The 51,788-nt window shown below is 38.5% G+C and overlaps 3 protein-coding genes across 4 annotated transcripts in view; 2 read left to right on the top strand and 1 right to left on the bottom strand.

Annotated features, from left to right (window-relative positions):
- Positions 1–1,359, bottom strand: part of slc33a1 (solute carrier family 33 member 1) — a 9,002-nt gene extending 7,643 nt beyond the window's left edge. The window contains exons 1-2 of one of the 2 annotated variants that reach the window (XM_084124104.1): positions 1,131–1,359; positions 1–370 (exon numbers count right to left, since the gene is read on the bottom strand). The exon at positions 1–370 is cut by the window's left edge and continues 414 nt beyond it. In XM_084124104.1, the coding sequence (XP_083980230.1) occupies positions 1–328 (328 nt within the window). In that variant the 5' untranslated portion in view covers positions 329–370; positions 1,131–1,359. The remainder of the gene's footprint in view (positions 371–1,130) is intronic. The other variant, XM_084124105.1, reaches the window with a different exon arrangement.
- A 3,397-nt stretch (positions 1,360–4,756) lies between these two features.
- On the top strand, positions 4,757–31,222 carry gmps (guanine monophosphate synthase). Its single transcript, XM_084124494.1, has 16 exons — positions 4,757–4,975; positions 9,161–9,339; positions 10,643–10,757; positions 11,850–11,947; positions 12,077–12,180; positions 12,310–12,503; positions 17,190–17,355; positions 17,945–18,096; positions 18,389–18,562; positions 19,648–19,753; positions 20,376–20,491; positions 21,001–21,126; positions 23,387–23,502; positions 26,159–26,289; positions 27,528–27,700; positions 29,487–31,222. The coding sequence occupies exons 1-16, from the start codon at positions 4,949–4,951 to the stop codon at positions 29,586–29,588; spliced, it is 2,079 nt and encodes a 692-aa protein (XP_083980620.1). The 5' UTR covers positions 4,757–4,948; the 3' UTR covers positions 29,589–31,222.
- A 1,843-nt stretch (positions 31,223–33,065) lies between these two features.
- On the top strand, positions 33,066–45,443 carry vmn2r1 (vomeronasal 2, receptor 1). Its single transcript, XM_084123600.1, has 7 exons — positions 33,066–33,212; positions 34,690–35,042; positions 39,193–39,484; positions 40,366–41,175; positions 41,697–41,924; positions 42,591–42,714; positions 43,072–45,443. The coding sequence occupies exons 2-7, from the start codon at positions 34,801–34,803 to the stop codon at positions 44,148–44,150; spliced, it is 2,775 nt and encodes a 924-aa protein (XP_083979726.1). The 5' UTR covers positions 33,066–33,212; positions 34,690–34,800; the 3' UTR covers positions 44,151–45,443.
- The last annotated feature ends 6,345 nt before the right edge of the window (positions 45,444–51,788 follow it).

Raw genomic sequence — 51,788 nt, 5'->3', positions numbered from 1 at the left:
GACTGAAGGGCCAAAACACAAAGCTAAAATACGCCTGGTCCTTGTAGCTGACGTTCTTACTCTGCATGATGAGAGGGATGCTCCCGGCCAGTCCTAAAGGAATTCCCTGAAGCACATACAGGAATAACAACAATGCAACATTGCTCAGTTCTCCATTGATCCCATTAGACACTTTCGCTTGTCCATCATCCCTGTCTGAGTTTTGAAGAAGAGCCTCCTCGTCGTCCTCCACTTCTAGCTTGGACTCTCTTGCATGCATGTCCGAGTTGGACACCGCAGGCTTCCGTTGCCTCCCGTTCTTGTGTGTGATCGATTTAAACAGCTCCATCTTAATCTGCCAGGCATCAATCCAAATATGTCCTTAAAACACCTGCATGTACAAAAAGAGCAATGAAAACAGCGTTGTGTCTGTGAAAAACTAGAGATCGACCGATAATCGGCTTTACCGATATTTTTTTACAGAGCATTTTCCCATAATCGGGTCGCGGTTTTGTAATATCAGATACACAGATAAATGGCAATTGTGTGCAAAACCGGCATTAAAGCACATATTTTATTTAAAAAAGACTCTTTAGTGACAGTGCACTATATTTTTATTTAATTTTTTGCACTATTTATTGATGTAGAAGTGCGTTTGTTTTGTATGCAAGGCGGGAGTGGAGAAGTTACAATATTTAAAAAGTGTTAAACAGTTTGTTCAAATCAGTGCTGTCGTTATAATTGTCAAAAATAGAAATAAACCAATAGATAAATATCAATATCAATAAATATCAGTTCTGCATATCGGTTATTGGGCACATAAACATGCAAATAATTGCTATCGGTAATAAGATATCAATATCGGTCGATCTCTAGAAAAAAGCTAAACAGCATTACATCTGAAAGACAATTGGAAGACAAGGGGAACATGGACATTCCTCTTTGACATCAAAACACATAAAAGATGATAAATGATTCTTATGTCACGTAACGTTATAGCTGAATACACATAACAAATAACATCAGATTCGAGACATTATCGTGCGAGATATTCATTCAAAGTGAGTTTGATTATCAGACATACTCTGAACGAGAGGATGATATAAGCACGAGATGGTAAAGAAGAAGAAAATACACTGATTCATGGTTACCTTGCACTATGATGACAATCCACATGACAAGTCAAGACATTAATGAATCAATGAACAAAATGTTACACGAATGACGGAAAAAACACACTGTTCTGTGACTTCAAATGAGCAGCACTTGACTGAGACTAAAACATACGCGCAAATATTAAATATACCTATTATTTACAAGACGCAGAGAAGCGCAGTAAGCACACCTGACTGCTGAACTGAGGAGGAAGCCGGGAGCGGTGCGTCAGCTAAAAGTGTCCGACAGCTTCAGCTGACGTGTCTTACAGCTTCCGTTTTTAGTTCCGCACGGTTTCATATCATTTACACAAGGCAAGGCAAGTTTATTTATATAGCACATTTCATACACAATGGCAATTCAAAGTGCTTTACATAGAAGAAATTAAAATAATAAAAAGAAATAAGAATAATTAAAACAGTTTAGAAAAATAAAATAAAATACAGTACAGTACAAACAGTCGGACGAACGGCGGCACAGTGCTCATTCAGTAAATGCATAGCTAAACAGATGTGTTTTGAGTCTGGATTTGAAAGTGACTACTATAGGAGCACGTCTGATCTCCTCTGGAAGCTGGTATCAGCTGTGGCTGGCATAATAGCTAAAAGCGGACTCGCCATGCTTAGAGTGAACCCTTGGTATTTCTAGCTGATATGATCCTAATGATCTGAGTGATCTGTTGGGTTTATATTCAGTGAGCATATCTGCAATATATTGAGGTCCTAGGCCATTGAATGATTTATATACCAGTAATAATACTTTAAAATCAATCCTAAATCTGACTGGGAGCCAGTTAGTGTGATATGTTCATATTTTCTGCTCAGAATCCTGGCGGCAGCGTTCTGTATGAGCTGACACTGTCTTATGGTCTTTTTGGGAAGGCCAGTGAGGAGTCCATTACAATAATCCACCCTGCTGGTGATGAAAGCATGCACAAGTTTCTCTAAGTCTTGTCTGGAAACAAAACATTTAATTCTTGCAATATTTTTCAGATATATTTCACAGAGAAATATACTATCCATGCACACCTTTCACACTTTACTGACACATGAAGCTATATTAATATAGTAATCTCGTTGTCGAGTATTACAGTTGCTGTGGTTAATTGACAATGCGAGTTGATAGTTTACTTCTGTACAGTACAATCGTGATAAATTATTATGATGTCTCAACTCATTAAAGGGTAACTCCCGCCAAAATGCAACCTAGGGTCTTTTTGTTAATCTAACCAAGGCAAACTTTAGTTTAAAAGCATAATTAGAATGGAAACTTGAATGGAATGGAGTTTGACCGTATTTTCGTTTTCGGTCAAATTGCCTTTTGAATGGGAGTGCTTGGGGCACTTCTATGATAGCATCAAAAATCGCTATTTTTAAAACTCTAAGAAGGCTCGACACAACATGAAACTTTGCTCGTAATGTCACCAGGGGCTCTACACATGAACTTGAACATTGAGAACATTGTTTGTGTACACAGAGTTTACTAAAAAGAAAGATTTTGAACAACTCTCTGTAGCTGTGTCCGCCGGCATTTTGACAGTCAAAAATATGACTATTTATGAAATATTTATCATATAAAGAAACTCTTTACTCTCTGTATACTAAACTATTGAAGAGTTGTTTAAAGGAATCAGTGTATTCCTTCTGAAATGAATGTAATGAAATACATTAAAAATAAAGCTGAATATGGTCTACTTTTCAATATACATAGTAAAAAAAAAGTAAAATAGTCAAAGAGATCTTTATGTCATATTGCAGATTTATATTGGTTTCACTGTGTGTGAATGAGGAAAAATGAATAAATAATTCACTGTCTTCCACCCGGTGCTTCTCAAAACATATTACTGGCTCATATTAAAATGTAATGAATTTTCTAAACACCAGACCAAACTAAAGTCATAACTCATGTGACCGTGGCCTGAAATAGCGGTCCCATTCTCACAAGGCCACAGATGCAGTGTGTGATTTGAGTCGACAGCCATAATTTAAGGAAAAATACAACTGAAAGAAAAATATGCACTTGGTTTCTATGATACACATATATGCATAATGTCAGTAAACACTGCGTATAAATAGCCTATATATATGCTGTATGATACATGTCGATCATAAAAATCATAAAATCCTATACAAAGCAATGTGTTGTTTGAGTTTTTCGAGCCGTTTTATTCTTTCACTGTGAAAGAAGAGATCAGAGATAATGAATGACTGACTGTGTGGAGCCGCGTGGAATCAGTAAAAGGGTTTAAATGCATGTGACAGAGGATGTTGAATAAAGACATGTGACCAGACGTGTGTGTGTTAACTAACTCAATCTTTCTCCATTAGCAGCCACTGCCATTTTCATGTATGTAAGCAACCAGTTTAGTTGCTTCTGTTTTCTTGCCCAAATCAAAACCACATAAATGCACTCATATAAAGCTTACAAAGCAGCAAATGCCAAATAATATTTTATTATTTTGATAGGCTACTTGAAATCAAAATCTCATTGCAAACATTTAGCTGTCATATCAAGAGGTGCAAAGTCAACATCATGATGAATGTTAAAAAATAATGTTTTGCTTATGAACCCAAAACTTTGTGCAGTACATACACTCTTATTGTCTTGACTTTACCCTTTCAAACGTTTCTAATATGTACATTTAGGTACTATTATGTACAATTTAGGTCCAATATGTACCTTGGTATGCAAAGTACAAAGGTGAATCATTTGTACAGCTTTTGTACCTTTTTTCTCTGAGAGTGCATGTCTTACTATTTCCTTTAATTGTTAAATCATCGAAATCTATATATTAAAAGTTGGATATATATAGCGTATGTGTCCTACTTTACTGCGATCCCACAATGACTATAGCATTTCATTTCAGAATGTTGATTGTAAATCATTCAGTGAACCTCTCCTAATAAGAGATTGTAAAATGGCCTAATGTTTTCTTTAAATTGTGACAACACATATCACATTAAATCAGGAAATACAATGAATTTTATGAGCAACCCTTTTTCACGTTTCCGGGTTTCTCAGAAGCAGAAGTCGTCATGGTTGGGTAAACTTAGCGTGAATAGAGAGACTAGCTTACATTAAATTTATTTTTCGTGTTGCAAATTCCAATTTGCTTAAATACCAAAAAAAAAGAAGAAAAAAAAACCCTACACAATATTGTTTTCACAACTTAAAAAAAAATAATAATAAAAAAATAGAGAGAGATTGACAATAGCAGTCAGAACAGAAGAGAGAAAGATGCCCAATTTACCGCCACTCCCACAGCCACTGTTTTTTTAATTTATTTGATGTAAAGGTAATATAAAACAAAGTAGCCTATAGTGTTATCGTACATAGGCTACATACAATTATAACGCATAATAATAAAAAATATATAAAAAACTTTGCAGGGTCTGTGAAAAAGGTCCAACGTTGGGTTTAAAATTTAATTAATAAATTAAACCAACAGTTATTTGACCCAAGCACATTTGTTATATGTGTTCAAAATGAGATCTGAAATGATCTCAAGTTAATTTAAGTAGTATATGTTTTAAAATATGTTCCTTCAAAAGTACTAAACGATTCGAGCCAACAGAAACTTTTCTCTGACTCTTAACGTCAAAACTCCTCCCTATCAGCAATCACACACCACACGACCACGAGCAGGCTGAAGATACGGTAACGGAGCTGTAGTAGTAAGCAACCGGCCAGCAGGAGAGAGAGAGAGAGACACCGTCAACGAACCATCACACGGAAGAGAGAGAGAGACCCCCGCTGAACACGCTCACAACAGAAACACGGATAGACAGGAGTGTCCGCTCCACATCACGCACTCATGGCACTGTGTAACGGGGATACCAAGGTCAGTAACCCGGCCTAAGCATGGCTCAGAACCCAAACTCTTCTGCCCGTCCTTGTGCGTATCACCGGTTCTCGCTACCGGTTTTCCCCGTTCACACGCGGCCTGTCTGCGCTGAGAAACTTAGAGCGCGCGGCGACCCGGCTGATTTTTGTACTTTTATTAATGCGCATTTGCCCTTATGGATGATTTATATGCTCGGTCTTTGCCTACAGCACTCTATCGGCTGATGTCGTGGTGCTGGATGTGATATTACTGAGAACATCACATGCCCCGGGCGAAGCTCGCAGCGCGCGCAGCTCAGCTCGCGCATTCGGTTAGCCGGGGCTCGAGCGCACAAGCTAATGCTAGTTAGCCTCAATCAATGTGACATGCTGAGCTTCCACTGCTAATGAGGTTTTAAAGCTGTGGCTGAAATCAACAGCCACCTGTGAAACACCTATGAGTTTCATGCAGCTGCAAAGCATTTATCGCGTATATCACTGTGAAAAGTTGAGCTGTTCTGTGTTAACATGCTAGTATGAGTGTGTACAGGCCAGTGCATTTCCATACTGGAGAGACTGGGTCATGTTTGCTATATTTTATTTTATCTTTGCATATACATGACTGTTATTTAATGCCGTCGCTCTTTCACGTGTTTATGTAAATATTGTTTTGTTGCGTTTTTCCGGCATTTTATACTCTTTTGAGTCAGTTATAAAGTGTTGTTTTCTTGCGCTCGCAAACCACGTGGGAGGGTTTCGCACTTATAAACTATAGTAAGAGATACATGGGTTCATAGTGCGTACACTGTCTTTTCTGAAATTATGGCTGATCTATTTTTACCTTAGGGTTCTGAGTTAAAATTGATCATACTTGATACTATACAAGTATATACTCCATATTTGGAGGCCATAAAATAATAAAGTAAATCATGTAATAATTATAATGATGTGGAAATATTCAGAGGCGGACAGAGTACACAGCTTCATTACTTGAGTAAAAGTACAGATACCCCTTGCTAAATTTTACTCAAGTACAAGTAAAAGTACTAAAGTACTTGTTTTTAAAAGTACTTGAGTATCAAGAGTACAAGAGTACATTTTCTAAATATTGCATTACTACTGCCACAGTGCTTACATTGGTAAACACAGCAAACACTTGAAGCGAAAACTATCATTAACTTGTTCAGAAAATTGAAATAGTCTGGATGGTAGGAGAAAACTCATGAATATTCATTAGGGAAGTCATCCCTGATTGGTCTGATGACCTACCCCTAACCCCGCCCCTAAACCTACCCGTCACTGGGGGTCTTATGACCTCCCTAACCCCGCCCCTAAATCTACCCGTCACTGGGGTTAAGACCAATCAGGGATGACTTCCCTAATGAATATTCATGAGTCTTCCCCTACCATCCTGGGCTGCGTCTTCATCCATTGTTTCGTCCATGGTTTCGTCTCTTATCTAAATCTGACCATGGAGTTGACTTTGGCGGAAAGCTGAAGGTGATTGCTGATAGGCTGTCCCAATCAGTGGCGCCTGCACAATCCAATCACATTTGAGAGGGAAACAACAAATTGAGAGTTTCCGAGATGTTTCTTTTTTCCTTTTTTATTTTATTTTTTATTTTTAGAAGAAGTAACGGGTACTCACAGTTATGGATAGAAATGTAGTGGAGTAAAGAGTACAATATTTGCCTCTCAAATGTACTTGAGTAAAGTCATGAGTACTCCCCAAAAATGATACTCGAGTAAAGTACAGATCCCTCAAAAGTGTACTTAAGTACTGTACTCAAGTAAATGTACTCCGTTACTGTCCGGCTCTGGAAATATTACCAACCATAGGCAGTTTTGTACTTTTGAAAAAAAGTACTGTGGTTAATGCCAAAAATGGCCAGTATGATATCTAAATAAGTAGGCTGTCAATTTTATTACTGATTGAAAAAAAAAAAAAAAAAAAAAAAAAAAAAAAAAATATATATATATATATATATATATATATATATATATATATATATATATATATATATATATATATATATAATGTTTTGTGTTGATACTTTTTAATTATGTTTTAAAATATTTTACCACTCATTTTACCAAACCAGACTAAAAATAGCAGAATATTGGCTGATTAATATGCCAAATGCCTAATATCACAAATTTTTTAAGAAAGACTACATTCAAAACATGTGTCTGCATTAAAGGGTTTCTATTATGCTGTTTTTGAAGTCTTGATTTTGTTTTTTGGGGTGTACTAGAATATGTTTTCATGCTTGATTGTTCAAAAAGCGCATTATTTTTCACATATTTGATATTTTTACAGCTCACCTCTCCCCAGTCTGGTTGACTGGTCGTTTTCGATGAAGCCGAAAATATTCGATGAAGCCGAAAATCCGAAATATTAAATGTGCTGTGATTGGTTTGCTGGCCAATAGCTGGCCAGTGTGTTGTGATTGGCAGCGCTTAGTGAGTGTTCGGGGAAATGTCCCGCCCCTTCATAACCGCGAGCTCTACTCGGATGTAAATAGTGGCGTCAATTTCAAACCGTTTCTAGCCTGATTCAGACCCTGACAATGTTAATGAATAAGAGGATCGTGCTGAACGGATTTCAAGCACGGACTTTGACACAGACAAACTTTTTCCGGGGTGGAAAAAACAGAGACAGCACTCTTCATCTTCTCTAACGCAGCTCAACTCGGTCTCGCTAACTTTTATTGCGTGTCCGTCCCATGGGCGGAGATTATTTAAATGAGGAACATTATGACTTCATAAGATCTGGAAAAAACGCATTGTAGTGCAAACGAGCCGTTCATTGTAGTTCTCAAAGTAGATTCTGTTAAATAAAATATCTCCCTTTGGAGTGAACTTTGAGCTTTGTAACCTTGCAGGTGTTTTTTTATACACAAACAGCAACATAATACACAAACTAAAGTTGAAAAAGTGAAAAAGCATAATAGGACCCCTTTAATTCACACACAGGCTGTGTCCAAAAACTTAAAAATGCTGCTTTTGAGGCATCAAACGCACGTTCAAATCTAATGTCATCATCTTCATCTCAGCGATTTTTGAAGGCAGCATAGATGCATCCTTCGCTGACTTTTGATATCCCACAATCCTGTGCTTTCCATTCTGTGACAGTTGAGCTAAAAAATAAAGATGGTGTCTGAAAGTTGCGTTTGCTGGTCAGTTTGTGTACAGTAAATGTATGCTTTTGACGGACGTTTTCCACTTCAGGGGCCGGTTTCACAAAGCTATTTTAGACCGGTCTATAGTGTTAGACTAGTCTAATATTTGCTCATAGACTAGTCTAATGCAAGTTAGACTGTTTCACAAAAATAGAGACTGACTTAATTTAGACCAAAAAAAATTAGACGCCTTACCCCCAGGCTAACTTAGGTCTAAGACTCTGTTACCTTGGCAACCAGCAGTAACAATCAGTTACATTTACAAACAGCCAAAAGAAAAGGGAAAATGGCTCATAATTTAAACATTTCTTCTTGTTACTACATTCTCCGCTAAATTTCCCAAGTAAAATGTCCTTGTAACTGTTATACTCCTCCAACAAACACATATTTTCCGCTGGGGTAAACTGCACCGAGCGGTTGAATGCGCTTACTCGATCCGCCATGTTTTTTGTTTTGAAAAGTGTCTTATTTTACCCAGAATGCATTGCAGTGTAGTCCTACTTAAGATAGTCTTAAGTGCTTTGTGCAACGGTCTGATTTAGATGTCTATCTGAAGTCTGACTATCTACTATATCTAAGCCATAGTCAAAGTCTATCTTTGTGAAACCGGCCCCAGAGATCATTTCTAGCAAGAAATTACTATTATAGTAATTATATATTAGCTTACTAATAACCAAAGCTTGCTCTATTTTGCTGTAGATCATTAAAAAGTTACGCTGCCTCAGAAGTCATCAGTTTCGTGAGGTGCCTTCGTGCGCAAACGCTGCCTGTAAAGTCATTGCCAACAAGTCTTCGGACGCAGCCACAAAGTGCAGGGTCAGGCTGTAACGGTTATAGATGCATTACATGCAACATTACCTTCCTGGGAGTCATGTGACTACATTTATCAGAAGCAGCACATCAGTAGTCTCCAGTCACATGCAAACATGTGCCTTTAAATGCATCCCAAATTACATTAGTAGCGTTTTACTTGCCTAACATGGGGACTTATGTAACACGTGTTCTTCATTGTGTATCTGCAGCTGGATATCGTGGGAGAGCCTAAAGATGGTTTGTGTTCCTACGAGGGTGCCGTGGTGATCCTAGATGCCGGAGCGCAGTATGGGAAAGTGATTGACAGGCGGGTGCGCGAGCTGTTTGTCCAGTCTGAGATTCTGCCTCTGGAGACGCCAGCCTTCGCCATCAGAGAGCAGGGTTTCAGGTGAGCCCATCCGTGCCAAGTCTTGTCAGTAGATGCTGTTCGGTTCTCATGTTAAAAAGTGCCTGGGACGCCTAATTGAATTGCAAAGCAGACATGTTTGATATGGTAACCGACAGGCTTTAGTATCTGAACTAACACTGTGAAACAAAGGCTTTCTTCCCTTTAAATGCTGAAGACATCAGAGTTATTAACCATCATTGCTTGAAGCGCAATTTTTGAAGGCACTGTTGGAGACTGCAAACTATGGAAGCTTGTTTCCGCCACAGAATAAAACATTTTAAAAGATAATTGCGACTTTTTATCTCACAATTGCGAGTTTACATCTCGCAATTCTGACTTTATTTCTTAGAATTGTGAGATATAAAGTCAGAACTGCGTGAAATAAAGTTGCAATTGTGTGTTATAAAGTCAGAATTCGGACTTTTTTTCTCACAATTGCGAGTTTATATCTCACAATTGTTATAAAGTCAGAATTGCGAGATATAAACATGCAGTTCTGAGAAAAAAAAGTCAGAATTTCAAGTATATTTCTCGCAATTGCATGTTTATATCTCATAATTCTGACTTTATAACACGCAATTGCGACTTTATATCTTGCAATTCTGACTTTATAATACGCAATTGGGAGATATAAAGTCAGAATTGCATGATATAAAGTTGCAATTGCGTGTTATAAAGTCAGAATTGTGAGATATAAACTATATATAAACTATAAAAAAGTCTGTCTTTTTATTCCTTAGAATTGGACTTTATATCTCACAATTCTGAGAAAAGATGTCAGAATTGCGAGATATAAACTCGCAATTATGTGTTATAAAGTCAGAATTGCATGATATAAAGTCGCAATTGCGAGAAAAAAAGACTTTATAAGACTCAATTGCGACTTTTTCACGCAATTCTGACTTTTTATCATCCATCTGCTGTTCTTTTAAAACCAATTCTAGTGGGTAAAACACCAGTCGGTAAAGATAAATCGCCATAAGTTAGTTTGTCCTTGAGAGGAACACAGTGTGAGTTCATTGAGTGCCGTGCGTTCCCCCTGTTAGAACGTACAAGGAAACAAAGCTGATGTTTCCTGAGGCGGTGAACATTGAGACTGATAGAAAGACAGAGAAACCCACAAGTTGGAGAGATAAGTGGATCACATGATCTGGCCTTTGCATTAGAACTTTCCCAGTCTCAGTGATTCGACAGACACAGACTCTTTCCATCTTTCTCAGCCATTTGATGTTTTTGTAATTATATTTCGGTTAAGATAAATTGGTTTATAATCAGTATATCAAATTATTGTCTGCTATGTTAGGGCCATTATTATATCCGGAGGGCCGAACTCTGTCTATGCTGAAGATGCGCCCTGGTTTGATCCGGCCATATTCACCATCGGGAAACCAGTTCTTGGAATCTGCTATGGAATGCAGGTGAGAAGAAAATTATTATTATTATTAATAATAATACAAATTAATAATACAAATTATTATCATTATTTAGTTTCAATTTTTTTTTTGTATTTTATTATGAATAATTATAAAAATGCATTTTTTTCATCACAAATACAGTAAAAACAGTAATCTTGTGATGTTTTACACTTTAAAAGAACTGTTTGTTATATATAGTAAAGTGTAATTTATTCCTGTGATCAAATCTGAATGTTCAGCATCATTACTCCAGTCTTCAGTGTCACATGATCCTTCAGAAATCATTCTAATATGATGATTTGCTGATTAAGAAACATTTATGATTATTATCAATGTTGAAAACAGTTGCGCTGTTTCATATTTTTGAGGAAACTATAATGCATTTTTATGATGAACTATGATGAACAGAAAATTCAATAGAACAGCATTTATACGAAATAGAATATTACGGTTACATATGAATTTTCTCACTTTTGATCAATTTAATATGCCCTCGCTGGAAACAATATTAAAATATAAAACAAAAAAATAATAAAACAAAAACAAAAACCCTACTGACCCCACACTTTTGAATGTCAGTACTTAAGTTCTACAAAAAAATTATAAAATAAATACACTTAGTATGTCACAACATATTTTTATATATTTTTATTAATGGGCAAGGTTTCTCCTGGAATAATTGTAGAATTTCTATCATATATTAAATTAAAAGAGTATATGTAAATGTTGTTATTATTACTGTTGTTGTTGGTATATATGTATGTTTTTTCTATATTGATTGTTTTTTAAGACAAATTATTGTTAAATTATTGTAAATGTATTGAAGTCATATTGTAATCATAGTTATTTTTTTAAATTAAAATAATGATGATTGCCATTAATATATCCATAACTGCTGATGTGGCGATAAATCATAAATCAATAAATACACTTAGTGTTTTTTAAGACAAATTATTGTAAATGTATTGAAGTGATATTGTAATCATAGTTATTTATTTAAATTTAAATGATGTTGATTGCTAGTAATATATCCATTACTGCTGATGTAGCGATAAATCAATAAATACACTTTTTTTGTTTTTCTGTGTCCGCCAGATGATGAATAAGGTTTTCGGAGGTACGGTGCACAGGAAGAGCGTGAGGGAGGACGGTGTCTTTGACATTGCGTTGGATAATTCCTGCTCTCTCTTCAGGTACGCGTCCCTTTATGATGTCAGCTAGCAGGTTTTTGTGTTGTCGTAAACGACACCCCCACGGAGAAGTGAGGATAACAGTGGATCGCACTGCAAAATCTTGTGCTGAAACTCTTTGTGTGTTTCAAGGGGGTTGCAAAAGGAGGAACCCGTTCTGCTGACACATGGAGACAGTGTCGACAAAGTAGCAGAAGGATTCAAGATTGTTGCACAGTCTGGAAACATCGTTGCAGGTGGGTGGACCTGAGGACTTCATAGACGTGCTTCATATCCTAAAAAGGCATTTCTGAGCATGTCTGGATGCTTTATTGCTTGTGAGTGTTTGTGGTTTAAGACATTTCCCGCGTCCATCTCTGTCTCAGGCATTGCTAATGAGCAGAAGAAACTTTACGGCACTCAGTTTCACCCAGAGGTGGATCTGACTGAGAGGGGGACGGACATGCTACGCAACTTCTTGTTTGAGATTGCCGGCTGCAGCAGCAACTTCACCGTACAGAACCGTCAGCTGTCCTGCATCAGGGAGATTAAAGAGAAGGTGGACAAATCCAAAGTTCTGGTAAGTACCATCAATCCCTTCAACCTGACATTTAAAACAATCATTGGTCAGTTATAGACCCCTTTTCAGTTGCTAAACATGGTGATGTTTTTTTTTGTGGGCGGAGCTTAGGTGGAGGCAGAACGATCCCTCTGGCCGCTTCACTAACATTAGTTTGCAAGTTTTGTTAGCTTGTTTTTTAACAATGACTGGAGAAAATCTGATTTTATCTTAATGTGCAAGGTCACTCACTGTCCAGGACCACGATTGTTATTTGCATAAGTTAATTTTAACGGACTTCCCAGATTGGCTGACCCGGCATACACGCTCATTCAATGGATGGACGATCTATAACTGTATAAACTTGCGTGGTAGCTAGGGTGACCACCCGTCCCGCGTAGCGCGTGCGCGCACAGCGTTTGAAGCCAAATTCATGCGTCCCGCAAATTGAGACCGTGTCACGCATAATCCATGCTTGCTCAAAAAACAAGTTGGTCGCTCTATATCCTCGAGCCCCAGGCAGCCAAACGAACATTACTTGACAGTTCAGCACGCTATTGTTGCCACACCCACCCCTCAGTTAACCTGCTGACTGGTGTAAACTTTTTCGTTGTTGTCATGACAGCGCACGCACGCGCATACCAGACACACTGGGAAGGAACTTTTAGATGCTCGCTTTCCAATTCGAAAAATGGAGAAAGAGACTGTCTGAGAGGCACCGCCATCATCAATTAAAAAGAGAAGGTGTGGGTACAAGAAAGACTGGGAAAATGAATATTTGTGGCTGAAAGGTGTTGAGGGGGATACCGAGAGGGCTTTTTGTGACCTTTGCAAAACGTCCTTCTCAATCGGACATGGAGGGGAATACGATGTCAATCGTATTTTATTTTTTTTTGAAAATACTTTTTTTTTAACTGTTCCTGTGGTGTTGAACAACTACAGTTCCTGTTAATCCTATAATTTTATATTATAATTTATTTAAAGTGAATAAATTGTAATGAAAAATAAATTAAATTAAATAGTAGCCTAAATCGTAAGTGGAAGTGCATCTGTCAATTCATTGAATGTTCAAAATATTATGAATCTTTATTTAGAAAAAAATACACATTGGTTGGCCTATTCATGAGCATACATCAGCAATTACACATGTTTAGGGGAATAGGGCATTATTAATATACCATGATGATGTAAGGTGGTATGTGCTAGAAATGGGTAAACCACTATCCACAGTGAGTCTGCCCATGGGGTGGGGGCACCGCCGCGCCAGGCAGTGTCCCACATTGTCCCTCAGAAACATACCCCTTGTCCCCCCTTGGGCTTATTAGCAGGTGGTCACCCTAGTGGTAGCCTACGATCCGCAGTTCTGCCTAGCCAGCGCCACGACCAGACAGAAGACGACAATGTAAAGAGTGACATTACGGTGCAATTTTAATGATGTGAATATTTTCTAGAATTAAAAATTCCAGATACAGCATATTCATTTTTTAACTATGTATTTAATTACCCTTTCTTACCAGGTTCTTCAAAAAGTCTAGTCACAATCAATCAAAACAATGTATACAATCATAGATGATTCACAAATAATCACAATAATTAAAAAAAACATTATGCGATAAAATTTCAAATTGGAGCCTGTACTCCGTCGATTCTTGCACCCAACAACACAACAAGATGACATTTAATAACAATAATAATAATTTAAGCTCATTATGTAGCCGAATCTGTGCTGGTTTGTGCTGGCGCCTCCAGTTTTCCCTTTGTTTTGCCTCCAGCTAGCGCCGTGACTGTGACGTCGGCTTGAAATTGGTCTATAGGGCTGTCACTTTATGTTCGAAAATCGATTGCACAATCAATCGGACCAAGTTTCGAAAACAAAAATAGGGGATCGGTTTTAACAGCCTTCTCTCGGAGCGCGTCCAGCTCATCACGAAACGCGCGTCACACAGCAACTGCAGGCTCTGACACACTCATAACAGCAAATTATACCTCTGCATAATGTTTCTCTTTTTACTACAAACATGTGAATTCTGCCAGTATTCAGACAGTTTCGTGCATACAGACACAGATTCGGGCTACGGGCTACAATCGCCTTCGTAGGCGAAATTTGTTTGACATTTCTAATGGTAAACACAGCCATGTTGAAGCCTGCAGTGATGTTTCTCATTGATGTTATGGCAGTCCACTCTGCTTATTGTTTTCCGAGAATGTTGCTCTCCTGTTTGTCATTGTGCACGAAACTTCACGCCAATAAATCATCAGGAATATTTGCTGACTTGTGCGCGTCTCAAGCGCCCTCTTTACGTTCGTCCTAATGCCTGTTAGTTGTCCGTGGATTTGCCCAAATTTGGCGTTTAAAATGGAAACGTCTTTAGACATGGAAAATCGATTCAATGAACACTTATGTCTCAAAAATCGAACAGGATTTTTTCACAAAAGTGACAGTCCTAGTCAGTTACAGGTGAAGTGGTAACACTTACATAAGCCCTATTCGCACGGGATTAGTATTATCTGGGGACCTCGTGTGATTTATAAATTACCCCCCCCACATCTGAATTTCGTGTGGCGCATTCGCACGGGATAACCGAAGCCTGTGATTTTACTCGAAATTACTGACTTATCTCCCGGATATGATGTCAATAGGCTATTGCTTGGAAATGTCTTGTCGTTATTATAGGTCTAGTTGTATCATAAACAGAAGAATGTTCCTTACCACATGTTGCTATACATGTCATTCATCTCCATCTTTTGCTCTTCTTAAAGGTTTTCAGCTTTCTCTTTCTGCAAATTGTATAGTTGTATCGTATCAGGGTGTATAGCAATATGACCCAGCACCCAAAATACTATCGAAACACTCCAACGCAGCCTCCATTATTCACGAAAGATGGATAAAGAAAGCGCACAGGAAACAAAAACCTTGAAATAATTATAAACGACCCCGCCAAATCACAGAGATGGCGATTCGCACGGGACTAATATTATCACAGGACCGCGGTGTTCGGCGAAATATGGTTTGGTCATTTGTGGGGGAATTTTTACTTTACAAATTACAGACATGGCTGATTCGCACGGGATTAAGATCACAGACAACCTCCGCAATTATTACAAATTACTAGAGGTCACCAGGTAATGCTAATCCCGTGCGAATAGGGCTATAGTTACTACATGTCCTTACTATAGTAATAACAGTAAATTATGCATAATTACAAGTAACTAACCGTAAACCAAACCTTAACCGTAACTCTATAGTAAGTACATGTAGTTAATTAATATTACTCAGTGCTTGTTTGAGCAAGTGCAATGTGTCAACGTGACCTTAATATAAAGTGTAACCCTCTTTGTTATGTGGACCAATGGCAGATGGGAGCGTGTCTCAAGAAACTTTCATTGCACTTAAATCACTATATGTGATTGCAAAGATAGTGTTGTTATTGTTAACTAAAGCTATTAAAAATCATTTTTTGCTCATTGAAAATAAAATATAAATATTAGATAAAAAACTTAAACTTAAAAAATCCTGCCTTGGCAACTAACTGAAATAACTTTAAGTTGAATTTACTAAAACTCAAACTAAAATAAAGCTTCTTGCACATCCCTAATTGGCTGTATTCAAACTGCCAGAAAAAATCTGATTTCTTTGGCATATCCATATTTCATCCAGGTGGGTTTTTGAAAGTCTGGATCACAAAAAAACTCAATCTGATGAAACCCACATTGAGATTTTTGCAATGCATCTCAGACTGCTCAACACGGGAATCCCTGAAGTATTCATACAGTATTCAAATGGTATGTCCAAAGATTTCGGCCGTGACTACAGCACTGACTGAACATCACAAATCTGGTATATGTTGTGATGTTACGCACCTCGATAGGGAGCTTATTTGGAAAGCGGCATGATCCACCTCCATTTTTCCTGGGATACGCCTACGTCATTACCAAAGTTACCCATGCAGATAGGCTGGTTATGTCTAGACACACATATAATTTGATCACTTGCAATTAAACGAGTGGACAGTCAGCCTGAAAAGATCTGATTTTACCTGCAGTCTGAACATAGCCATAGATACTGTAATAGTATATAAATAATGCTAAAATAACACCGTTATAGTGGCACAGAAATCATTCTCTAATTATAATAATTAACAGACTGGTAAAAGCTGAGTAAAAGCTTTGATTTAATTGGTTAGCGTGTGTGTGTGTGTGGGGTGTGTGTGTGTGTGTGTGGGGGGGGGGTTATAGTTATTGTGGGCTCAATGCGATATTGATCTTCCTTTATCTATTAAAGGCCTTTTTGTTTGATTGAAGGCACATATGTGATTAGTGCCATACTACTCTAATTTGTCTAATTCTCTGTTAATTGCTGTTGCTCCAGGCTGTGTGTGTGTGTGTGTATGAGGGCAACTAATTAAAAATGCCAATTAGTTACTGCTCTTTCCGAAAGCAAGGTGATTTTCTCCCTGAGCTTCTGTGAAGTGGGTCTTCTCTCTAGAGAGTGAACTGACGATTAATATTGGATTATAATCTATTAATGTACATAATATTATAGCAATTTTAATATATTATAGCAATTTTATAGCAATTTACCCCCCTAAAGTCATCTCTGGTGTACTGTTTATTCTATTTGTTTGAACACTTGTGTCTATTGGATGTCTTGTTTACAGTTACAGTCCAAAGTGAGTCGTAAATCATGATGTATATGTGTGTGTGCAGGTGTTATTGAGTGGTGGTGTGGATTCCACCGTGTGCACGGCCCTGTTGAATAAAGCCCTGAACCAGGAGCAAGTGATCGCTGTTCACATCGACAACGGCTTCATGAGAAAGAGAGAGAGTCAGAGTGTTGAGGAAGCCTTGACTAAACTCGGCATCAAACTCAAAGGTAACATTCAGAAGGTTCCTTCTGGTAAATTGTTTAGCATAAATTGATTAATGTATGTATTACATTTTTTTATTAATGCATTATTAAAATGTATTTATTGCCTTTTATTAAAGTCTATTTATTCATTTAACAAGATGAACAATACCAATTATTCAGAACAATATCTGTCAATAATCTGTCGCGATACATTTAGAAGCATCATTTTATTGCCATTTATGAAGTTTGTGATAAAATGGAAGTAATTTGAAAGCTAAGACTTTGTTTCCTATCAGAAGTAACAGAGCACAAAGCTCTTTTTAATTATTGGATGGGAACATTATGCAAATAATGCACTATTGTCGCATTAACTTCGACAGCATTAAATTCAACACGAGACATTTTCTTTACACACAGTACGAGTTGCAGTCTGACATGTTTTCCATCCCATTTTGATTGACAGATAATTGACAGTTTTTAAACAATAGTGAAAATAATTGCTTTTGTCGGCTGATGATGATTCTTGCCCGATACGCCGGTGCATCCCTTCATTTTAACTTGTTCTGAAACACACATCAGTGTTGTAACTATACCATCACTCTCTGCTTTACAGTTGTAAACGCAGCACACACCTTTTACAACGGCACGACGACCCTGCCAATATCAGAAGAGGACCGCACGCCCAGGAAACGCATCAGCAAAACGCTCAACATGACCACCAATCCAGAAGAGAAGCGGAAGATCATTGGGGATACATTTGTAAAAGTGTGTAGCTCTGCTTTTGTAGATGACTATCTGTCTGGCAGTAACTGAATTGATGTTGTCATTATTATCAGATGGTCCTGTAATGATATTAGTGTAGGGATCTGTCGACTTCAGTATTGATTCGCCTAAAATGTCTTGTGTACACATTAAACAAGACTTCGCCTGGAGAATAAACCTACTATAGAGCTATTATAAGTCTCTTGAGTTGCGAAGTGATCTGAATGTGTAGCGGACTATAATATGAGCAAGTATGGAGCAGAACAGTGAGTCCTGGATGTGCTGTCTCTCACAGGTGGCGAATGAGGTGATTGGAGAGATGAATCTGAAGCCAGAGGATGTGTTCTTGGCGCAAGGAACGCTCAGGCCAGATCTTATCGAGAGTGCGTCTCACCTTGCTAGTGGGAAGGCAGAAATGATCAAAACTCACCACAACGACACAGAGCTCATCCGAAAACTCAGAGACGAGGTAAAGATTTAACATCAGACAAATTTGTGTTGCGCAATGGTGCCAACATGGCGTTTGCAGGTTCGAGTCCTGCCTGCAACATGTCCTAATACAAGGCAAACCTGTCTTTCCTCATTAATGTCCTGTAACTCTCCATAGTTTCATTTCCTAATGATTTTTTAGAATAGTTAAACACAGTGTATTTATAAATGGTTAGATATTTGCATGTCATATTATTAGCATTTTACCAAAAAACAAGCTCAAATGAGGTTAAAAGGTTTTTGATCCATGAATGTCGGACATATGGATTTTGTCCCGTCATTAGAACGCAAAAAATTCATTGGGCGCTCAATTTTTTCTGTCATTGTCCTAAATCTCATGTAATAAAAGATTTAAGACAGATTGGCTATCGACAACAACTGCTGGACTAAGACACTCTTCTCTGTTCCTCAAATACATCAAACATTAGCCTTTATATCAATAGTGTTTCTTGAGTAAACAAAACTCTTTTTATTCAAACAACCAGTTCTTTATTTACCCTTGTCACTCTTCATTCACGATAGAGGCGGAGCTATGAGGTTTGACTGACAGGTTAAGAATCCAATGGAGTTACGAAGTTTAGTCACAAGCTCTTTTTAATATTTTTCATTGGTTAAATATTTGAAAAACGCACTGGCAGGCATAGAGGGTGACCAATAGTAATGATTTATGAAAAAAATAAAGAAGATGGAGAGGTTTCTGCCTGACTGCGATGATGATTTAACTTTTGAAACAGTGTTTTAGCATTAGAATGAAATAATAATAATAATTAAAATATTCTTTCTCCTCACCCCTCCCCTTTAGCTTGGCAACTGGATATTCCTTAAATTTAGCTCTGATGCATGTGATTTTTTTTATTTATTTAATATTTTTACATTTATGCAGTTTCTTTTGTCCATATAGGTGAACTCAAGCAGGGAAAGTGGTTTTATGTTGTGTTTGGCTGCAGTATATTCAGAGCCCCCTGTGGTGTGACAGAATAGAGGCACGCGATAGGGCGTCTCTTCCTCTTCATGCTGAAAAAACTGTTCATAACTGTTATTTGCTGATTCTTCTGAACTCTTCAGGGTAAAGTAATCGAACCACTGAAGGATTTCCACAAGGATGAAGTGAGAGCACTGGGTCGAGAGCTGGGACTCCCTGAAGAGATCGTCTCCCGACACCCCTTCCCTGGTAAGACCATCACAAACCTCCAAAATCCCTGTTTCTGCTTGATTATTTGCTTCAGTTCCACTAATAAGTAGTTAAAACAAATTGCATAAGTTTTCAATTTCAAGTATACCTTTCGGACGTACTTCATACGCCATGTTGTCATTATCATGTGACTTGTTCACATGTCACATGTGTCACTGTCATTCACAAATCCTCTCCCGTGGCCTCATGGGATAGTAATGTGTTTAAATTAAATTATTCATTTAATAATTAATCAAAGTGACTAAGACTTTTAAAACAAAAAAATTCTATTTTAAATTGATGCTGTTATTTTGAACTTTCTATTTATCAAAGAATCCTGAAAAAATGTGTTATAGTTTCCACAAAAAACAGTAAAAGCATTGACAATATTGATAATAATCAGAAATGTTTCTTGAGCATCAAATCATCATATCATATCATATATTACAGTTTTTACTGTATTTCTGTTCAAATAAAAGCAGGCTTTGCAAGACTTCTTTCTAAAACAAAGATCTTACTGACCCCTAAAATGTTTAATGCAAGTGTACATTTTGAACGTTTCATGTAGCGATTAACGACTTCTGAAATGTGCTTTGCTGAAACTGTGTGTGATGTGTTGCAGGTCCGGGTCTGGCCATTAGAGTGATCTGTGCTGATGAGCCTTACGTCTGTAAAGACTTCGCCGAGACCAACAACGTCCTGAAAATCATCACAGACTTCTCCGCCATGGTCAAAAAGGTGTGTGTGTGTGTTTAAACATTGCTTCTTGTTGGCTCTGACCTTACATAATTGATATTTTCAACTTCAAGGTGCAGTAAGTGATTTCTGAGAAACACTGTTGATATCTGAAATCTATTTCTTCCAGTTATATTCCTCTGACCTTTCTCTCCACCCCCTTCATGAGTGGACACGCCCCCTTTTGCTGATTGGCTAAAATAGTTTTGTGGTGCTCGGTCTGTTTGGTCCGATCCACTTTGTTTTTTTTCTCCTATTTACACAGCCAGGACTATGTACAAACACAATATCTTTTTCAGCACACACACAGAGCAGACATCTAGCAAACATTCACAAAACTGTTTTGTTTTTGTGTTGATTTAAGGCGTTTCTCAGAAATCGCTCACTGCACCTTTAACAGTAAGTTTTCTGATTAAGTTGAAAGTGGACACTTGAAAGCACACACAGTCGTTCCTTTGGATTATAAATAGCATGCTATAAAATATCAATCCTTCTGATGTTAATCCATCCAGCCTCACACCCTTCTTCAAAGAGTGAAGTCATGCATATCAGACGAGGAGGAAGAGAAACTCATGCAGATCACCAGCCTTCATTCACTAAATGCCTTTCTGCTGCCAATCAAAACTGTCGGTGTACAGGTAAGCCTTGTCATCCGCCAATACTTTCAGACATAATGAGCATAAGAATGATTCACTCAGTGTTTTTTGTTTGTTGCATTGAACAATATGTCTTTCACTGGTACTGACATGCAGTCATACTTTTCAGTTACAGATGGTATTGTAGAGGTGCACTTAGAGTCAGCCATGATTCATTTATTCCACATGCAAAAGTGTCCAATAACAGGGCAGGACATGCTGGTGACTCTTTCCATGTCAAATTAACCCGCTTTTATGAGGTTACTATTTGACTTGAGTCTTAATCACTGATCTATATAAAAGACTCGGTTGCTTATTACGTTCTAAACTGCCAGCAGGCAAATTCTCTGGCTTTTAATCAGCATGTCAGTGTGCATAGGAATTAAGTGTTATATACTGATGAGCCAAAATATTATAAAGCAAGATCTCCTAACAAGACCACATATTAAGGTCTGGGTAAATTAGATGGTAAGCAAAAAATCAGCTCTCATACTCAACAGATTGTTATGGCAAGGCGTCTGGGTCAGAGTATCTCTGAAACGCAAAGGCTTGTGTGTTGGCTCTTGGTGACTTTTTTAAAATAGTTAAACACTGTGTATTTATAAATGGTTAGATATTAGCATTTTACCAAAAATCAAGCTCAGATGAAGTTGAAAGGTTTTTGATCCATGAATGTCGGACATATGGATTTTGTCCCGTCATTAGAACGCAAAAATTTCATCAACTTACAGGTTTAGAAAAGTTCACTGTAGCTCAGTTTTTTCTGTCATTTGTCCAAAATCTCATGTTATAAAAGATTTAAGACAGATTGGCTATCGACAACAACTGCTGGACTAAGACACTCTTCTCTGTTCCTCAAATACATAGAACATTAGCCTTTATATCAATAGTGTTTCTTGAGTAAACAAAACTCTATTTATTCAAACAACCAGTTCTTTATTTACCCTCTTTATTGGTTAAATATTTGAAAAACGCTCTGGCAGGCATAGAGGGTGACCAATAGTAATGATTTATGAAAAAATAAAGAAGATGGAGAGGTTTCTGCCTGACTGCGATGATATTCGCCAAGGCTTGTGTGTTGCTCTCGGTCAGCAGTGGTGAGAGTTTACCCACAAACCGGTGACCGGAAACCAAGGCTCATCGATGCACAAGGGCAACGAAGGCTATCCCGTCTGGTCCGAGCCAACAGAAGGTCAACACTAAGTCACAAAATTTTAATGATAGCTATGAGAGGAATGCGTCACAACACAGTGCATTGCACTCTGCGGCTAATGCGTAACTGCAGACCAATCAGAGTGCCTACGATGACCCCTGTCCAACACTGCTCACTTGTTTTAGGTTCAATTTATATCGTCTTCAAAACAACAAACTAACTTTGTCTGGATGGCAGAATGACCTGTCTGGCTGCATAGCGCCAAAATGTCAAAATTTCTGTGGTTAGCCTTTCAAACATACTCTTTCATTCCACACTTACACACATTCTTGTACATCTATCTTTATGAGGACATTCATTGACACAATGCAATCTCTAGCCGCTGACCCTAACCTTAGCCATCACAACTAAGTGCTTAACCCGACCCCTGACCCTAAACCGACCCTTAACCTCATTATAACCTTATCCCTAAAACCAAGTCTTGACCCTCAAACAGGCCTTTAAAGGCTCTCAGAAAGTCAGGACCGGCCAAAATGTCCTCACTTTACTCTCTTTGTCCTCACTCCAGTGGTCTAAAACTCAAACTGGTCCTCACAAAGATAGTTATTTATAGTTCTGATGAGAATGTCAAAGAGCTGTGCTTTCAGTGCAGGACAGTCTGTATCATATCAGCATATAGAGTGAGCGTTCCTCTGCTGCCATGTGCACGTCTCATGATGTTTGTATTTATAAACAGGTTTTCAATCCTAGTGCTAGAGGAGGCTGGTTTACTTCTGTTCTCACTCACTGGTCCAGACAGAGCCGTCTGCGTCTCACCACATTGGCTGATGATGCATGGCTGGGTGTTCCTCTTACAAACAGCCGTCTCCTAAACCACGGCTGTGCTAAAATTACCCCGGTCTCCAGACTCTGAGCTGGGACATGCTGACACACAGGGGGCCAGAGAGTTTTAAATACCGTGCACTGTATTTATGCAGGTTGTTGTTGTTGCTAATGGTTAATAGTTAAACAGTTGGTGTGTCTTCTCCACACTTCTGCACAAATGTTTAAAATGTTTGTCTTTCCTGAGATGTTGGGCTGAACATGATTCCATATGATCTGTGTGTACAGGGCGACTCCCGGTCGTACAGTTATGTGTGTGGGGTGAGCAGTAAAGAGGCTCCTCACTGGGATTCACTGATGTTCCTGGCCAGACTCATCCCACGGATCTGTCACTCCATCAACAGGTAATGACACATCTGTATGTCACTTTGCTCCACCAACCATGTTGAAGAACTATGGGAGTATTCATCGTCCCCTCATATCCCATCCATCCCTTCATTGTCCTTAATACTTTTATTTAGAAATGATGCATTAAATTGATCAAAAGACATTTATAATGTTACAAAAGCTTTCCGTTATCAAATAATCCTGAAACAAATGTATCAAAAAGATGAGGCAGCACAACTGCTTTCAACATTCATAATCATAAATGTTTCTTGAGCAGCAAATCATATTAGAATGATTTCTGAATATTCATGTGACATTGAAGACTGGAGTAATGATGCTGAAAATTCAGCTTTGATCACAGGAATACATTACATTTTAAAATTAGGGCTGTAGTCAAGACCACCTCTGTCGAGTCCAAGACAAGTCCAAGACCAGGACTAGTCGAGTCCGAGTCAAGACCGAGTCCAAAAAGGTTCGAGTCCGAGTCAAGACCGAGTCCAAAAAGGTTCGAGTCCGAGTCAAGACCGAGTCCAGGACAGGAAAAAAAAAGTCTGCTAAAAAATATAGGCTAGCCTATAGAAATTAAATCATTATGTAATAATGAAATAATGAATAATTTTAATTTTATTTAAAATAATTGACTAATTCAAAGAACAACAAAAAAATAATAATTATATAGCCTAGGCCTAACACATTCATTTCGACTGTCTGATCAGCCTTACATTCTGTTCCTGTCAATCATACACGCGATGTCAACCAATTAAACTGCATGAGGGAAGACCGAGACAACTCACAGACACACACACACACACACACACAAGAGATGCGGATAAACCGCGGATCGGGCGGATGACGTGACGAAAAATAATATTTTAATTAAATTCGGGCGGGTGGCGGCTGAAGCAATCAAATGAAAAAAGTTTGCCACTAAGCAAACCTGCAAGTTATGAGCTGGGTTATTTTGTTTCGATATTAGCTATATTTTAAAACAGCCAGTCATTGCGCCTACCACTCGTGGAATAGGCAAAGAAAGAAAGGTAAGAAAAAAAGTCGGAAAACTTTGCCCATTAATTAGATGTGCAAGGCAAGCAGGCTAGTTTTCGGGTTGTTATGGACAATTAAAAATGTGAATATTCACGTTGCACTAGCGGTGGACTTTCAGCGAGTTTATTTAAACATTTATTTTTTAAAGAGCCGTTTGTGAGTCAAAAGAGCCGGCGCTTTCAGTGAGCTGAGTGAAACGAGCCGGCTCACGAAAAAGAGCCGAAATACTTATTAGGTGGCGAGTGTTTCACTTTCCCTCCAATAATATATTGTTTTAATATCGCGGCGACGTATGTGTGATTATTGGGAACATAATAAAGAAACCTGGACTCGGTCGAGACCAAAAGCCATATTTGGCAAGGCCAGTGGCCGAGACCGAGACAAGTCCGAGTCCGAATACCAGCGAGTCCGAGACAAGTCCGAGACCATAGAAAAGCGGTCTCGAGTCCGGACTCGAGTCCAAGACCGGACTCCAGTACTACAGCCCTATTTAAAATATTATTAAAGTTTCACAATGTGATGAATTTTTGATCAAATATTAAATGCAGCCTTGGTGAGAATGAAATACTTTTTTCAAACACATTAATTATGTGTGAATGCCTTTAATATGTGTCTTTAAGAGATAGTTCACCCAAAACAGAAATTCTGTCACCATTTAAAGGTAGGGTAGGTAGGATTGTTATAAAAAACTTTTTTCCAAATTTGTTTAAACTTTTTATATATATCAATGCATAATTAAAATGTAAGTACTCTGATAAAAAGAGTATAAAAATCGAGTGACTCTAGACCGTTTAATCTGTATTAAACACAGCTCATTATTTCCATTCGGGACGAAACAAAGGATTGGCTTAGGCGACTGTCACTCTCTCGCAACCATGGCAACCACCCTTTTGCCACACAGGATCTGCCCATATGCGCGCGCACCCATTATGCTAGCTTGATAGTGAGTACTAAAATACATCTTATTTGTTTATCTTCATAATGATAAAGTTAGATTTTTTTTATTACATGTGATTCTGACATGATGTCACTACATGCACTGCGCTCCTTCCTCTCCGCTCGTCTCAGGTAAATAATGCGCGTTCATGTGTTTTGGGGGCGTGGCTTTGGAAGGAGCCCAGAAGGGAGGGGGTGGAGTGAATGGAAATAATGAGCTGTCTTTAAAACAGTCGTGAGAGGTCTACATACACTCGATTTTTATACTTTCTTTTTCAGAGTACTTACATTTTAATTATGTTTTGATATATAAATAAAGTTTAAACAAATTTGGAAAAGAAGTTTTTTATAAAAATCCTACCTACAATACCTTTAATCACCGTTATGTCGTTCCAAACCCATAAGACTTTCGTTTATCTTCAAAACACAAATAAAGATATTTGTAATGAAATCAGAAAGTTTTCTGTCCCTCCATTGACAGCTATGCAACTACCGCTTTGACACTTCAAAAAGTTCATAAATAGATTGTAAAACTAATCCATTAGTCCGAGTTTAGTCCAAATTTTCTGAAGACACTCGTTCGCTTTATATGATGAACATTTAATTTCAGGCTTTTATTCACATGAACTATCCCTTTAATATGTTTTCTGACGATGTCCCTCTTGTGTCCCTTGTTCATCTCTTCCTTTGCAGAGTTGTTTACGTCTTTGGGTCACATGTTAAGGAGCCGCCCACTGACATCACGCCCACCTTCCTGACCACTGGTGTCCTGAGCACGCTAAGACAGGCAGATTTTGTAGCACACTCCATTTTAAGGGAGTCCGGTAAGAGCTGGTTGTCTCCACTGTCTGCTTTATTATTGTCATAACCTTTACATGTGTAAACAGTCCCACCACAGCTATGGCTACTGCGAGCGCTGTGTAAACACTTGCACCACAGTTACGTCTCCGAGGGGAAAATCTGCATGTTTATGGACAACATCAGTCAAAGACAACAAATGTTACTGTTGTTCTGTTTTTATACCTATTTAAAGTTATGATTATCATCTGGTGTGAACAGGCATCCAAAAAAAGTCCCACACTGACAAGCCACATTTTTTTGGATGCTTGTGGACTGTCGCTTTTGTCGATCTCCTCCATAATGATTCTGTGCGGCAGTAGTAGCTACACATGACATCATCGTTGTCTTTTTCCCGTTTTATGATGGGTGGCAACCAGCATTAAAGGGATACTCCACTTTAAAATGAAAATTCTGTCATCATATACTCACCCTCATGTTGTTTCAAACCTGTATGAATTTCTTTCTTCTGCAGAACAGAACTGAAGATATTTAGAAGAATGTCAGTAACCAGACAGTTTCTGGTACCATTGACTTCCGTAGTAGGAAAAAAATATACTATGGAAGTCAATGGTACCAGAAACTGTATAGTGTATAAACTGTATAAACTGTAAGGAATAGTTCAGCCAAAAAATGAAACCTATCCCATAATTTACTCACCCTCAAGCCATCCTAGGTGTATATGACTTTCTTATTTCACCTTCAAACATAATCAGAGTTATATTAAATAATATCCTGGCTCTTCCAAGCTTTATAGTGTCTTTAAAAAGCGCATCCATCCGTCATAAAAGTAATCTTTCTGCCGAAACTCGACTCTCTTGTGAACTATAGATCATTTAAATATGGATATTTTTCTTATAAAAACCCATTGCTTCGCTTCAGAAGGCGTTTATTAACTTACTTTTATGATGGATGGATGTGCTTTTTGAGCTTCAAAAACTTGGGCACACTTCAATGGCATTACAAAGCTGGGAATGGCCAGGATATTATTTAATGTAACTCTGATTAGGTTCGGCTGAAAGAAAGTCATACACACCTAGGATGGATTGAGGGCGAGTAAATGATGGGATCATTTTCATTTTTGGGTGAGCTATTCTTTAAGGTGCAATACCTCCACTTGCTATGTTGGCATGTCGGCTAGACTAGACTGTTTATGTATACATCACTGTTTATGAATGCTGTTTATATACTAGCATTACCGTTCTGTATTGTGCTTTATATCCAGGCTACTCGAGTAAAATCAGCCAGATGCCAGTCATCCTCACGCCGCTGCACTTTGACCGTGACCCGCTTCAGAAGCAGCCGTCCTGCAGACGGTCCGTCGTCATCAGAACCTTCATCACCAGCGACTTCATGACCGGCATCGCTGCGACTCCAGACAACCAGATCCCTGAAGAGGTGAGAGACCAGATCCTCCATCCACACACTAACTAGGGCTAGTGATATCGGGAAAAAAACGTACATTGCGATAAATATTGCGATATAAAAACAATTTCACCAGATGATTTGAATAGCTCTATTTGAAAAGAATTAATCATTCTAAGGAGGAAGAGGAATGAATCTGCATAGAAAATTATAAACAAATTACAAGTATAGCTAAATACAATAAAAGAAAGATATAACTGAAATAAGCAGTGGTTTGTTTTTCAGGTAAATCTAACAGTATTCAGGAACAGAAATTGAATAATCAAATGTTAAATGACAGTCTTCACTGTGTAAATTAAATATAACTAATATTATTAATTATTACAATTTATCAAAAGTCATTTTCTCTTTCTCTTTTGTCTGATCATTATTGGCGAACAGCTCATGTACATTAGGTTGCTGTCCCTTTAAGACGAATGCACAGACCTATTATAAATGACACGCATCCGTTTCCTTTCTCAACTGTTTACAACACACAACCGACTGTGTTTACAAGGATACTCCCCGGGGCATTTTGACTTCGTTTTGCGTGCACGTGCCTGTTTACTCTCAAAAGAAAGAAAGAAACCTGAATTCGACATTCACGAGTCTTCTCGCTCTTCTAAACTTTTACTCTATGCAGGGTTCCCACGGGTCCTTGAAATCCTTAAGTTTGTGAATCGGAGAAAAAAAAAATCAAGGCCCTGGAAAGTTTTTGAAAATAAACATAAATAGATACAAGTCCTTGAAAGTGCTTGAATTTATTTTGTGCAAAACATTTTCTGGAAAAAATTCCATATTATTCCCTGCGGTCCGCTAATGTGTTATTTTGCCAACACTTCGTGGCCTATGCATACTAGCTTTCTTGATTTACGTTAATTACACGCATTTACGCGTTACGTTGTGTTTCCTGCGTCAGGTACTTTGTGTTGTACGTTGCCATGACGTTCACGCGCGCACAAAACTACTACGATGCTACCCCAACGTTTGTTGTTGGACACAACTAATGTGTCCCCACATTAAGTCCTTGAATTTGGTATTGGACCTGGAATGTCCTTGAATTTGAAGTTAACCAAGGTGTGGGAACCCTGTCTATGATGGTTAAACTTTGCAAATAATCCGCGAATCACATGCGTTCTGAATTCAGGTACAGCTGGCCGGTACGGACTAAGATGCCTATACATCTTGCGATTTGCCTATTGCGGATGCGCACATCACAATATCGATGCTATAACGATATATCGTTCAGCCCTAACACAAACCCTCATAGTCAGTAAAGGCAGTATCCACTGTACGTCCGACTGACTGCACTGTATTCTTCCTTTTGATTCTAAACTGAACTTAAATGGCTCTGAGAATCGAGTAAGAGAGAAACATAAACCACTTGCAAAAATATGCAAAATAAGAGACACCGGTGTTTTGCCAGATGAGAAGTTTATTCTATGCATCATCTTTTTACTACTTTAATTCATTTTACTCTAATTCATTGTGCTTATTTTCTATGCAAATCACTTTGAATTAAATTCCTTTCTATGTAAAGCACTTGGAATAACTTTTTTTAATTTTCCTTGCTTTTATTTTGTGATTTATTTTTATTCCTTTCTATGTAAAGCACTTTGAATTGCCATAGTGTATGAAATGTGCTTTATAAATAAACTTGCCTTGCCTATTGCGGATGCGCACATCGCGATATCGATGCTAAAACGAAATATGGTTCAGCCCTAACACAAACCCTCCCTCCTTCATTCCCATCCACTAACTCGTGCTCCTCTGGCCACAGGTGGTGCTCAAAATGGTGAACGAGATCAAGAAAATCCCCGGCATCTCGAGGGTGATGTACGACCTGACGTCCAAGCCCCCGGGAACCACCGAATGGGAGTAGAGCAGCGGACTCTTGTACCTTCAGATTTCTCCTCGTCGACTCCTCTTCTACCTCCCCCTCTCCCGGTACTGTAACATTCCCCCCCGAACCCCTCGTCTCCACTCCCGCGACCCCTTTAGGCACGCCGCCCTGGCATTGTCCCAATGAGACCGGAACATTCCCGACAATGGCAGGTTGTACTGTGATCGGCGCTAAGCTGACATCGCTACTTCAGTCCGGCCACTTTTTTTGGGGTCGGTTGTAATATTATTGGTATTATAATTGTTGTTGTTGTTATCCTCTTCACTGAGAATAATGATGATGATGCATTGGATTAGTTTTTTGTATCAGCGCTCTGTGTTTAATGCATTGTGACAGGTCACTCCTCCATGCTTTCTGTTGTTACAGGCGGTCTTCTGTCCATGTGCAGCACGACACGAACAAAACCACCGTTTTTTTTTTAAAGCAAGCCGCTTTCTGCCTTTAAAAGCTTGTTTTCTCTTTCCCAGTGTTGATTTGGGTTTGGATTTGTCACCTGAGCTCCTCTATGGAAGTGGCAGGTGAAGATTAGCAGTAGTAGCTCTTTAAACCGTGACCAATCGAAGTTTATTTGCCAAATACAGATGCGATCAGACAGCCGCTCTTCACGCTGTGGACGGGTTGGTTCATCACAGAGGTTTTGCTGTGAAGGAGACTCCTAAATCTGGAGGCTTCCTGAAATTTGTGCCTGTTTTCTTTTTTTTTATTTCTTTTTTTTGGGGGTTACTTTGTTTTTTCAGGGATGTGACTTTATTTTATGCTGCATTATTTTCTTCTCTCATTTCATGAAAAGGATTAATATTAACATTTGAATAGTGCTAAGTGTAATATCTGATGTCTGCATTTTAAATGAGTTTGCCTGGGCTGGTCTTATAAACGCGTAAGATCAACAGTGTACTTATTTTCACCAATAAAGGCCTTGGTATTTTTTGTGCTTTGTAGAGCAATAGTGTTTCTGAAGGCAAAGGAAAAGAGATTTACGGAGGGAGGAAGAATAGGTGATTGACAGGGAAGTTCTCCAAGTCCTTTTTGAGCTAAGTTGGGCTTAAATGAATTTGAACGTTGGATCCTCCTGTGTGTGTGTGGCCTCGTTTTTAATATCCCACTCCTTTAACTGAGGGTGTTCTTGTCTGTATAGAGAGAGGGCCGCTCAAAAGGCGATCGGTGTCCGACCCTCTGTCTAATTTATGATGTAGAGAATTGTTGTGAAATGAATTACATGCTCGGTATTTATTGTCTTCAAAGATTTCGTTTCAAAACCTTCTGTTGTCACGATAGCAAAAAACTCAATGCAAGATGAACTTACTCCCTTGTCTTAATTGCTCTTAATGTCTTTTTCTCAGTGTCACATTTATCATGTGTATATTTTACTTGTCTATTAAAAATACAACTAACAAGTTAAGTGGGTAAACTGCAATATTACATATATTCAGTTTAATTTATGCAATTCTATGTTGACCCCCCATGCCTCTTTTTCTTTTTTTTTTTTTCATGTCTAAACATGAACAATGCTGTTTTACCTTAGTATTGTGCCTCAGACCAAGCCACCGCATGCAGTTTGAAACTGATATTTGTATAATGCAAACTGAGCTTTAATAAAGAACTCTGTGTTCAGATTTCTCTCATCACAAAATCATTCATTCATTGATTTATATATTAATTGCATTTGATTCATAAGCTGGTATAGCTAATTAAAAATAGCTCAAATATCTAATACTAGAAAATATGGTGCAAATCACATTACAAATTGACCTGTACAAATAAAATGATGATGCTGCCATATTTTCCCCATAATTTGGCTCCAAATTATTATTGATCATTTTGACCATCCTCCACAAAATAGTGGATTACTCTGTAAATATTCATCCATGGCATTTCACATTATGGCTTTCATCACTATTAATTTTTGTCTTTCTTAAGAAGAAATAACAAAATCAAAAATTTTACTTTCCAAAATGACTCAATATTCATTGTCATGTTCACAGGAATCAGTCAGATCAGTGTTTATTTATTCTATATACTATTATAGTGTTTATTATTATTTTGAATAGCTTCCAAGTTCAAGTTTTTCATCTATTATTTAGATTTTATTTTGGCTTTATTTCAGGTTAAAAAAAAAAAAAAGTGGAAATCTGGTCATTTACTGGCTGTTTATGTGTGGAAAATGAGTTATTTCTCAGTATTGAGGTTCAGCATGAGCTCAAAAGCGCCCACTAGTGGACAGTCACTATTGAAGCCCATAATATCACGCCCTGCATCTTAATCCAAAGATATTTTACATACATTCTTTAGCTGTTTTTGCATGTATTTTTATTACAATTCACTGAAAAAAAAATCTGTTTTTATAATCAGCATTTCATACTGCAAAAAAAAAATTGCTTTAAATATTTAGTCATCTACTCTGGCCGCTGGTGTAAGTAATGTAATAAGTGTTGTTGTGCTTAACTGCTCAAATCTATTAGGAAATTCGGTCTCACTTTATATTAAATGTGTTATATAAATGATATTTAGCTATACCCTGTACAAACATTGATATATGATTAAAATTAATAATTTGATACAGTGCACTTACTGTACATGCATGGTTTACATTGTGCTTTTGTTTTTAAACATTACAGCTGTAATTACACCACTGTCCATTCCATTAAAGGGATAGTTCACCCAAAAATGAAAATTCTGTCATCATTTACTCACTCTCAAGTTGTTTCCAACCTGTATGAGTTTCTTTCTTCTGCTGAACACAAAGTAAGATATTTTGAAGAATGTCTGAAACCAAACAGTTGATGGACCTCATTGACTTCCATAATATTATCTTTCCATACCATGAAAGTCAATGGGGTCCAACAACTGTTTGGTTACCAACACTCTCTAAAATATCGTCTTGATATTTTACGAGATAAACTTGAGGGTGAGTAAATGATGACAGAATTTAAATTTTTGGGTGAACTATCCCTTTAACCCACCCTTAAACCTAACCACAGCACCAGGCCATAAAGTGAGGGTGAAGTCCAGTAACGGGACACTTTTCGGCAGCATTTAAATGTCTTTGCACATTTCCAAGAATGATCTTTGATTCAGGTCTTTTTGGTTGATGTTGAAAATACGTCAAGGTTTTACTCTTTAAGCCCAAAAACTGTGAATTTAAACGGACACAGATGAAGACATTTGACATGTTCTGTTAAAGCTGCTGTTAAACCACTGAAGCGTTAAGAGCAGATATTGTGTAACGTGAGGCTCTTGTTTGTGAACTGCAGAGTGCTTGTGTGTGTTTCTCCCGTTCACCTGGGAAGAGGGATCAGGTGTGTGTCGGACATGTAGTGACAAGCACATCCACAAACAGCCAGATCCCAAAGGACAGGAAAGATACAGTCTGAAGCGTGTGATAGAGCTAAAACGACACCAGCGCTGTCCCTGAACGAGCTGAAGCATGCAGATCACACACTCCCACAATCAGCTGCAATTAAAATGTTTTCAATGTTTAAAAAAAATAAAAAATACAGAGGTTCTTTTTTTCACAGATGTTTCACAAGATGCTCTTGGAGAGACAGATACGTCTAAAGCGTGTGAGGGACTGACATCAAATATTAACAAACATCATGCCATACTGTAAGTCCTCCGGCACTCTGTGAGTCAAAAGCAAACAATATACATTCCAGTTTTCTAAACAGAAAATATATCGAGAGTTTCTTCACAGAATACACAAACATAATGAAAGTGATTGTCAGAATTTTTTATTAAACACTTTTTTTAATGATTTATCTATCCATCTATCTAATCTGTATATTTTTTAGTCTTTAAGAAGGTATTTTTCCTTTTCTTTTTTATTTTGTCCATTAATTTGGGGTCAATAAGATTATTAGATTTTTTTTATTTTATTATTTTATAGAAGTGTCATGTTTATCAAGCCAAAGTTGCATTTTTTTATATACACAAATACAATAAAAAATAAATAAATAAATACTACCGTGAAATATAATTACAATATAAAATAAATTAAAATGTAATGTATTCCTGTGATGACTTTTTCAGGATTCTTTGATAAATAGAGAGTACAAAAGAACAGCATTTATTGTAAACAAACTTTTGTAACATTATATGTCTTTATTGTTATTTTTTGATCAATTTAATGCGTCCTTGCTGAATAGAAGTAGCCTATCAATTTATTCTAAAAGAAAATAGACTACAACATTTTTAACAGTAGTGTATGCCAAATACTTTAAAGGGGTCATATAATGCCATTTTTGTACAAGCTAATGTGATTCTTTAGGGTCTAAATTAAAAGTTTGTAATATACTTTAATTAAAAATTCTCATTAGTATTGTAAGAAAACACTCATTTTACCTGGTCAAAAACAGCTCTGTTTTCAGCACGCCGTTTAAGTACATGTGTCTTTAAATGATAATGAGCTTTGCTCACCCCGCCCCTCTGCTCTGTGCGTACACCGTAACACAATAACACAATAACCATAACGCGTTGTTCATTATAAACGTGGGATTATGAATTATATTGAGAACGTCGTACATAGAAAATGCCGTAATGTACCCTGAGTGTAAACAATGACCAACAATGACCGCGCCGGTCCGCGCGGACTATGATTGACAGCTCGCTCACGAGCGAGGGCGGGTCTGTGTTGAAATGCTGCTGTCAATCAACAATCGTGGGAGGGGCGTCGATTTTGTGACGTCACTAGGTCGAACGGCTTGATTTGAGATGGGGGGAAAACATATAAGAAGATTAAAAAAAAAAACACTGGATGGATTTTTATCATTTTATGATGGTTGTGTACAGGCACTGCCAACACACATTTCAGTACAATCAACTTGTAAAAGTGCATGTACCCCTTTAAGAAATATATAATACAATAATAAATATAATAATCATAATAAATATAAAAATAATATAAAGTAGCTTTATAGATAATGTTAGATTATACATTTCTCGACAGTCTAACCCATTACTAAATAAGCCTAAAATTCAGCATGATGAAAAAGAGCAAAACACTTGAGCATGTTTGTGACTTTCGGTGGCGTTCGGCCCCTGATGTGAATCCGCACTGATCAGAGTTTTCTTATGCAATCTTCAGACCCAGGAGAGATGATGGCAGCTCAGGCGTTGCTAATTCATAGTGTGTGTTGAGCCTCTCCAACACAAGCACATCAAAGCTGCCTGTCTTTTACATGATCTTCCTCCAAATATGGATTTAACCGGATTGAGCTCCAAAAGACGGCTTTTGTTAGTTTTCTGTGTTAGTTGTTTCCTCTACACATCCACCGATGCCGAGGCGAGCTGTAAACTCAAGGCCAAGTTCAACCTCCAGGGTTATAAAGAGGTGGTGAAACGGACAGTGGTTGTTGGTGGCATGTTTCCAGTTCATCAACGCCTGGTTTCAACGGACGTCAACACCACCATCCCTCCAGAGTCCTCCGACTGCGAGGGGTAAGACACCAGCTTTAACATTTTACAAGAGAAAACTCTCATTATCAGTCGATATGCGATATGTGATGATGTGCACTGCCACATTAAGTGCATACTTTTTAATTGCTTGTCGTTATTTCAGAAATGTATTGATATTATTAAAGAAAAAAGATTAATTGGAAACGCTTAATTTGTCTTAATTGTACTATTGCATTTTAAAGATCATCATTCATCATGCAAAATTAATTAAACTGTAGTCTAAGGAATAATTACAGTTTATCCTCCCGAGAGACCACTTTTATGTTACATAAACTAATCAATGGAAAATAACTTGTTGCACAATGCCAATCAACCTGACTGGTACAGTGTAGTGGTAGCAGTTGGTATTACATGTGGTTACACTTTATTTGGTCCACTTTAGACATTTATAAGTAACTTTGCAGCAACATATCAACTAACTCTCTTAATTAAAGGGTTAGTTCACCCAAAAATGAAAATTCTGTCAGTAATTACTCTCCCTCATGTTGTTCCAACCGCGTAAGACCTTCGTTCATCTTTGGAACACAAATTAAGATATTTTTGATGAAATCTGAGCCATGTCTCACTCCTCCGTAGGCTGCTATGTGACCGAAACTTGCTGGCCCAGAAAAGTTATTAAAGAGATCGTTAATATAGTCCAAGTAACTCCAGTGGCTCAATCTTAAGTATATCAAGCGACGAGAATAATTTTTGTGCGCAAAAACAAACAAAAATAACGACTTTATTCCACTATTCATTTCCTTCTCTCTGGGCCTCGTAGTGTTTTTGCGCTGCGAGTCTGTGTCGCACGTCATCACGCATCACACACATGACCGGCGTCGGCCAATAGTGAGCCTACGTGGTGACGTGTAACACAGACGCGCTGCGCAAAAACACTACGCGAACCAACTAGAGGTCGAGAGAGAAGGAAATGAATAGTGGAATAAAGTCGTTATTTTTGTTTGTTTTTGCGCACAAAAAGTATTCTCGTCGCTTGATATACTTAAGATTGAGCCACTGGAGTCACTTGGACTATATAAACGATCTCTTTAATAACTTTTCTGGGCCAGCAAGTTTCGGTCACATAGCAGCCTACGGAGGAGTGAGACATGGCTCAGATTTTATCAAAAATATCTTAATTTGTGTTCCGAAGATGAACGAAGGTCTTACGCGGTTGGAACAACATGAGGGTGAGTAATTACTGACAGAATTTTCATTTTTGGGTGAACTAACCCTTTAATGTTCTATTTATTAAAACCAAGTATGAATCTCATCAAGTTAGTGTTTTTACATTTATTCCAAAAATAATAACAAAAGAAAGTAACAATTTAAACAATATATTTTATTTGTGAACTAATGTTCATCTGTTCTTTTTAAAAGTAAACTTATTTTCATCAGTCATCAAGCTCGGTAAACACTGGGGCCGGTTTCACAAAGATAGACTTTGACTATGGCTTAGATATAGTAGATAGTCAGACTTCAGATAGACATCTAAATAAGACCGTTGCACAAAGCACTTAAGACTCTAGCTGACTATCTTAAGTAGGACTACACTGCAATGCATTCTGGGTAAAATAAGACTTTTCAAAACAAAAAACATGGCGGATCGAGTAAGCGCATTCAACCGCTCAGTGCAGTTTACCCCAGCGGAAAATATGTGTTTGTTGGAGGAGTATAAATGACGGCGTATGTTTTTATGTTTCCACTGTTCGATCGCGCCCGTGCCTCTCTCTCTCTCTGACACACACACACACACACACACACACACTTCAGCATTGCAATCTTGACATCGCAGCCTGTTGCAGCATTCACACCAAACGCGAATAGAGCGTCAAATTCGCGTCTATCGCGTCTAGTTCGACGCTTGAACATTTTGAATCCATTTGCGCGTCCAAGGCGAATAGGACGCGCGTATAAAGCGAGCGTTTGAAGCGAAATAGACGGGCGTTCAGAGCTATGACTCCACTATGACTACTAGCTCATGCCGTGCCGCTTGCGTCCACTGCTCAGACTATGAAAGGGAGCGCGTCGATCGTTGCTCGCGTTGACTATGTAACGGCCCTAACAGTTACAAGGACATTTTACTTGGGAATGTAATAACTGGAAGAAATGTTTAAATTATGAGCCATTTTCCCTTTTCTTTTGGCAGTTTGTAACTGATTGTTACTGCTGGTTGCCAAGGTAACAGAGTCTTAGACCTAAGTTAGCCTGGGGGTAAGGTGTCTAATTTTTTTGGTCTAAATTAAGTCAGTCTTTATTTTTGTGAAACAGTCTAACTTGCATTAGACTAGTCTATGAGCAAATTTTAGACGTGTCTAACACTATAGACCGGTCTAAAATAGCTTTGTGAAACCGGCCCCTGGTCACAGACATGTACCTTTAATTTCCCCAAGCTGATTGCTCACTAAAAACCCCACAGTCAAGTTTGATTTTGACGTGACATAAAGCAGTGATATCTGAATGGGTGAGTGGTTTACTTACTTTTTTATTAGTCTTCCCACAAACACAATCATTTTCTTTATTCAGGCCGATTCGCACGAAAACAAGAGGCGTGATCTGTCGCACGAACCAATCATAACCGTTTATACCCAATCACAGCGCGATGAAGGGAGGCATTGCCTTCTCTCACGTGACTTTCCCATTCATTCATTCCCACTGAACCCAGCGCACACTTTATGAGGTTTATTAACCCTTTCCTCGCCGTTGACGGAAATTTCCGGCTTTCCGTGTTTTCAAAGACCCCTTTTCAGCGCTGCGCTCATTGTCTTTTGACTTCCGGTCTGTATTTTCACAGCGATTCTGCATGTTTATGAATGAACGGCTCGTTTTAAAATATTCCCGGTCGACTGACATTTGTTAGACATCTGCTTTAAACATCACAGTCCTCATGATAACTTTCGTTAACTTTACATTAAGTAAATTCACTTCAAAAGCTAATTACTCCTGGACAGCAATGCCATAGAAATATACAGAGCGACCGCAAAAACGGAAGTTAAAGGGATACTCCACTTTTTTCGGAAATATGCTCATTTTACAACTCCCCCAGAGTTAAACAGATGAGTTTTACCGTTTTAGAATCCATTCAGCCGAACTCCGGGTCTGACGGTACGTAGTGATATGACGCAGCGCCTAAAAATAGTCCCCAGCTCGGTAACTTCTTCCAACGTGACCGGGACTAAGTTTGTCTAACCTATTAGACCTATTTTCAGGCGCTGCGTCATATCACTACGCCTGCTGCACCCATGGTACGGCCGCACAGTTCCTTGATTATTACGCTGGAATGAGAGTAGTTCCTAGCCGTATAGGCTTAGAAAATCGCAACTTTTCATTTTCCGTCGATCTTAGTACACGAGAGTCTCTACAGAAGAGTCAAGTTTTAAATAGGAAAAATATTGAAACTCTTTGGTCATTTTGAAAGAAATGCTACTGGGCTCGTCAGAATCAATGATCTATGCTAAGCTATGCTAAAAGTGGTACCGTCAGACCCGGAGTTCGGCTGAATGGATTCTAAAACGGTAAAACTCAACTGTTTAACTCTGGGGGAGTTGTAAAATTAGCATATTTCCGAAACAAGGCCATGAAACTTTCTTGATCAAAAATGCTGGCGGTGGCTGGAGAGAGTTAAAAGTCAATAGGCTCAGGGGAGGCAAGAGAGACGAGGCGTCCCGCTGTAACTAGATTAGAAAAAATGAGTGATTTATATACTTTTTAATGTCACATTTTGTAATATTTGCATTGTTTTATTTTTGTAATATCGATTATTTCCTCATCCAATGTTTTTTGAGGAGGCACTGCCTCCCTTGCCTCCTCGGAGGAAACGCCCCTGAAGAACGTCGGTTCAGGAGCATCAAAATAAAGTTTTAGCAGATATTAAGCATATCTACTAATACTCTAATGACTGTTAGCTGACATGGAGTTGCAAAGTTACTTATAGTTAGTAGAATGTCTAAAGTGGACCAGGTATCCTCTGTTAAATAGATCTATATTGGAGAAATAAGGAAGGCCAACATTAACATGAATTTAATCATAATTTGATTATATATACAAGATATAAAAAGCAAATGCATTCAGTTACATTAAATCTAAACATTTCGCTCACTTAATTGAATAATATGAAATGAATCATCACTCTAACGTGTGAATTCTCCCTCAGCTTTAACTTCCGCACTTTCCGCTGGGCTCAGACGATGCTGTTCGCCCTGAACGAGATCAACAACAGAACGGACCTGCTCCCCAGAACTGAGCTGGGGTACGTCATCTATGACTCCTGTTTCACCATTTCCAAAGCCGTGGAGGGAACGCTGACCTTCCTGACGGGCCAGGACGAGGCCGTGCCGAACTACCGCTGCGGGGACGGGCCTCCTCTCTCGGCCCTCGTGGGCGCCGGAGGATCGGATCTGTCCATCGCCACTGCCAGGATACTCGGACTCTACTACGTCCCACAAGTACCTTTCATCTAGCACTGTATTTGGGAAATGACATAAGATAACCCTCATTTTTAAGGTCAAAATCTGTTAATTTATGAAAAACAAAACACAAAAAATGCCATGACTTTAATACATTTCTGAATAAAAAAACATGGTAACACAAAAAATGCTGGGTTGTTTTAACCCAATTTTGGGTCAAATATGGACAAACCTAAACGTTGGGTTAAATATTTAATTAAAATATGTAACCCAACGACTGGGTTTGTCCATATTTGACCCAAAATTGGGTTGAAACAACTCAGCATTTTTTAGAATATAGGGTCAAATTCTCACTATATATCCTAGTAATATGATATAACTACTAGTCGCTTATTAGCATGCATATTACTTGCATATTGGCTGTTTATTAGTACTCATAAAGCACATATTAATGCCTTATTCTGCATGACCGTATTCTACATCCCTACCAAATACCTAAATTTAATAACTTCCTTACTAACTATTAATAAGCAGTCATTAGGAGTTTATTGAGGCAAAAGTCATGTAATAACATTTTAAAATGACATTTATGAGATTCTTAAAAAGAAACCTCATTTAGTAGAAATGATAGAAATTTAGAAATTATTATTATTTTAAATGTATTATTTTAGAACATAAATTTAAGCTTTTCTTGAAAATGGGATAAAAGCTTTTCAAATCTGTGTGAAAGCAGCATGAATAGAAAGAGTAGGCCTATATATTTCTAAAAACTTGACACATTTAAAAATATTATTTTCATGTTCTTGCCTATTTATAGGGTTAATTTATTACACCTTATAGTAATAATTTTAGCAAGAAACCCAACCACAAATGCGTCCGAGTGTTAAAACCGAGCCGGGTTTGTCTTTCCTCCTCCCTAGATGAGTTACGCGTCGTCCTGCTCGGTTCTGGAGAGCCGGTTTCAGTATCCCACCTTCCTCCGCACCATCCCAAGCGATGAGCACCAGTCCGTGGCCATGGCCAAACTAGTGCTTCACTTCGGCTGGACCTGGGTGGGCACCATTGCGGCCGAGGACGATTACGGGAAATACGGCATTAAGAGGTTCAAGGAGGTGGTGGAGGAGGCGGGAGTGTGTATATCCTTCTCCGAAACCCTTCCCAAGACCTCCGACCCGGAGGCCATGCAGCGCATCGCAAAGGCAGTGGTGGACTCCACGGCTAAGATCATCGTGGTGTTCTCCTCGGATGTGGATCTGAGGCCTTTACTGGAGGAACTGCTGCGTAACAACATCACCAACCGCACGTGGATCGCCAGCGAGGCCTGGGTCACATCGGCCGCCATCTCCCGTCACCCCGACATACTGCCCGTCCTGGGGGGAACCATCGGGTTTGCGGTGAAGCGTGCCGAAATCCCCGGCCTGAAAGAGCACCTTCTGGCTGTTAATCCATATAATGACACTCTGACTGAAGAGTTTTGGGGGATTGTCTTTAACTGCACTATGAATTATAAGCAGATTTTGAGAGGCATGAGGAGATGCACTGGAGAAGAGATGATAGACAAGCTGAATAATACATACTCAGATGTGTCTCAGTTAAGGATCACGTATAACGTGTATAAGGCTGTATATGCCGTGGCGCACGCCCTACATAACCTCGAGGTCTGTAAAAATGACAGTAGCCCGTTTGAGAGCGGCACATGCGCTGACATTAACGCATTCGAGCCTTGGCAGGTATGACACACACACACACACACACACACACACACGTTTAGTGTACATGCAACCAAATAATCCATTAGTAATCAGATTGACCGCTCAACCGGACTGAAAAGCCTTCATGTAAACGCCTTAATCGGTCCGATTGAACTCTATCCGAATGAAATTTTGATCGGATTGGAAGGGGTGGTTCATCCTTTTCTACTTTTCTATTTTTACTGCGTGATCAATAGCAGCACGGCACAACGGTTAATATGTTCATTTACTCCAAATTATGATCAGAAATTGATACATTTTAAGTCCGCTGTTTAAAACAAATTAAGAACCAATGTAGGAGAATGGTTATTATGTGCAAACAGCAGGAAACTCTGTATATATTGGTGCAGTGTGCATCTATTCCAATTTAAAGCTTGTGACGTATAAACGCGCACATTAACCCGATCAGGTGTTTAGAGTTCATGTAAACACTGAATTCAGTCAGCCCATGTACTTTTTAAAGTCTACTAATTTATAACCACTATGTGCTCTATGTTCAGCTCATGTACTACATGAAGAACCTCAGATTCACCGTCCCTCACACCGGAGAGGAGATATCCTTCAATGATGGAGACGTGAAAGGCTTTTATGAAATCTTAAACTGGCAGAGTGATTCAGACGGACAGATCACATACACAAACATCGGTTACTATAACAGCACGGCACCCGCCGACGACATGCTGACTATAAACAATGCCTCTATCATATGGAACAATGATGTTCTCGAGGTGAGGATGTGTAATTTATAGTCTGATTATAAATGATATTATATAGTAATGATAGGGCTGTCAAAATATTTAATTGCAATTAATCTCTATTTTGTTAAATTTTTAATGCATTAGGTTTCTTTTTAAACTAAAAACATCTATCTATTGTCCAACCATCCATCCATCCATCCATCCATCCATCCATCCATCCATCTAATTATCCATCCATCCATCCATCCATCCATCCATCCATCCATCCATCCATCTATCATCCATCCATCCATCTAATTATACATCCATCCATCCATCCATCCATCCATCCATCTAATTATACATCCATCCATCCATCCATCCATCCATCCATCCATCTAATTATACATCCATCCATCCATCCATCCATCCATCCATCCATCCATCCATCCATCCATCCTTCCATCCATCCATCCATCTAATTATACATCCATCCATCCATCCAACCATCCATCCATCCATCCATCCATCCATCCATCTAATTATACATCCATCCATCCATCCATCCATCCATCCATCCATCATGTATTCGACTGTACCTAAAAAATCCAGTACAATGTTTTAAAGTAATCAACGGTTAAAGTCTGACTCTCATTATTGCGTGTGGAATCGTATAGAAGATAAACTGAAGAACGGGTTGTTTCTGTCGTGTCCCAGACGCCTCGCTCTGTGTGCAGTGAACGCTGCCAGCCCGGCACCAGGATGGGTATCCGGCAGGGAGAGCCGGTCTGTTGCTTCGACTGCATTCCCTGCACAGACGGAGAGATCTCAAACACAACAGGTCATGACTTTATTCAATCAGTCTTTACTTTTAATGGTTTCTGAGTTTCTATTTAGTCAATTTTAAAGGGTTAGTTCACTCAAAAATATTCTCGTCGCTTGATAAACTTAAGATTGAGCCACTGTAGTCACTTGGACTATTTTAACGATGTCTTTACTAACTTTCTGGGATGGCAGATGTCGATCACATAGAAGCCTATGAAGGAGTGAGACAGCTCTCAGATTTCATCAAAAATATCTTAATTTGTGTTCCGAAGATGAACGAAGGTCTTACGGGGTTGAACAACATGAGGGTGAGTGATTACTGACAGAATTTTCATTTTTGGGTGAACTAACCCTTTAATAACTCTTCCAACAGATGCACGAGGCTGTATCCTATGCGACGAGGACTACTGGTCCAACGCCAATCACGACGAGTGTGTGCCGAAGATCATTGAATTCCTGGACTTCTCCGAACCTCTCGGCATCACACTGATCGCCATCGCTGCGTTCGGGGCTCTGGCTGCTATTGCAGTCGCGATCATCTTCTTGATGCACCTCAACACACCTCTGGTGAATGCCAACGACGCTCTGCTCAGCTTCTCTCTGCTGCTGGGTTTGGTGATCACCTTCCTCAGCTCCATCGCGTTCCTCGGGGAGCCTCAGATGTGGTCGTGCATGACAAGTCAGGTGGCATTGGCTGTAGGCTTTGCTCTGGTCCTCTCTTCATTAATGGGTAAATCTGCTCTGCTCATGCTGAGAGCCAGAGCTGTAAAAGCGGTCAAAGCTGCGACGCGGGCAGCAAAAGCGGCGGCGGCGGCTGCCGAACAGAGTCCCGACACTGCCGTCTTCGCTCCAGCTATTCCTCAGAAGAACGACGTGGATCCCATACATCCCAGGCACCAGAGGGCGATGATGATAGTGGGCACCCTGATCCAAGCGGTGGCTTGCACCGCGTGGCTGATCCTGATGCCTCCACACCCCGTTAAAAACACAGCCGCCCAGAACATCAAGATCATCCTGGAGTGCAACACCGGAAACATCATCTTCATCTGCTCCATCTTCGCTTATGACATTCTTTTGGCGCTGCTGGCCTTCGCTTTTGCTTTTGTGGCACGAAAGTTGGAAGACCACTTTAATGAGGGCAAGAGCGTGACCTTTGGCATGCTGGTGTTTTTCATCGTTTGGATCTCCTTCGTTCCCGCCTATCTGAGCACGCGGGGGAAATTCATGGTGGCGGTGCAGATCTTCGCTATCTTGGCGTCCAGCTTCGGCCTGCTCGCGTGCGTCTTCATCCCCAAGTGCTACGTGCTGCTAGTCAAACCGGAGAGGAACAAAGAGGAGATGATGATTCCTCGACCCAAGTCACGTGACGCGGCCATTTCGCTCGCCACCACCAGCAGCGCCGCTAATGAAAGCACTGTGTCCACTGTGTCCACTGTGTCTCTAGATGACTGAAGCCACTCCACAAAAATGATCTACGTGTCACTCTGAAGCCTTTTTATATTTGACTCTGCCATATTTCACGATTTTACATATAAATTTAGATCTAAGACAGAATATGAATAACAGTAAAGGACTTTTAAGGGGGTCGAATTGCACTTAGCATATTATATATATGATGTCTATGTATAATTCAGTTTAGTTTTTATGGCCATTTTTCGCCATCTCTAACCCCTAGAAGGCTGTTTTTATTTATAAACTGCAAAAAGTTGACATGCTCTGCAGAATTAATATCTGACTGTGGGTTTGCTGTCAAGTACAATTTTTTCCCAACATTCCCATGTCTTCATCTGACATCATAAAGCTGGGGAGGATAATCTTTGGAGCTTAGTTTCAATAAATGATACCATAAAAAAGTTAATAAGCAGATGCTCAACCTGTAGAGGCAAACAAAAAGTCAAAATATCAAACTTTAGAAGAAAGGCGCAACACTCATAATGAATCCATGTAAAACATGATACATAATTGAATTGAATTTAATAATAAATATGAAACCATGAATTCCTTTAATGAGAGGGCATTTTGAAAGTTAGTTTTCATACTGTATACACTAATTATATATCAAATGGTCTGGGAAAAATTGTATCTGTTTTTTTTTTCACTACAGATACACTATAAAAGAGGAAAAAAAGGCAAATAAAGGGAAAACAGAAGGAAAAAAGATTCCTCATGATATGACCCCTTTAAATGAGCATGAATTTGCACTCAGGGATGTTTTTATGACTAGTGTAGCCTAGCTGTTCAAATTACATGAAAAAAAAAATGCATTGATTTGATCTAAAAAAAATAAAATCTTTTCAGAGATAAATTTTAGTCTTAAAAGCATGGAAATAAAGAGGTAAATGTGAAGCTGAAGTCTGCCAGCAGGTGGAAGCAGTGGAAGTTCATAAACTGAGATCTCTGCACTGGAGATGACACAGATTAAACTGTCCTAGTTTTTCTCAGTCAGTTGTTATATAAAATAATAGTTTTGCTAACATACAATTAAGTATATTTTTGTGAAAAATTCTGTAAACTATGCTGTCAATTTATTTGTGAATTTGAAAATGAATTTGAAAATTTAGATTAGACTGGGTGTGTTTTAGATAAATATGGGAGGCATAATGGATTCATACACAAACTGCATCTAATGTGAACTATTTAGAGCTACACTTCATTTTGAACAGGATCTTCACTCATAAACAATACTGATTATGTATTGCTTTGTCTTTATCTTATTCATAAAATAAAGTTACAATAAACTACCAATATCCTGTTTTAATATACTTTTTTCTTTTTTTTAGTTACCAGACACAGTGTGACTTCAGTAATTTGGTGATTAAAACCTCTGACAGTTCATGCTCTGTAGAACTAGTGACTAATGTTTATTATCATTATTTTAGATCTGTTACACAATGTAACTTTTCTTTATTCAAAATGATCAAAATTTAAATAATAAGTCAATACATTATTAATTATTCTCCCAAAACGTTCTTTTTGTCTTACCCTGATTCACTATGGTAAGCTGTGTTTATATTTTAGAGCTATCGGGATGGTTTTCGCGCGAAATTGTGTAGCCTAAATACGTCAGATGAATATCTCTCGTTATATCCGTAAATAGAGAAAAGTTGCTCGCGGTGGAGCAGCTAAATCTCCGAACTCTGGGGAATCACCCGTTTTAAAAGGACATTTGGAAAGTCATTTAGGTAAGAAAGGATTGAAGGATTGCTGGGAATATGAGTATAAAAAAACGAACAAGCTTTGAATGGACTGCCGATGAGGAGGCACAATTATGCGCTTCACACTCCTATCCAGTAGGTGGCGGGAATGCACTTAAAGGGATAGTTCACCCAAAAATGAAAATTCTGTCATCATATACTCACCCTCAAGTTGTTTCAAACCTGTATGAATTTCTTTTTTCTGCTGAAACACAAAAGAAGATATTTTGAAAAATGTCTGTAACCAAACAGTTGATGTGTCCATTTACTTCCATAGTATTTTTTTTCCCTACTATGGAAGTAAATGGACACATCAACTGTTTGGTTACAGACATTTTTCAAAATATCTTCTTTTGTGTTCAGCAGAAGATAGAAATTCATACAGGTTTGAAACAACTTGAGGGTGAGTATATGATGACAGAATTTTCATTTTTGGGTGAACTATCCCTTTAAGACTGTTCCAACCGACAAACACTAGATAAGAAGAATAAACAAAAATAGAAAGCCAGAACTCGTAATAAAACAAGAATCAACATTGGTTTGGCTCTTTGGAGATGGTGAGAACTGAGGGATTCGAAACGTTAAAGAGACGCTGAGATGGAGTTATTAGTCGACAGGTGAGTAAGATGTTTTATTGAACAGATAATTTGCCATATGAGTTCATTGTAAAGCATTATCTATTGTGAAGGCTCATATTCATCCGCACTGCAGTAACTCAGAGCCGAAGCACAACAAAAACAATGTGTCAGGTTTGTTTTTTTACCGCTAGCGGGCCAAAAGTTACAAAGTGTACCTTTAATATGTCTAACATAAAATAGACACAGCAGAGTAAAAAGTCTCCAAATATAAGGATTTAAGGATAAAAAAAGTTTAAGGATTTTGAAAAATATATTGAAATACTATATTAATACTATAAAATTATTAATGCTGAAAAATTATCAATGAAACATTTGACTCAAACAATTTTTTTAACCTAGAAAATTAGCAAAATACAAGCTTTTTCATACTTTTGAATCCAACTGTATCTACTACTGTATCAATAAAGACCCCCCCCCCCCCCCCAAAAACCCCATTGTTGAATCCTTGGATGCACAATATTTGCAGTGGTGTGTCAGAGAGAATGAGTTTGCATAGTTCACTTGATGCCACTCTAGATGCTTTGTGGAGTGATGATATTCTTCTATAATTGGACGTGTAACATCACACCGTCAGTGAGGAATAGCCCAGCGTGCCTGAGGAAGACTTGTTTAGTCTATGTGTGTGTGTGTGTGTGTGTGTGTGTGTGCGCGCCTGGGTAACTGCGGATGTGGTGTAAACAAAATGCTTAAATATGGTCTTGACTCTTGACAGAAAGGCCAAGTGGCCATTCATCTCTGGACTGACCACTGAAAACACTGAGCAGTGATAAAGCCTGTCAAGGTATGATTTTAATAATTCATCAGGTCTTCGTGAGCAACTCATTAAAGGGGTGAGATTAATAATGGATGCAATCCAGTGGGAAGTGTTGGGATGCATGCGCATGCTACTATTTTAGAGGGAGGGCTTCATGTCAGGGGTTGTCCTTCAGTTCATGGGGAATCTGCTGGGTTTCTCTCAGATTACTAAACCCTCCCAAAAGAGGACAAAACTGAAAGGTTGAGGCGCGTGATTGGGGACTTTAAAACATACTTGCTAAACAGTTTTCATTATCTTTTCACACAGTCTAAAAAAAAAAGTATTTTGCACAATGCACTAAACCCGAGGTAACAGCGTTTTTAAACCCTTTTCACACTCGTTTAATGATTGGCTGATCAAATAGTTTATACATGATGAACAGTTTACTAATGAAAAATGTTATTTTGTAGCTGATGTTCAAAAATATATAAATAAATAAAACCCCTAGCCAGTCGCAAGGGCACCTTTGTTATATTTTATAATGACAGTTAAAAATAAATTCAATAACCATCCATCAAGCTCAAGTACTTTACCAAGATAATCAGCATCAACAGATTGTCGTTTAACTGCTGACAGGAACTGCTGAGAGACTTGCATTATTCCTTAGAGCGTTGTATTTTTATGTTTTCCAGGTGGGGTAAATATCTAGATAAAATGGAGGCAGAACGAGATATGACAGATGACTCTGACAGATGTCGCAGAAGTTCAAAATTGCCCTACAGGTGAGCAAAAATCATGATCAGATCTAACATCTGCTGCAATAAAGACTGAATATTGTTGAGCAAACTCTCATAGATCTATGTTATGATGCATTATAGCAATATGCATTCCTGAAACATTTGGACATTTTCTTTTTGGGATGCTTTCATTGCACAGAAAGCTGATAATTACATTCCTCTGCTGTCATGGTAGATTAGTGTTTAGAAGAGTGTGTGTGTGACCAGCAGGAGGAGCTGCCCAGTGATGGTCATCTTCACTCGCTCTTTTCTCATTGTTGCTGGAGTGACATGATGTGATTTGACTGTTGGACGGCAGTCATTTCACTCGTTTCTCTCTCTTTGAGACAAACTGACTGAACAAAGACTTTTATGTAAAGCAGCAACACGTCATATTAGATTACTGAAGCTGTCGAACACAGTGACAACAGTAAACATGGGAGAAAAATATGGGAAAGAAAAAAAGGGGGCAAAACACACACTGTCACTTTATCAGCTAGCGTCGGCTTTTGAATCACATATTTTCTTGTAAATCAATCCCGTAACCATTTCATAAATAAAAAATAAAGGGAAAAATGTAAAATAAAATCTTATTGTAAAGTATTTGAACTATTTGCAAATAATATTTGTATTTAAAATATGCACACATTTACTCTTAATCATATGCATAATCTACCTAAAACTTCTCTGTTACGTTTCTTGTCTCTTATTCAGTTATCCTAGGTAAAGTCATGCTTGTAATTTCAACAAAAAAATCTTTAAGCTAATCTCTGAATTCTACAGTGGCATTAAAGGACACATGGTTCAACTAATGAAATAAAGGCTATAAAGCTTTTTGTTTTATTGAAAATTAAATAAAACCTTAAGTAACAACATAAACCATCAAAATTTAGCAAAAAGTTATAACTTGATTCGATTGCATAGAATTAACATGATTCAAGCATGCATCTATAGCTAAAAGAACAGGCTAATATTAGGCTAACATGAGTGAATTATGTTAGGATAACTTAAAAAGAGCATGTCCACTTTACTTCATTAAAATACATCTGATTATACTGAAACCATGTGAATGTGTTGGAAACTGCAATGCTTTATTAGCTAATTATGTGGAACCTATACAGAGCCCCTAAAGGGACATAGCGATGGAAAAATAGCTAGTTCTGGCATGAAACTCTAGATGGTTCAGGCTGATAGGTCCTTAAACCATTTTGGTAGCGATCACATCATTTTCTACATATAGTGCAGCTGATTGGTTGCTGTTGCATCAGTGGCCAATGAGCTGTGCGCAAATTAAAGAACACTCAGCCGGATCATTTCCATAATGACCAACGCAATCTACCAAGAACAGCGCAAATTAGCATCTGGTTTAAGACATGCTTTTTTAAGGCGGTAACTAATGGTGCAAATACCTGTAAAATAACTAGTGTTAATCACCTTGCATGATCCATTTAAATACTCTCCTCCCAACAAATGCATATGCAACAAGGTCAGCCGCAAAAATTGCTCCATTTTTCACTGTGTGTCTTTAGTAAATCCTGGCTTTTTTTTTAAATGCCAAAAAGAGGGTTTTTGCTGGAGCGAGCTGTTGGTAAATCTGGCCCCAAATCCTTGTTAGCTTTGGACCCTGTGTGAAACGCTGCAGAATTAATCTAAAAGTGTGTGTGGAAAGATCTGGAGCCTGTGAACAGCTGTTGTGTCTGGTTAGAATGGCATACTGGAGTAATTAGACACCAGATTGTCAGGAAAGCTTCGCCACACAGTGGCGGAGAAGAATCTGTTTACCATTGTAGAGTGGAAGGACAGCACATCTCATTCCTGGCTCCTTCTCTTGATCTCGGATGCCTCCTCATGTGCACTAGTTTGGGAAACTGCTGTGTTTTTTCTGCTCTGCATATCCTCTAGAGATAAAGCCGTTCCCCTGGCTCCTTTAGATAAGAGGCAGTCATCACACCCTTTTTCATTTTAATCTTCACCCTTCACAACTGAAATAAAATCACTCGGCTGAATGAGAGCCCTTGGGATCAAGACAATTATGTTTGAAGCTCTCCTGGCCGTGACTCAGTATTATTTGGCTTGATGAATTATATCAGACTGAGTGACCTTTTCGACCCCCATTCACACGGTGAAAGCACAGTGTGTTAAAGAGGAGAACACGACCAGTCATTTCAATGCCAAACTATCATAAGTGTTCAATAGAAAGAAAATGGGTTTCAACACCCCATTTTCAATCTGGAAAATGTCCTATTTAGCGGGATCTAACAGCTGATTCAGTCTTTTTTTCATAATCATGGCTCAAGTTATTCATGATCTTTCATTCCTTCTATCCTGTTATATTTCACTCTCTCTTCTCGCTCGCATTGCTTAATTTACTCTCCCATTCATTACAATGTTAGAGTGATGCATTTACTCTCAGGATAAAAAACACCATTTAATATAATACTTAGTAGGATATGAGACCATATACAGTAGCCATCTGTTCTGTGCAGGATTGTACATACAGTATTGTAGTTTTAACTAGAAGCTAAAGTTTGTAAACAAACAGGACTCGAAGTCAGGTCGGCTTGTGCAGATCTGCGGCATTTGCATGATATGTGGGTTTTTGTGGCAAGCAGGACGAGGCCAAGAGCCTCGGGAACGGAGCGAGTTTCTCATTTTGTGACCTCTAAAAAAGTATAGTATTCAAATGAATGTGTGTAGTATGAATGTAATGAATTCATTCACCATGTTGTCATTATCATGTGACCTACTAGCATCACTGCGATTCAGAAATCCCCTCCTGTGGCTTCATGGGAAAGTGTCCATCATGTGCACAATTCAGAATCTAGTAGTAGGTCGTCCGGATAAATGTTTCCTTTTTTTTTTTTTTTGAGTACTGTGAATTCGAACATACTACTTTTGTCATATACTGCTTTTTACCAACTATATAGTAGGGAAGTATGCAATTTTGGATGCAGCCTTACTCGCGTGCAATAGCAAGTGTGCGTTGATTAGAGGTCTGCACGGGCTTTAAACTGAAGCCCGAACCCGGCCCGTACCCGCGATCATTTAACCCGACCCGACCCGACAATTACATTTACATGTTAAGCCCGAACCTGAGGTCCACTCTATTTCTCACAGCAAATAAATACCATTTTTGCAATATGTTGTATAATGATTGCTGGAAACGGTAAACAAATACATGTAGGCGCAGCGGCCCTCCCATACACAAAAGAAATATATTTGAAATATATTTGAATATATATATACAAACGAAATGTTTGTAACATTTTTAAAGCACTTTTATTTAAGTTATTTAAGTTATTGCTGTTGTTCATTTAATTTGTTTTAAAATTCACATTTCATCCAGAGCGGTTTCTTCTTGCTTTGCAATGTTTTCGCTTTCTTCTAGATGTGCAATGTGCAATGTGTGCATAGGCTACACAGACCACAGACACGCAACTTTCTCTCTCTCGCGTGCCGGTCACCACAACACAGCAAGCAGGCAAAGCACATGGCACGCAAACTATATATAGCCTATTTAGTTTTTCTTAGTTACAAACCCGAACCCGACCCGAAACCCGCACATTTTTCGGGACCCGTCGGGCTCGGGTCGGGTAGCAGACCTCTAGCGTTGATACGGTTTCCGATGCAATGACATTAGCCAATCATAACAGTGATCATTTACGGACAAGCCTTAAAGGAGCGCGCCTTAAAAACTGATCATTTCAGACAGAGGGACTATTTATAATAGTTTTCCGCATATATAT

Source organism: Abramis brama, assembly GCF_963993115.1.
Source record: "Abramis brama genome assembly, chromosome: 9".
NCBI classification, from domain to species: Eukaryota; Metazoa; Chordata; class Actinopteri; order Cypriniformes; family Leuciscidae; genus Abramis; species Abramis brama.
The sequence above is the reverse complement of the archived record's forward strand: the minus strand, read 5'-3'. Positions and strand labels throughout refer to the sequence as shown.

Excerpts from the sequence above, each read along its gene's own strand:
- gmps (XM_084124494.1), top strand. The coding sequence starts at position 4,949 with ATGGCACTGTGTAACGGGGATACCAAG. Across the intron at positions 19,754-20,375 it reads CTCCCGACACCCCTTCCCTG|GTCCGGGTCTGGCCATTAGA; the intron begins GTAAGACCATCA and ends GATGTGTTGCAG. Across the intron at positions 27,701-29,486 it reads ACAACCAGATCCCTGAAGAG|GTGGTGCTCAAAATGGTGAA; the intron begins GTGAGAGACCAG and ends CTCTGGCCACAG.
- vmn2r1 (XM_084123600.1), top strand. The coding sequence starts at position 34,801 with ATGGATTTAACCGGATTGAGCTCCAAAAGACGGCTTTTGTTAGTTTTC. Across the intron at positions 35,043-39,192 it reads GAGTCCTCCGACTGCGAGGG|CTTTAACTTCCGCACTTTCC; the intron begins GTAAGACACCAG and ends ATTCTCCCTCAG. Across the intron at positions 39,485-40,365 it reads GACTCTACTACGTCCCACAA|ATGAGTTACGCGTCGTCCTG; the intron begins GTACCTTTCATC and ends CCTCCTCCCTAG.